Source organism: Ammospiza caudacuta, chromosome 27, assembly GCF_027887145.1.
Source record: "Ammospiza caudacuta isolate bAmmCau1 chromosome 27, bAmmCau1.pri, whole genome shotgun sequence".
Taxonomy (NCBI): domain Eukaryota; kingdom Metazoa; phylum Chordata; class Aves; order Passeriformes; family Passerellidae; genus Ammospiza; species Ammospiza caudacuta.
In genome coordinates, this window is record NC_080619.1 from 5,389,642 (window position 1) to 5,441,430 (window position 51,789).

Sequence of the window (51,789 nt, forward strand, 5' to 3'; positions counted from 1 at the left end):
TCCCACAGGGCTGCTCTGACCTGGGAGATGGGAATCCCATTGGGCCATGTCTGGATGTTGAGGGGATGTGTTGGTCCAGGGCAGGTCCCTGAGCTTGGAGAAGCTCTGGAAACCACCTTGTTTGAGAAAACAGATGGGAAAACCGGTTCAGAGCCTGATTTATTCTGCTCCTGGCTTGGTTATTTTGGTCTGGAACAGGTTTGGAGCAGTCTCCAGTGCCTTGGTGTGTCCAACTCGCTTGGTTCTTCATTTACTTATGAATTACACCCCAAGAGTGGGCAGGGAGGCTCAGGGAAGGAGCTTTTAGCACCAAGAAATGAACCTCTGGCACTTAAACTGTATTTTTAAGTTTTAAAATGTCAGTAAATAAATATCCACTCTGCCAGCCATGAAAACAGATCTAGGAGTGACCAGAGCTGGCTGAGGAGTGGGAATGAGCACTGGGGCTGCCTGTAAACCCCACAGGTGTGATGGAATCTGTGTCCCCACAGGGTGCTGTGCCATGGTGGAGGGTGCTACTCAGTAGAGTAACTGACACAGCCAGAGGTGTAAAATAACATCACCAGCTCCTCTGAGTGCTGGAAAATGATGCTGGAGCCGGTTCTGGTGAGCAGAGGAACGGTTTAACCCGAGAGCTGTGGGCTGGGGGCAGCTCAGCCCCACGCTGGGGCTCTGGGGTGGGTTCGTGGTTCCCGGGCTGGGTCGGGCAGAAGGAAACATCCCGGCAGGGAGGGAGGGTGGAGGCTCTCACCAACCCCCGGCCCTTTTAGCACCTGTGGTACCAGGCTGACGTTGTTTGCGTTTCCTTCATCCCCCCCCGACACCTCCTGCCACAAAGAGCTGGACACGCTTGAGAAACAGAAACGAAAAAAAGCTGAGAAGAAAGAAAGAAAGAAAGAAAGAAAGAAAGAAAAGAAAGAAAGAAAGAAAGAAAGAAAGAAAGAAAGAAAGAAAGAAAGAAAGAAAGAAAGAAAGAAAGAAAGAAAGAAAGAAAGAAAGAAAGAAAGAAAGAAAGAAAGAAAGAAAGAAAGAAAGAAAGAAAGAAAGAAAGAAAGAAAGAAAGAAAGAAAGAAAGAAAGAAAGAAAGAAAGAAAGAAAGAAAGAAAGAAAGAAAGGAAAGAAAGAAAGAAAGGAAAGAAAGAAAGGAAAGAAAGAAAGAAAGGAAAGAAAGAAAGAGTCAGAGGATCCTTTTTTTCTTTTCCCTTCACTTCCTTCCAGCCCGGGTGCTGCACACACACTGAGGGGTCTCTCCCCCTGCTGCTGTCGGCACATTCTGAGGGTTGGGTGAGACAGAGTGTGCTCGGGGCTTCCCATCCTGCTTTGTCCCTGAATAAGAATTTATTTCATCCAAACCCCCTCAACCTTCTCCTGCCTTGAGCCAAACCCCTTTAAAATCTTACAGAAACCTTCAGTTGGTGTTGTGACAGCGAGATCCTTATCTGCTGATAGCTGTAATCGTGATAGAGCACAGAGGAACTCGTTTCTCCTGTCCTCGTGTTGAAACACGCTTCGTAATCCACAAGAAAATCCCAGAAAAACTTCCGGCTGCTGCTCTGCATCCTTGGAGCATCCCGGCCGGCTCCTGCACCCAAAACCCGACGGTGCCGGGGAGGGGACGGGGAGCACTGAGTCACTGCCACCACCTCTGGGTGTCCCAATTCCCCAGCCCTGCTCTGAGTCACCCTCCCCGCGGCGCTTCCCACCCTCGGCGTGGGTCGGGTTCCTAAATCCGGGGGGCAGGGGGCGAGCAGAGCCAATGTCGGGAAGGGACATTGGAAATGTCCCCAGCTCTGGCTCCCAGCGGGACACGGGGCTGTGAGTGTCACCGGGCCGCCAGCACGGGGACAGCAGCTTTGTGTCACGCCTGGTGCCCCCCTCGTTGAGCCGGGAGGGAAGTGAAGCCCCCGGGGAGCCGCCGAACCAGCCCCTCCAGCCGGGTTAAATGTGGCGCCGCATTTGCATGGCAGCGAGTCGGCACCTGGCAGCGAAATCCTCGGGGGATCGAGGACACGGGGAGAGGCTGGCGATTGTCACACGCCGGCGACAGGAAAGTCCCAGCGGACGATTGTTTTTAGAAGAATTTACTTCCAACCCGCGCGGCTCCGGCCCCGGGGACAGCGCCTCCACCCCGGCACCCGCGGGGATGGAGGGGACAGCCCTGGGCTCGAAGCGGCGCTCCGTGGGCATGGAGGATGCTCCAGGGAGGTGAGAGGTGATGCTCCTCAGCCTCAACCACCACCAGGTGTTCCCCACCTCACCCACAGCAGCTCCTGTCCCCCCTCTCTCTGCCGTGAGCAAGGCTGGGAGCGGGGCTGGGGCTCCTCCCAGTTCCCCCAGTTCCAGCCCCATTGCTGCTCCTCTGGGCACTGGGGGACACCGTGGGGCTGGGGGTGTATAAGGGAGGTCCTGTCCCCTCCTGTCCTCCCTCAGACCCGTTTCCCACCGCTGTGGCTTTGCGCCGGGGGCCCCCCTTGCTGCTCCCCGGGGTCGGGCAGAGTCACGCCCGCCTCCTCCCCATCCTGCCCCCCAAGCGGAGAAAGTTAGTCAAATCTGCAGAAACCGCAGAGGGGGGAGGCAGCGACACTGTCACCGCTTTGATGTCACCCCTGCACGTCCCACAGGTGCTGCCATCACCCCCGGCGCCACGGTCCCACCGCCGCTGTGCCATTAACTCGTGCGAGAAGAGGGGAGGATAATGCAAAAATGTTTCCTTCCCCACCTCCATCCTGTCCCCAGGGTCCCGGAGATGCCACGTGCGAGGCACACGGAGCTGCAGCCGCTTCCATCCAGCCCCCACACGGGGCTGGGGGTCCCTCCAGGGCTCCGGGGGCTGTGCCAGGGAGGGCAGGGGGAGCCAGGAAGGTTTCTGAGCAGCGGGGCTGATTCATGCCGGGCCTCCTGTGGTTTCCCCTGCTCTCACCTCCCGGTGCTGTCACGCCAAGCACCCACACTCCAGTGCCCAGGGTGAACCCACCCCGTTGTCACCACAGAGAGCTGGAGGGGAGCCCCCCATGAGCTTCTGGGCATCCCTGCACCTGCCCTGCACTCATTCTTTGCCTTACGTCTTACCCCCACCCTGCACCCCAAATGCCCTCCTTGTGCCCCTCTGAACACACCCCACACCCCTGTCACTCTGCCCTCCTGCACCCCCTGTGCTGCCCCAGTGCCCCAGACAGGGCTGACACAGAGCCCCACCCCACAGCAGCGCCTGGAGGAAGGAGGACACAGCACCAGGGGTGACAGGGTGAGGTCCCCTGGGTGCCAATGCCATGGGTCAGAGGCCCAGCTGCCCCTGGGGAGCAGGAGGCAGGCAGGGGGCAGCTGCCAGCCCTTCCCAGCCCCGTCACGGCCGCTGCACTCCCGCAGGAAGCTGCTCTGCATTGCTCACCCAGCGCTGGTTATAAATACCCTCCCATTTTAATGTGGCAGCTATTTCAGGCCGGGAACGGGAAGCGAAACCCTGTGTGGGTCCTGCCCCTTTACCCCCGTGCCCGGGATGGGCCGGGCAGTGCCCAGGAGCCACCAGGGTTTATTTGAAGCCCAGGAGCCGCGCGCCAGCCTTGACCTTCTGAGCCTTCCAGCGGAGCAGGCGGATGGCGCGGAGGCCGAAGCGCAGCACGGCGTCGTACTTGAACACCAGCTGGTAGAAGGCGTCGGTGATGAGGGCGCCGCTGGGGTCGGCGTGTTTGAGGGCGGCCATGGGTGTGTACGCCACGTTGGTCTGGTGCCGGAACGGTGGCCGGGGCGCCTCGATCACACGCAGGGTGTGCTGCACGTGGGCATGGCATTGTCACCTTCCTGTGCCCACTGCCCCAGCCCACCAGGGCATGGGATTGTCCCCTTCCTGTGCCCCAGACCACCAGGGCATGGGATTGCCACCTTCCTGTGCCCACAGCCCACCAGGGCATGGCATTGTCCCCTTCCTGTGCCCCAGCCCACCAGGGCATGGGATTGTCCCCTTCCTGTGCCCCAGACCACCAGGGCATGGGATTGCCACCTTCCTGTGCCCCAGCCCACCAGGGCATGGCATTGTCGCCTTCCTGTGCCCCAGCCCACCAGGGCATGGCATTATCACCTTCCTGTGCCCACAGCCCCCGCCCACCAGGGCATGGCATTGTTGCCTTTCTGTGCCCACAGCCCCAGCCCACCAGAGCATGGGATTGTCCCCCTCCTGTGCCCACAGCCCCAGCCCACCAGGGCATGGCATTGTCGCCTTCCTGTGCCCACTGCCCCAGCCCACCAGGGCATGGGATTGTCCCCTTCCTGTGCCCACAGCCCCAGCCCACCAGGGCATGGCATTGTCGCCTTTCTGTGCCCACAGCCCCAGCCCACCACCACTGCCATCCCACCTCTGTCCCCTTTGAACTCTGTCTGCATCACATCCACATCTGTACCTCCATCCCATCCACATCTGCGCCTCCATCCTCATTCATATTCCCATTGCTCCCTTCCCATTCTCCTCCTATCCCCATTCCCATCCCATCTCCTTCTCATTCATTTCCTACCCTCATTCCCAAGCCTTTCCCATCCTATCTCTAATCCATCTCAACCCAACACCACTCCTATCTCATCCCCAACTCCTTCCCATTCTATCCCTATCTTCATCCTATCCTACCCCATCCCATCCTGCCCCTATCTCCATCCCTTCTCATTCCCACTCCATTTCCTCCCATTTCCATCCCCACTTCCTTCCCATCTTATTCCCATCCCATCCACATTCCCATCCCACCACCATTCCTATTCCCATCCCATCCACATTCTCATCCATCCCACCACCATTCCTGTTCCCATTCCCAGCCAGGCTCAGCCCCATCAGGATGGAGCTATCTGGGTGTCAGCTGCCCCACTGCTGGCTGGGCATTGCTGTTCCTTGTCAGGGATAATTAACAACTCTGTCCAGCCCAGCCCCAGCCCACTGGGACCCCCTGCCCGCCTGTCACCTCTGCAATGTCCTCAGGGGTCTGGCCCAGGCTGGTGAAGACATCCCTGGAGTTCCTCAGGTAGAGCTTGGTGAAGATTTCGGCCGTCTCGGGGTCTGTCCGTGAGTAGTCGGCGCGTTCGGCTTCCTCGTACAGCTTGGTCTCGAATTCCGTCATCACTGGCCCCGGCTCCACCAGGCTGATCCTGCCCAGGGATGTGGCACTGGGCACTGGGCACTGGGCACCCCCAGACCCTGCCCCAAGGCCCCCACACTCACGCCACGTTGAAGCGCAGCGCCTGCACCACCAGGCTCTCGCAGAAACCCTCCACGGCAAACTTGGAGGCCGAGTAGATGTCATTGAAGACAATACCTGCATGGTTGGGGAGCTCCAGTCAGGGCTGGGTGAGGGCTGGTCCCCCCAGAGCACCCCATTTTCCCCTACCCTGCAGGCCCATGATGCTGCTGATGACGACGATGTGGCCCCCGCGGCGTCGCTTCATGTCGGGCAGCACCTCCTTGACCAGGCGGACGAGGCCGAAGAAATTGGTGTCCATGAGGCTCTGCATGGCTGCCAGGCTCTGGCACTCCAGGGGTCCCGCCATGCCCACCCCGGCATTGCTGACTGTGGGGCAGGGGGCATCAGTGGGGTGTGCCCTGGGCAGGGGCATCCCACACCCTGGGCACGGGGGGTCCCTGATTCATGGGATGTCCTGGGTGTGGGGGCTCCCTGCTGCAGGGTGACCCTGGCATAGAGAGTCTTCTGTGTGTGGGGTCCCTGTGCATGAGGGACCCCTGGCACAGTGCTTGGAGGGTCCCCAGAATGGGATGTCCTGAGTTTGGAGGGTCTCTGGTGCAGAGAATATCCCAGCACAGGGGGTCCATGGTGTGGGGGGTCCCCAATGCTTGGAGGGTCCCCAGAATGGGATGCCCTGAGTTTGGAGGCACAGGGAATGTCCCAGCATGGAGGGTCCCTGGTGCAGGGTGTCCTCAGAGCTCAGAGGGTCTCTGGCACAGGATGTCCTGAGTTTGGAGGGTCCCTGGCACAAGGAATGTGCCAGCACAGAGGGTCCCTGGTGCAGGTGGTCCCCAGTGCTTGGAGGGTCCCCAGAATGGGGTGTCCTGACTTTGGAGGGTCCCTGGTGCAGAGAATATCCCAGCACAGGGGGTCCATGGTGTGGGGGGTCCCCAGGGCTTGGAGGGTCCCCAGAAGGGGATGTCCTGAGTTTGGAAGGTCCCTGGTGCAGGGAATGTCCCAGCACAGAGGGTCCCTGGTGCAGGGGGTCCTCAGAGCTCAGAGGGTCCCTGGCATAAAATGTCCTGAGTTTGGAGGGTCCCTGGCACAGGGAATGTCCCAGCACTGAGGGTCCCTGGTGCAGGGGGTCCCTGGCACGGACAGTCCCCGCTGCACAGGGTCAGGTGTCCCTGGCACGGAGGGTCCCAGCCCTGGCAGCACAAATGTCCCTGGCACGGGACAAGCTTGGGATGGGGGGGTCACCGGGCTCACGCAGGGCCGGGAATCCCGGGTCTCACCCAGGATATCGATGTGGCGCCCGGGGATGCTGTCGAGGCAGGCACGGATGGAGCTCTCATCGCACACATCGAGCTGTTTGATCTCCAGCGTCCTGCCCAGCGCCGGCCCCGCCGCCGCCGCCAGCGCCGCGCTCCTGCCCGTGTTCCTCATGGTGGCGATGACTGCGGGCACAGAGGGCTCAGCCCCCGCTGTGGGGTTCGGGGGGTCCCTCCGGGGCTGGGGGGGTCCCTGCGCCCCGCTCACCTCGGAAGCGGCGCTGTTTGTCCCTGGCCAGCCGCACGGCCAGCGCCAGCCCGATGCCCGAGGAGCAGCCGGTGATCAGCACCGTCTTGGGAGCCATGGCACGGCCTCACCCCCCCCTCTCCGAGCCCCAGCCCCCCGCTTTTATAGCGGCTGCCCCCCCCCAAATCCGAGCCCTTAATCCCCCCTGGATAATCGGCCCTGCCGGGGATTTGCGGCGTGGCTGAGCCGCACGTGGTGCCCCGGAGCACAGAGCGGCCTTTGTGTGGCACCCTGGGGACACAGCGGGACATGGGGACGCTGCCAGGCGTGGGAGATGGGGACGCTGCCAGCCGTGTGCCAACGGGGATGGCAAGGAGCGAGGCGGGAGCTCTGCAAAAATAACCTTTATTATTTATCACTGGTATAAAACACGTCCCATTCAACTGGCCTCGTGGAGACGTGGGGGACACGGTGATGGGTGCCCCCCTCACACCCACAGCCCAGGACCCCCTCCTGGGGACCCCAAAACGCGCCCTGGTGTGGGGGCAAGGAGTGCCAGGCCCCGGCAGGGGCACTCGGGGCTGGTGCTGCAGGGCAGAGAGGAGAAAGTGCTTGAGTGTGGGGGTCCTGCTGTGGGCTGTGCCATGCTGGCAGTGCCAGGCTGTGCCAAACCACCCAACTGTGCTAGACTGTGCCATGCTGGTGGTGCTGGACTGTGCCAAACCATCCCACTGGTGCCAAGCTGTGCCAGCAGTGCCAGGCTGTGCTGAGCTGTGCCATGTCAGTGGTGCCCAGCTGTGCCAAACTGTGCAGGTGATGCTGTGCCAAGCCACGCCATATCAGCAGGGCCAATCTGTGCCAAACAACCCCAGCAGTGCCAGGCTGTGCCAGGCTGTTCCGTGCCGGGCTGTGCCGAGCTGTGCTACGAGACTGAACCAGCAGCACCAGCCTGTGCCAAACCACACTGGCAGTGCCAGGCCGAGCCAAACCCTGCTGTGCTGGTGGTGCCAGGCTGTGCCAAGCCCCCAGGGGCTCAGAGGGCCACGCAGGTGCAGTAGTGGCGCAGCTTGCAGGGCAGGATGCCGCGGTTGATCTGGTGGAACTCCACCAGCTGGATCAGGTCGGCGAAGCGCGTCTGCCCGTCGTCCATGGTGAAGTAAAGCCGTCCCTCCTCCTCGCTCTGCCGGGGGGGGCTGCAGGTCAGGACCCCTGTGCCCGGCCCCCCTGGGCCCCCCCAGCCCCAGGCTGGCACTCACCGGCAGGATGAGGTAGTGCTTGATGCGCTGCAGGTGGCACAGGGACAGCACGAAGCCCTTGGGGTTCCGCTGGCTCTCCCGCACCAGGAACACCCTGCGAGGCACAGAGGTGTCACTGATGGCTGGGGCCAGGTCCCTTGTGCCCTCCCAGTGTCCCCTGTGCCCTCCCAGTGTCCCCTCTGCCCTCACAGTGTCACCCGTTGTTGCCACATTTCACAGAGAAAAGCACAGCACAATTCTTCCCTAAGTTTTCTGAGATTCACATTCTCTGAACATCACAGAAAGGGAAAACACAATTTTCATCATTTGCTGTGCCTGTTTTTGTGCCAAAGTAGAATGCAATATGGAGATTATTCACCCAAAGTGTGGAACTTTTGTTTCCTTGGCCTGTCAGGGCCAGGTGCATATCCCCACATTTCTCTTCACAGAGAAAAGCAAGGCACAATTCTTCCCAAGGATTTCTGAGATTCACATTCTCTGAACATCACAGAAAGGGAAAACACAATTCTTATCTTACTTGCTGTGCCAAAGTAGAATGTAATATGGAAAATATTCACCCAAAGTAAGGATTTTTTGTGTGTCAGGACTGTCACTGACAGTCACAAGATTCTGTGCAGTGTGTGCAGAGTGAGTGCTTGGCAGATTCAGTTTAGATGAAACGTATATAATATAGTATAATAAAGTAATTAATTAAACTTCTGATATCCATGGAGTCAGATGAATCATTCTCTCACCTTCACTGGAGTCACCTTTGATTTACAATAAAAGGGGTCCCACAAACCCCCTGTGAAATCCTGGAGTAGCCCAGCATCCCCTGGCACCCCTGGCAGTCTCTGTGCCCCCCAAACCCTGCAACAACCTGGGACCACTCACCCTCACCCCCACTTATATCCCAGGAGCTGCAAGACCCCATAACCCCGTGCTCCTGAGCCTCCCTGGAGTTCCATGTCCCCCCCAGGGACCCCAAACCCCCCAAACCCAAGGGTGTCCCTTACCCATCCACCAAGCCCTGGCGGCCGATGAGCTGCTGGGTGTCCTCCCTGGAGATCCTGCCGTGGAACCAGGGCTGGGTGCGGTGGATGGCTGTGGGGACAAGGGTGTCACACTTGGGGGGACGCCCTGGACGAGGCAGGGACCCCCCAAAGCGGGCAGTGAGCCCGGCTCTCACCGGCACTGAGCGGGGAGCTGTGGCAGGCGGCGGGCAGGCTGTAGCGGTGCGTCGTCTTCTTCTGGGCACACAAGGACACCAGAGGACGTTGGGGTGGGCTCAGGGGGGCTCCCCCCGACTCCCCAGCACCCCCACTCACCCTCCAGGCCTGGGCCTCCTCCAGGGCCACGCTCAGCACCTCGTTGGGGTTCTCAATCACCCGGCCCGTGCACCCCGAGAAGTCCATGGCCACCAGGGCGTTGTCCGAGACACTGCGCTGTGGGGACAGGGGGGTCACCAGAGGGTCCCCAGGGGCTGTGGGGGACAGGGGGGTCACCAGAGGGTCCCCAGGGGCTGTGGGGGACAGGGGACACTCAGCAGGGCTGTAGGGGACAAGGGACACTCACCAGGGGCGTGGGGCCGATCCAGGGCGGTTGGCTCAGCCGTGCCTGTGCTTGCTGGTAGTTTCTGTAGAGCTGCATCCCGTACTGGGGGAACAGCTCTGTCAGCTGGGGGGGCCCTGCTGTGGGGTGGGGGAGCACCCAGGGACCTCCACAGCCCCCCAGGGACACCCAGGGATACCCAGTGCAGGGGTAGAGAGCTCTACACCCACTCCTCGTGGGCACAGGGACACCCACCCTGAAGCATTTGCACTGGCATGGGGTCATCCCTCCAGCATCCTTCTAGAAACATCCACATTCCCCCCTTGTACCTCTCCAGTATCCCCCAAGCATCCCCCCCATCATCCCTCCAGCACTGTCAGATTAATCCCTTTTCTGACCCAGAGATGGGGCAACTGAGGGGTGTTTTAAAAACTTTCATTCTATTTTCAGTCTTGTGTGAAGGGTGAGGCAACACAGAAGTTATAATTCCATATATATTCCATATATACCATCACAATCAGGAGCCAATTATTTCCTAATTACAATACACTATAAGTGCTTTTTGGGATGTCCTGAGTTTTGTCACACCATGCTGTAAATGCCTTAAAGTCAATTATCTAAAATTACCCCTTGTGGCTCCTACTGCAATGAATCTTTCATAGTCCTATTTCTCTAAAGTATCTGGTCTCATTTGCAAGGCCACCTTTTGAAATTTTTTCCCTAGTTCTTTTTCTGTCTGTCCTATTCCATGGCATTCTAAGTTTTGAAATTTTGATTTTTTTTTTCCCCTAGTTCTTTTTCTGTCTGTCCTATTCCATGGCATGCTAAGTTTTGAGATTTTGAATTTTTTTCCTAGTTCTTTTTCTGTCTGTCCTATTCCATGGCTTTCTAAGTTTCAATATTTTTTTTTTCCTAGTTCTTTGTCTGTCTGTTCTTTTCCATGGACATTCTAAGTTTTGAAATTTTGAAATTTTTTTCCTAGCTCTTTTTCTCTCTGTCCTATTCCAAGTCAGCATTTCTCATCTCCATGTTCGCACACAGATGCACACTGCGTGAGCTTTCTACCACATCCCCACCCCGGTATTCCTCCAGAACGCCCCCAAAATCCCTCCAGCATCCTTCCAAAATCCCTCCAGCACCCCTCTGGCACCATCCCAGCCGGCAGGGGACTGGAACTCACCTTGAAGAGGCGGAACGCCGCCATCCAGCAGCTGCGGCTCTGCTCATCCTCGCTGCAGAGCAGCTTCAGACCCTTCACTCCGCCCCGAACCTTGTGGGGCTGCGGGAAATCGGAGCCGTCACGGGGCAGCCCCGGATGGCTCCGAGGAGGGGACAGGGGGAGGGACATCCCCAGGCAGGGACATCCCCACCTGTGACACTGCTCACAGGGGTCCCAGGGTGAGGGGAGAGACGAGGATCTGACTCCGTGTTTCAGAAGGTTTTGATATATATGATATTATATATTATATATATTATATTAAAACTATATTTTAGTTTTAATGATATATCTTATTATATATATTACATTAAACTATATATAATATATAATAAATAATATATTATATATTTTATATACTATGTAATATATACTATATATTATATAGTATATATAGTATATATTACATAGTATATATATTATATTATATAGTATATAGTATATACCATATAGTATATACCATATAGTATATAGTATATAGTACATATACGAATTATGTATTATTATATATTTTATCTATAATATTTCTCATATATTATATATGTTATATACATGATATATATTATATTAAACTATACATATGATATATATAATATTAAAACTATACTAAAGGAATTGTTTTAATTATATGTATTAGGATATATATCTGTATATATATCTGTATATATATCTGTATATATAGATATATATAATTAAAACTAAAGGGATCGTTTTAATGATATATTATTATATATATTCTATTAAAACTATACTAAAGGAGTAGTTTTAATGATATATATTAGGATATATACCTGTATATATATCCTAATATATATATATATTATAATATATATCATAAAAATTAAAGGAATCGTTTTAATGATATATATTATGATACATATGATATTAAAACTATACTAAATGAATAGTTTTAATGACATATATTATGATACTTATTGTATTAAAACTATGCTAAAGGAATAGTTTTAATGATATATATTATGATATATATGATATTAAAACGATACTAAAGGAATAGAAGAAATTATTTCATCAGAAGGTTGGCTAAGAATAGAAAAAGAAAGAATGATAACAAAGGTTTGTTTTGAGTTTTGAGAGTCCGAGCCAGCTGACTGTGATTGGCCATTAATTAGAAACAACCACATGAGACCAATCACAGATGCACCTGTTGCGTTCCACAGCAGCAGATAATCAATGTTTACATTTTATTCCTGAGGCCTCTCAGCTTCTCAGGAGGAAAAATCCTAAGGAAAGGGTTTTTCATAAAAGTTGTCTGTGGTACCCACCTTGATGCAGAAGCCGAACTCGGTGGGAGTCCCGTAGAGCTTCTTGCCCTGCGTCACGTAGTAGATGTTGGACTCGGTGAGGTCGGCGAAGTACTGGAGGTGCCGGGGGTCCTGGGGGGTTTGGGGTGTCAGAGCTGGCCTTGCTGGACCCCCTGACCATGTCCCCCTTCCCCAGGACCCCCTGGCCTCACCTTGGAGGTGCCCTTGGTGGAGTAGTAGAGCCCCGAGCGGCGCAGGGAGAAGTGGAAACGCTTCCAGACCTTGCGCCCGGCCTCCCGCAGGTGCAGGAAACCCTGGACCTCAGGGCAGCTCCCAGAGTTGAGGAAATTCTGGGGGGACACAAGGGCTGAGGGGCACAGCGGGGTCCCCAGGGCACGGCAGGGTGCCCAGGGCACGGCTGGGCGCGGTGCCCCGTACCTGGATGAGCTCGGAGTGCGCCATGGTCTTGTTGGCCTCCAGGCAGCTGGACACCATCACCTCGGGGAACAGCAGCTGCTGGGGGACACAGGCTCAGCAGAGACCCCTGGGGGTGCCCAAAGGGGGGGTCCAGAGGGTGCCCACCTACCGTGCTGCTCTTGAAGAGCTCGTACTTGGCGAAGTTCTTGCGGAACACGAAGCGGCTGTCGGTGCCCGGGGCCCAGGAGCTCTGCACCTCCACCACAGACTCGTGGTCCTCCAGGCAGCGCTCTGGGGGGGACAGGGCGGTGGTGGGGAGTCCCACGGGGTCAGCAGGGTGGTGGGGGGGTACCAGGGATTGAGCCCTTTTCTGACCCAGAGATGGGGTAACTCAGAGGTGTTTTAAAAACTTCTATTCTGTTTTCAGTCTCATGTGAAGGGTGAGATGTTATAATTCACACCACCACAATCAGCAGCCAATTATTTCCTAATTACAATATATTATAAGTGTTTTTTGGCCTATCAGCTTTTGTAACACCATGCTGTAAATGCCTTAAAGCCAATCTTCTAAAATTACCCCTCATGGCTCCTACTGCAATGCATCCTTCACAGTTCTATTTCTCCAAAGTATCCAGTCTTATTTGCAAGGCCACCTTTTGAAACTTTTTTCCTAGCTCTATTTTCCCCCAGCAATCTCTGTACTATTCCATGGCATTTCTAAGTCATTTCTAAGTGTCCCCAGGTGTCACAGACACATTTTATGAAAAATCCTTTCCTTAGGATTTTTTCTCCTGAGAAGCTGAGAGGCCTCAGAAACGAAATGTAAACAATGATTATCTGCTGCTGTGGAATGCAACAGGTGCATCTGTGATTGGTCCATGTTGGTTTTTTTTAATTGATGGCAAATCACAGTCCTGCTGTCTTGGACTCTCTGGTCAGTCACAAGATTTTGTCTTTCTTTTCCCTTTTCCCTTTTCCCCTTTCCTCTTTCCTTTCCTTTCCTTTCCTTTCCTTTCCTTTCCTTTCCTTTCCTTTCCTTTCCTTTCCTTTCCTTTCCTTTCCTTTCCTTTCCTTTCCTTTCCTTTCCTTTCCTTTCCTTTCCTTTCCTTTCCTTTCCTTTCCCTTTCCCTTTCCCTTTCCTCCCCTTCCCCTTTCCCCCTTCCCCTTCTGATGAATCCTTTCTCTATTCTTACACTAATAGAGTACTCCATTCTCTATTCTTAGTATAGCTTCAATATATCATTTTCTTTTAATATAACATATATATCACAAAACAATAAATCAGCCTTCTGTCAGAGTCAAGATTCTCATCATCTCTTCCCTCCTCCTGGGACCCCTGAGAGCTCCACCACCGCCAGGGCTGCTCACCCAGTGCCAGGTGCTGGTGCAGCTCCACCAGGGCCCAGCTGTGGTCGTGCAGTGCCCGCGTCCTGCGCACCAGGGTCTCGCAGAGCTGCCGCGCCGTGGTGCCCGCCGAGGCCTCCAGGGAGCGGCAGGCGCCGTCCTCACCGAACACCTTCACCACCTGCGAGGGGCACGGGGGCTGCCAGGGACCCCCCGGAACCAGGGGAGCACAGGTGGGATCATCCCACCCACCTCCTGCTCCCCAGATCGCGTGGGGGGTGGTTCCTATCACAGGGATGGGATCCCCCCTCCCCAAAGTCTTGATTCATTTGGGAGAGGTGATTCCTGTCCCAGGGATGGAATCCCTCCTTCCCAGAACCTTGATTCACGTGGGAGATGAAGGCTGAGGTCCTCCTTTTCAGCTCTTTGATTCATTTGAGAGGTGGTTCCTGTCCTAAGGATGGGATCTCCCCTTCCCAGCCCCATGATTTATTTGGGAGGTGGTCCCAGGGATAGAATCCCCCCTTCCCAGCCCCCTGACTCATCTGGGAGGTGGTTCCTGTCCCAAGGATGGGATTCCCCCTTCCCAGAGCCTTGACTCTTGCAGGAGGCGGTTCCAGGGATGGGATCCCCCTTTCCAGCCCTTAATTCATGTGGAACGTGGTTCCTATCCCAGGGATGGGATCCCCATTCCCAGAGCCTTGACTCTTGCAGGAGGTGGTTCCAGGGATGGAATCCCCCCTTTCTCAGCCCCTTCATTCATGTAGAAGGTGGTTCCTGTCCCAAGGATGGGATCCCCCCTTCCCAGCCCTTTGATTTTTTTGGGAGGTGGTTCCAGGGATGGAATCCCTCCTTTCCAGATCCTTGATTCATTTGGGAGGTGTTTCCTGTCCCAGGAATGGAATCCCTGCTTTGGAATCCCTGCTTCCCAGAGCCTTGACTTATTTGGGAGGTGGTTCCTGTCCCAAGGATGGGATTCCCCCTTCCCAGCCCCTTGACTTATTTGGGAGGTGGTCCCAGGGATGGAATCCCTCCTTTCCAGATCCTTGACTCTTGCAGGAGGTGGTCCCAGGGATGGGATCCCCCTTTCCAGCCCTTAATTCATGTGGAACGTGGTTCCTATCCCAGGAATGGGATCCCCATTCCCAGAGCCTTGACTCTTGCAGGAGGTGGTTCCAGGGATGGAATCCCCCCTTTCTCAGCCCCTTCATTCATGTAGAAGGTGGTTCCTGTCCCAAGGATGGGATCCCCCCTTCCCAGCCCTTTGATTTTTTTGGGAGGTGGTTCCAGGGATGGAATCCCTCCTTTCCAGATCCTTGATTCATTTGGGAGGTGTTTCCTGTCCCAGGAATGGAATCCCTGCTTTGGAATCCCTGCTTCCCAGAGCCTTGACTTATTTGGGAGGTGGTTCCTGTCCCAAGGATGGGATTCCCCCTTCCCAGCCCCTTGACTTATTTGGGAGGTGGTCCCAGGGATGGAATCCCTCCTTTCCAGATCCTTGACTCTTGCAGGAGGTGGTCCCAGGGATGGGATCCCCCTTTCCAGCCCTTAATTCATGTGGAACGTGGTTCCTATCCCAGGAATGGGATCCCCATTCCCAGAGCCTTGACTCTTGCAGGAGGTGGTTCCAGGGATGGAATCCCCCCTTTCTCAGCCCCTTCATTCATGTAGAAGGTGGTTCCTGTCCCAAGGATGGGATCCCCCCTTCCCAGCCCTTTGATTTTTTTGGGAGGTGGTTCCAGGGATGGAATCCCTCCTTTCCAGATCCTTGATTCATTTGGGAGGTGTTTCCTGTCCCAGGAATGGAATCCCTGCTTTGGAATCCCTGCTTCCCAGAGCCTTGACTTATTTGGGAGGTGGTTCCTGTCCCAAGGATGGGATTCCCCCTTCCCAGCCCCTTGACTTATTTGGGAGGTGGTCCCAGGGATGGAATCCCTCCTTTCCAGATCCTTGACTCTTGCAGGAGGTGGTCCCAGGGATGGGATCCCCCTTTCCAGCCCTTAATTCATGTGGAACGTGGTTCCTATCCCAGGAATGGGATCCCCCCTTCCCAGAGCCTTGACTCTTGCAGGAGGCGGTTCCAGGGATGGAATCCCCCCTTTCTCAGCCCCTTAATTCATGTAGAAGGTGGTTCCTGTCCCAAGGATGGGATCCCCCCTTCCCAGCCCTTTGATTTTTTTGGGAAGTGGTCCCAGGGATGGAATCCCTCCTTTCCAGATCCTTGATTCATTTGGGAGGTGGTTCCTGTCCCAGGAATGGAATCCCTGCTTTGGAATCCCTGCTTCCCAGAGCCTTGACTTATTTGGGAGGTGGTCCCAGGGATGGAATCCCTCCTTTCCAGATCCTTGACTCTTGCAGGAGGTGGTCCCAGGGATGGGATCCCCCTTTCCAGAGCCTTGACTCTTGCAGGAGGTGGTTCCAGGGATGGAATCCCCCCTTTCTCGGCCCCTTCATTCATGTGGAACGTGGTTCCTATCCCAGGGATGGGATCCCCATTCCCAGAGCCTTGACTCTTGCAGGAGGTGGTTCCAGGGATGGAATCCCCCCTTTCTCGGCCCCTTAATTCATGTAGAAGGTGGTTCCTGTCCCAAGGATGGGATCCCCCCTTCCCAGCCCCTTGATTAATTTGGGAAATGTTTCCTTCCCCAGGGTTGAAGTCCCCCTTCCCAGCCCTTTGATTTTTTTGGGAGGTGGTTCCTGTCCCAGGGATGGAATCCCTCCTTCCCAGCCCCCTGACTCTCACCTCACCTGGGGGGTGCCCCAAGAACCCCCTCCCCAGCCCATCCCCATCCCCTGACTCACGTGGGGGGTGCCCTCTCGGGGGGGTCCCTGTCCCAGGGTGGGGCTGCTCAGGATGGGGGAGTTGGAGGGGCTGCACAGCTCGGGGAAGGGGTTGGGGATGCTGGGCAGCGACGACGCCCGCGGCTCCTCCTGTGGCGGCTGCCGGCTGCAGGAAGGGATAGAGGGTGAGCTCTACACCCCCTGTGACCCCCCCTGAACCCCCCTTTAACCTCCCCGACCCCCCCGGGCCTCACCCACCTGCTGCCGTGGATGAAGAGGGGCTGGGAGCGCCGGAGCTCGCCCCCATCGCGCTCTGCAGGACCCCCCTCCTGCTCGGGGGGCTCCCAGAGGCCGCTCTGCTGAGCCCCCCCCTCCATGGCATCATCTGTGGGGGCAGACAGGGCACATTTGGGGGGGTCGCGGCCAGGTGTGGGCAGCCCCCAGGTGGGCTCCTGGCACCCACCCAGGGGTGTTTCCCTGCCCAGACACGCAGGACCCCAGCCCTGGGTGGGATCTGGGACACCAAGGGGGTGTCCCTGTCCCCCCGGTCCTGTGGGGGTGCTGGGGGCTGGAGCACAGCCCTGACGGTGAGCACAGCCCCTGGCGAGACCCCCAGAATGCCCCCACAGCACCGAGGGGCTGGGAGCGCTGGGGGATGCTGGGCTGAGCTGTGCCAGGCTGAGCTGTGCCAGGCTGAGCTGTGCCAGGCCGAGCTGTGCCAGGCCGAGCTTTGCCAGGCTGAGCCGTGCCAGGCCTAGCCATGCCAGGCTCAGCCGTGTCCCTGAGCTTTACCAGGCTGAGCTTTGCCAGGATGGGCTTTGCCAGCAGCGAGCAGAGGAGGAAGCCAAGCTTTGCCAGGCTCTTTACCAGGCCGAGCTTTGCCAGGCCGAGCTTTGCCAGGCTGAGCCGTGCCAGGCCGAGCTTTACCAGGCCAAGCTGTGCCAGGCCGAGCTGTGCCAGGCCGAGCTTTACCAGGCCGAGCTTTACCAGGCCGAGCCGTGCCAGGCTGAGCCGTGCCAGGCTGAGCCGTGCCAGGCCGAGCCGTGCCAGGCCGAGCTTTACCAGGCCGAGCCGTGCCAGGCTGAGCCGTGCCAGGCCGAGCCATGCCAGGCCGAGCTTTACCAGGCCGAGCTTTACCAGGCCGAGCCGTGCCAGGCCGAGCCGTGCCAGGCCGTGCCGTGCCAGGCCGAGCTTTACCAGGCCGAGCTTTACCAGGCTGAGCTTTACCAGGCCGAGCTGTGCCAGGCCGAGCTGTGCCAGGCCGAGCTTTACCAGGCCGAGCCGTGCCAGGCTGAGCTGTGCCAGGCCGATCTTTGCCAGGCCGAGCTTTACCAGGCCGAGCCGTGCCAGGCCGAGCTTTACCAGGCCGAGCCGTGCCAGGCCGATCTTTGCCAGGCCGAGCTTTACCAGGCCGAGCCGTGCCAGACCGAGCTTTACCAGGCCGAGCCGTGCCAGGCCGAGCCGTGCCAGGCCGAGCCGCGGCGGCGCCGAGCAGAGCAGGAAGCCGAGCGTGGCGGCGGCGGCGCCTCAGCCCCAAACTCCCCTCGGGTCCGGCCAAACCGGTCCCGCAGCCGCTCCCAGCTCCAGCTCACCGCGCTGGCATCCGGGCCCCGGAGCCGGGGGCGAGGGAGCCGCCGTGGGAACGGCCGCCAGCCCCCGCCGTGTCCCCACCCACGCCCGGTGCCACCCGTGCCACCCGGGCACCGGCACCGGCCCCGGGATGTGGCCCCGGGGTGTCCCGCGGCCCCCCCCAGCACGTGGCGCACGGAGCACACACGTGGCGCCCACGGTGGCATCGGCGGTGGCGCTCGGTGGCACTCAGGTGGCACTTGGTGGCCGCGGGACACGGCGTTAATCATTGCCCGCTGCCCGTCCCTGCTGCCGCCTCTCGGGGTCCAAGTCCGTGCTTGGCAGGGCTGATGTCACTCCCGTGTCATCCCTGTGTCCCTGCCGTGTCCCCGTCCCTGTGCCCACCGTGTCCCTGTCCCCATCCCTCTGCTCCATCCCTGCTCCCGGTGTCCCCTCCCTGGCGGTGCCCGGGGTGATTTGGGGACACGGGGACAGCCAGGGGACACAGCAGGGGACACACGGAGGGGAGGATGTGACAGACAGGGCCCTGGCAGCGGGGACACCGCCCTGGCACCACCCCCGTGGTGGCCTCGGGTCACCCCGGTGTGAGCCCTGGGCTGGTGGCAGTGGCGGTGGCAGGGTGGGGACAAACAGGGGACCAAACGGGGCATTGGGCAAAGGGACAGGGACACTGGGGTTATGAGGAGGGGGGCTGGAGGGGGTCAGGAGCACCAGGATGGGTGTGGGACAAGCAGGGGACATGGGGGACATCAGGGTATGGAGTGGGGGACTGGGGTGGGCCAGGGACACCAGGGGACAAAGAGGGGACACAGGGGACATCAGGGTATGGAGTGGGGGACTGGGGTGGGCCAGGGACACCAGGGGACAAAGAGGGGACACAGGGGACATCGGGGTTGTGGTGTTATGGACCGGAGGGGCTCAGGACCACCAGGATGGGTGTGGGACAAGCAGGGGACACAGGGAGGGACTGGAGGGGCTCAGGAGCATCAGGGGACAATCAGGGGACACAGGGGACATCAGGGTTATGGGGTGAGGGACTGGAGGGGCTCAGGAGCACCGGGATGGGCCCCAGGGCCACCAGGGTTGTGGAGCAGAGGGTCCAGGGCCACCAGATTGAGGGTCCCAGAGCAACAGAGATGAGGTACAGGATCCCAGAGCCACCAGGGTGAAGGGACAGGATCCTAAAGCCACCAGGGTGACGGGATGGGATCCCAGAGCCAGCAGGGCTGAGGAGTGGAGTCACAGGGACACCAAGACAAGGGACAGGATCCCAGAGCCACCAGGGTGAGGGAACAGGATTCCAGGGCCACCATGGTGAGGGGACGGGATTCCAGAGCCAGCAGGATGAGGGGATGGCATCCCAGAGCCACCAGGACCCAGGGACAGGATCCTAAAGCCACCAGGGTGAGGGGATGGGATCCCAGGGCCACCAGAGCTGAGGGACAGGATCCCAGAGCCACCAGGACAAAGGGATGGGATTCCAGGGCCACCAAGGTGAGGAGATGGGATCCTAAAGCCGTCAGGACCGAGGGACAGGATCCCAAAGCCACCAGGGTGAGGGGATGGGATCCCAGGGCCACCAGAGCTGAGGGACAGGATTCCAGAGCCACCAGGACCCAGGGACAGGATTCCAGAGCCACCAGGACCCAGGGACAGGATCCCAAAGCCACCAGGGCTGAGGGACAGGATCCCAGAGCCACCAGGACAAGGGACAGCGTGCCGGCACCACCAGGATGAAGAACAGGAGCCCAGCTGTGGGTGGGGGTGCCGAGTTTGGGGGTGAGGAGCTCCCCAGGGCACAGAGCAGGCACGGCGGGATGGCGGAGGACGAGGAAGAGCCGGGAGGAAGGCGGGAAGGAGCGAGGGGAGGCTGCGGGCTCAGCCGGAGCTGCGGGCTCGCTCCCGACGGGACAGAACCGACACCCCGGGATGGGCAGCGATCCCCCCCAGCCCCGGGAGCCCCCGGGAGCCGCCGGAACCGGCCCCGCTCGTACCTGCAGCTCCCGCCGCGTCCCGGCCCCGGCCCCGTCCCGCCGGACCAGGGATTCCTGTTCTGCCCGCCTTTATCTACCTGCAGCAGCTCCCGCCCCCGCCCGCCAGCGCCGCCCTGCCCCGGTACCGGCCCCCACCGGCACCCCCAGAGCCCTCAGGGGGGGTCCGGCCCGACCCCGGCACAACCCACCCCCAAAACCCCCCTGAGGTGGTGATGGGGAGTTTCCCACAATGCACCGGGCGTGGGGGGCACACGGGGACACCTCGGGGTGTCCTGGGCGTGCAGATGCCACCGAGCCCCAGCCGATTCCCCTAGAACCCCCCGATTCCCCTAGAACCCCCTGATTCCCCTAGAACCCTTTCCTCAGCCCCCTAAATTCCCCTATAAACCCCCAATCTCCCACCCCTCAGAGCCCCCCAACCCTCTAGAACCCCTCCTCAGCCCCCCAATTCCCCGATAACCCCCAATTCCCCGATAACCCCCCAGTTCCTCGATAACCCTTTCCTCAGCCCCTGAATTGGGGCTGGAAGGGTCCTGTGGGGAACGGGGCGTCCCCATTGTCCCCTCAGGGACCCCTGCCAGGTGGGACTATGGGGTCACGGGGGTCTCATGCAGGTCAGGGGCCCTTCCAGGAGGGTTGGGGGTGGAATTTGGGATTTGGGAATGCTGTGAGGTCCCCTTAGGAGCTCTGTGTGTGTCACCTATGGGATCCCTTGGGGGTGGCCCCTGTGGGTGACCCCACACGGGGTCTGGGAGTCCCCACTGGCTACTGGGGGTGCCATGGGGGTCACAGAGGTGTCCCCAAGGAGGGGTTCAGGGGTCCCTGTGGGGATGCTGAGGGTTCCTATTGGTTTGTGGGGAGGCTACAGGACCCCATAGAAACCCCACAGGGTTTTAGGTGGGGGTCCCATGGAGCAGTGGAGACTCCCATGGGAATCCAGAGCTCCTGTGAAGGTCATTTCAGGTCCCCCAGAGGTCATTTTGGGTCCCATGGGGGTGGGTGACACAGGGGTCACTGAGGTCATTGTGCATTTCATGGGGGTTTTGCGAGTCTTGGGGGTCACTGCAGGTGGCACACGGTGAGTTTGGGGGTCACTTTAGCTCATTAGAGGTGTCCTGGAAGTCCCTTTGGGTCATTTTGTGTCCCCCGGGGGTCACCGGGGTCACGGCGGTCCTCCCGAGCAGACGAGACGAGGGCGGGGCGGGACAGAGCGGCACCGGAAGTGAGCGTATCACGTGACTATACCCGGAAGCGGCAGCGCGGCGGCACCGGGGGCCATGAGCGGCGGCACCGGGAACGGCAACGGCGACGGCAACGGGGCCGAGAGCGGGGCCGAGCGGCGGGTCCGCATCGTGGTGGAGTATTGGTGAGGGGGGCGGATGGACCGAGGGGATCCCGGGGCTGGGAGCCAGCGGGGGTACCGGGGAACGGCCCGCAGCGGTACCGGAGCACCGGGAGCACAAACTGGGGGGGGGGGGGAACTGGGGTGAGGCATGAGGGGGTTCAGGCATGGAGGGGGCTGGGGGGAGAAGGCAGAGGCTGATTTAGAGGGGTTGGGGGAGGTGAGGAGGGGGTGGAGGGAGGTTGGGGGGCTCTGAGGGTGGGGGGGGTTGGGGGTTATGGGGGAATTTGGGGGGGTTACAGGGGAATTGGGGGGTTATAGGGGAATTTGGGGGGGTTATGGGGGAATTTGGGGGGGTTATAGGGGAATTTGGGGGGGTTACAGGGGAATTTGGGGGGGTTACGGGCGAATTTGGGGGGTTACGGGGGAATTTGGGGGGTTACGGGGGAATTGGGGGGGGTTATGGGGGAATTGGGGGGGTTATGGGGGAATTTGGGGGGGTTATAGGGGAATTTGGGGGGGTTACAGGGGAATTGGGGGGGTTACAGGGGAATTTGGGGGGTTACAGGGGAATTTGGGGGGGTTACGGGGGAATTTGGGGGGATTATAGGGGAATTGGGGGGGGGTTATAGGGGAATTGGGGGGGTTATAGGGGAATTGGGGGGTTACGGGGGAATTTGGGGGGGTTATGGGGGAATTGGGGGGGTTATAGGGGAATTGGGGGGGGTTATAGGGGAATTGGGGGGGGTTATAGGGGAATTTGGGGGGGTTACAGGGGAATTGGGGGGGTTATGGGGGAATTTGGGGGGGTTATAGGGGAATTGGGGACTTGGGAAGGTGTTATGGAGGATGTGGGGGGCTCTGAGGATGGGGAATTGGGGGGTTATAGGCGATTTGGGGGGCTTTGAGGGTGGTGAATTGGGGCGCTGAGGGGCTTGTAAGGGAATTTGGAGGTTGAGGATTACAGAGGATTTGGGGGGCTCTGAGGGTGAGGAATTGGGGGGTTATAGGGGAATTCGGGGGCTGAGGGTGGGGAATTGAGGGGTTACAGGGGAATTTGGGGGCTGAGGAAAGGGTTCTAGAGGAATTGGGGGGTTCTAGGGGAATTTGGGGGTTATAGAGGAATTGGGGGGCTGAGGAGGGGTTCTAGAGGAATTGGGGGGTTATAGGGGAATTTGGAGGGTGAGGAAGGGGTTATAGAGGATTTGGGGGCTCAGCTGGTGGAGAGTTGGGGGGTTACAGGGGAATTTGGGGGCTCAGGAAAAGGTTCTAGAGGATTTGGGGGTATCGAGGGTTATGGGCTATGAGGGTGTGGGAGGGCTCCTAAGGAGGACATTGGGAATCGGGGTGCAGGATGCAGCACAGCTCTTGTGGGGTGGCTCCTCAGTTCGGGGAGAGTTTTGGGGGGTCCTTGCACCCCCTCCTCAGGCTGTCCCCCCCCCCCCCTTCCCCAGCGAGCCCTGTGGCTTTGAGGCCACCTACCAGGAGCTGGCGAGCGCCGTGCGGGACGAGTACCCCGACATCGAGATCGAGTCCCGCCTGGGGGGCACTGGTGAGACCCCAAAGTGCCTCGGGGGGGACACCCCAGGGCCCCCCCAGTGCCCTAATGGGGTTTGGGGGGCTTGGAAGTCCAGGGAGGGGTTGGAAATCCAGGGAGGGGTTGGAAGTCCAAAGGGGGGGGGATGGTCTGGGTGTTGTCACTCTGTAGGGTCGGTATGAGGGGGATGATGCCATGGGGGGATGATGCCATGGGGGGGTTTTGGGGGGACAGAAGTGATGGCTGGGCCCCCCTCAGGTGCCTTTGAGATCGAGATCAACGGGCAGCTGGTGTTCTCCAAGCTGGAGAATGGAGGTTTTCCCTACGAGAAGGATGTGAGTACCCACAGGGGGGTGTTTGCTTTGCAGGGAGCCCCCTCCTTTAATGGGATCGTTGTTTTATGGAGCCGTTCTCCTTCCTACCACCCTGCCAGGACCTTCTGCAGGTCCTGCTGGGGTAGGGTGGGAGGGGACAGAGGGGCAGCTCCTCAGGGTGGCCTGGGTTTGTCCCTGTCACCTCTGTGTCTCCCCAGCTGATCGAGGCCATCCGCAGAGCCCGCAGTGGGGAGCCCCTGGAGAAAATCACCAACAGCCGCCCCCCCTGCGTCATCCTGTGACCCCCCCGGGGACAGCAGGGTCCCCCCGAGCTGCCTTCCCTAAACCCTGCAGCCCTGGGGGGCTCAGGAGCCTCCTGGTGGCACTGGGGGGCGTTGTGTCCCCTGCCCAACCTGCTGCGGGGCGGATTTGGGGTTCTCCCACCTGCCTTTGCCTCCCCCCCTCAGGGTACAGGTTTGGCACCCCCATTTCTCTGTGCTGGGGGTTCTGGGGGGGGGTCTCCCATGAATGGGAGTTGGAGCAGCTCCCAGGGGAATGCACAGGCTGTAGCTTTCCCTGGGATGTGTTAATGATTAAAATCCCTGGGGCAGTGTTTCATGCAGGCCATGGGAAGGCCAGGCTGGCCCCACAGCCCCAGGTGTGTTCACACCCCCCCTGGCCATTCCCAGCTCTGCTTCCTGCCTGGAATGTCCCTGCCCTGGGCCTTGGGGTGAGGGGGTCCCCTCTTTATTCTATACTGTGTATAAACCCAAAGGCCTGGGGGGAATAAAGGATGGAGAATGTGGCTGCTCTGGTGTCCCTTGGGATTGGGGGGTTCCAAAATCAGGAATTTTGTGCTGCAGGGAAGTGGTGGGGGGTGGCAGAGAAGGGAGGGAGGGAAGGGGAATAAAGGAGGAGTGGGGGAAGGAAAAGGAGGGGAAAGGAGAAGAAGAAATGGAAAAGGGAATGGAGAAAGGGGAAAAGGAAACAGGAAAAGGAATGGAAAAAGAGGGAAAAGGAAACAGAAAAAGGAATGGGAAAAGGAAACAGAAAAAGGAATGGAAAAAGAGGGAAAAGGAAACAGAAAAAGGAATGGGAAAAGGAAACAGAAAAAGGAATGGAAAAAGAGGGAAAAGGAAACAGAAAAAGGAATGGAAAAAGGGGGAAAAGGAAACAGAAAAAGGAATGGAAAAAGGGGGAAAAGGAAACAGAAAAAGGAATGGAAAAAGAGGGAAAAGGAAACAGAAAAAGGAATGGAAAAAGGGGGAAAAGGAAACAGGAAAAGGAACGGAAAAAGGGGGAAAAGGAAACAGGAAAAGGAACGGAAAAAGGGGGAAAAGGAAACAGAAAAAGGAACGGAAAAAGGGGGAAAAGGAAACAGAAAAAGGAATGGAAAAAGGGGGAAAAGGAAACAGGAAAAGGAACGGAAAAAGAGGGAAAAGGAAACAGAAAAAGGAATGGGAAAAGAGGGAAAAGGGGAAAGGAAATGGAGAAAGGGGAAAGGAAAAGGAATGGAAAAGGGAAGGGGAAAGGAAATGGGGGAGGAAGGGAAGGGGGGAAAAGGAGGAGTGGGAGGAGGAAAAGGAGGGGAAAGGGGAAGAAGTGGAAAAGGGGAAATGGAGAAAAGGAAAAAGAAACAGAAAAAGGAATGGAAAAAGAGGGAAAAGGAAATGGAGAAAGGGAAAAGGGACAAGAAAAGGAATGGAAAAGGAAGGAAAAGGGAAGGGGAAAGGAAATGGGGGAGGAAGGGAAGGGGAAAAAAGGAGGAGTGGGAGAAGGGAAGGGAAAGGGGAAGAAGAAAGAAGCAGAAAAGGGAAGACAAAAGGGGAAAAGGGAATGGAGAAAGGGAAAATGGGACAGAAAAAGGAATAGAAAGGAAGGGAAAGGAAATGGGGAAGGAAAAAGGGGGAAGAAGAAGGGGAAAAGGGGAAGGAAAAAGGAGAAAAAAAAGAGAAGGAAAATGGGAAAAAAGAAGGAAAAAGGGAACGGATATAAGATGTTGGTCCTTGGGAGACAGAGCTGGATTTGACAGAGAAGGAGAAACCAATCAGACCACGGGAGTAGAAAAACAACCAATGTACAATTGTCAAATATACATCCCGGTGCTCCCAGGGAATCCCGGAGCCGCCGGGACTGCTCTCAGTCCAGCTGCCCTCAGTGCAAGTCCTCGTGTCCCAGGCACTGGGACAGCCCTGCATGGGGGGGATGGCACAGGGGCTGTCCTTCTGCGGGCCCTGCTGGCTCTGAGCTGCTCCTGGGGGCACCCAGGGTGACGCTCGTGTCCCCGCTGTGCTGTCCCACAGCGTCCTGGCTCCGCCAGCGGTGCCACCCCTGGGCACAGGGGTGCACCCCCAGCCCCACAGCTGCGGCTCATCCCTCCCTGAGCTGCCTTGGTGAAGTTGGGGGGGTCTCTCCTACACGGCCGTGGCGTCGGGGCCGGCCAGGCCGAGGTACTCGGGGTTCTCGGCCGTGGGCGTCGTGCCAGGGCCACCTTCGGGGCCACCACCCTTGGCAGGGTCCTGGTTCCAGTAGTAGGGGTTGTCGAAGGCCTGGCTGAAGGGGCCGGGGCTGGGGGTGCCGTGGGGTGGTGCCAGGTACTCGGGGTTCTCCACAGCGTGGCCGAAGGGCCCTGGGAAGTTCTTGGGGTCCTTGATGAGCCCGTTCTTGCCCTGGTGCCCCTTGGGTTTGTCCGGCGGGGACGGGGGCGCGCGGGGCGGGCGCTCCCCAGCCTGGTTCACGTACTCTGCAGGGGGAGGGACATGTTAGGGACCCTCCAGGGGGCATGGGACAGGCAGACAGGCTGGACCCCCAGCACCTCCCCAAGAGTCTGGCCATGCCCTCCTTACCTGGCATGGTGCTGAGGGGGGCTGGCACAGTGAAGCACTCGGGGTCTTCTCCATCCTTGGCCGTCAGCCCGGTGGGATCCTCGCTGTACCGGGGCAGGGTGCCAGGCTCCCGCCCCGAGGGGCTCTGCAGGGCCACCTTGTCCCCATCTGGCACCTCTGGGACAGGTCCCTCTGGCCCCTCTGCCAGGCCTTGGGCAGGGAAGGAGAAGGAGGCCAAGCCCTCGCCCTCTTCCACCTTGGCTGGAGACTCTGCCGTGCTCTGGGTGTGGGAGGGGACACAGAGTCGGGCACTTGAGCCCGTCCCAGACGTGGCACGGGGTCACCTCCTCACCTGGAGCCCCCTGCCAGCCCTCCCTCCCCACGTACCCGCACGGAGGAGATGCGGCTGCGGTAGGTGGTGGAGGTGTCGGTGCTGAAGAAGCCGTGGTGGGGCACCAGGTACTCCTCAGCGTCCACCAGGTCGTCCATGTCCTCCTCATCCAGCAGTGCCCGGTAGAAGGTGCTGTCCATGGAGCCAGGCACCCCCACCATGTCGTTCTGGGGGGGGTCACAGTGCTCAGTGCTCACCCCAAGGCACAAATGAGGGGACAGGAGCTCGGGGATGTCCATACCTGGATGACCACGAAGCGCTGGGGGTCGCGGGCCATGCGGGAGAACTCGGTGACCAACTCCCGGAACTTGGGCCGGCACTCGGAGTCAATCATCCAACCTGAGCAGAGCCAGGTGCCATCAGGGGCTGGGAGCAGGGTGACAGCAGGCCCTGTCCCCTCCCTGTCCCCGTGTCCCCTCCCCGTACATTTCACCATGATCATGTAGACGTCGATGGTGCAGATGGGTGGCTGCGGCAGCCGCTCGCCCTTCTCCAACAGGTCTGGGATCTCCCTGGCTGGGATCCCATCGTAGGGCTTTGCCCCAAACGTCATCAGCTCCCACACGGTGACACCTGGAGGGGACAGGGGACAGCTGTGGGGGTGAGCAGTGCATTGGGAGCCCCCAAGTCCCCCGGGGTGGGGACACCCTGACGCACCGTAACTCCAGACGTCGCTCTGGTGCGTGAAGCGCCGGCGGAGGATGGACTCCAGCGCCATCCACTTGATGGGCACCTGGGACAGAGAGGTGAGCAGGACCAGGGGATGGCTGTCACCGAGGGGAGCACCGCTGTCCCTGAGTCCCACGCCCTACCTTGCCACCATCAGCATGGTACTCAGTCTCGTCGATGTCCAGCAGCCGGGCCAGCCCAAAGTCAGTGATCTTGACGTGGTTGGGGCTCTTGACCAGGACGTTGCGAGCGGCCAAGTCCCGGTGCACCAGCCTCACCTCTTCCAGGTAACTCATGCCCTGGAGGTGGCACATGTCCAGCTGTCCCTGGTGTCCCCAAGGACCTCCCCAGAGCTGCCCAGGTGCCCTGTCGTACCTTGGCGATCTGCACACACCAGTTGAGCAGGTCCTGGGAGCCGATGTGGTCCTTGTTCTCCCTCACGTAGTCCAGCAGGCAGCCGTAGGGCATCAGCTGCGTCACCAGCTGCACCGTGGAGGTCAGGCAGATGCCCAGCAGCCGGGACACATAGGGGCTGCCCACCCCTGCCATCACATAGGCCTCCTGTGGGCAGCAGGGGGGTCAGGGTGGGAGTCAGGGTGGGCAGGGGCTGCTGCCAGCCCTGTTCCCCTCAGTGTTGTGACCACACTCACATCCAGGATCTCCTTGTTGGCTTTGGGCGATGTGTTCTCCCGCAAGACTTTGATGGCCACCGGGATCTTCACGCTCTCCCCATCAGGGATCCAGATGCCCTGAGGTGGGGACAAGCAGGTGAGGGGATGCAGAGCAGGGAGGGTCACATCCCGCTGTGCTGTCCCCACTCCTCACCTTATAGACGGTGCCAAAAGCACCAGAACCCAAAACTTTCACTTTCTTCAGCTCCGTCTCCTTGAGGATCCTCATCTGGGCTTGGTTGGGGAGGGCCCCGCTGGGCGTCAGTGGCTCCACCAGCTGTGGGGCATGGAGGGGTGAGGAAGGCCTGACTCCTCATCCCTCCCAAGCCCCGAGGGTCCCCTCCTGCCCCCCGGGAGGTTCCCACCTCGGTCTCCTGCAGCAGCCTCCGCATGGTGTGCTTGCGCTCCTGCTGCCGCCGGCGCTTGACGCAGATGATGGTGATGAGGAGCAGGACGATGACCAGCAGAGCCCCAACCACACCAGCAATGATGGAGGTCACCTGGCTGTGTGCCAAAATGCCATCAGTGTGGGGGACTGCCACCCAGAGAGGTGGTGGCACAACAGAGCCACACCCCTACTGTGATGGTGTTCACAAGGGTCTCAGGATGAGGGAAGAGATGAGGATCTGACTCCATGTTTCAGAAGGCTTGATTTATTATTTATTATATATATTATATTAAAAATATACTAAAAGAAGAAAGGATTTCTTCAGAAGGTTGGCTAAGAATAGAAAAAGAAAGAATGATAACAAAGGTTTGTGGCTCGGACTCTCTGTCTGAGCCAGCTCACTTTGATTGGCCATTAATTAGAAACAACCAACATGGGCCAATCACAGATGCACCTGTTGCATTCCACAGCAGCAGATAATCATTGTTTATATTTTGTTCCTGAGGAGAAAAAATCCTAAAGAAAAGATTTTTCATCAAAGATGTCTGTGACACCCTTACCTCGGCTTCTGGTCCACGGGACATCCGTCCTCATCCCGGATGGTGCACCTGGGGACACAGGTGTACCCCCGTGCTGTCAGCAGCCCCCTGCAGCTGCCAGCACCCCCTCCTCATCTAGGGACCCCCCCAACTCACGAGTGGGTGCAGTTGGTGGGGCAGAGTTGGCACACCCCGAATTCATCCGGGTATTTCCAGACGGGCACGAAGGAGGCGTCGGCCTTGACGCCGCTGGGGCAGCGCCGCACGCACTGCTGGGCGTCCTTGTAGTGGGCACAGGCCACGCACTGGTCTGGATCCTGCAGGAACAGGGCTGGATTGAGGGACCCAGGTGTGTGGGGACACCCTCACCCCCTCAATGTGTGTCCCTGTCCTCACAGATCCAAAGCAGGTCTCGGTGCCATTCTGGGGCTGGCACTCGGGGTGGCACGGCAGGCACCGCGTGCCGTTGGCGTGTTCCCTGATGGCTCTGCAGGGCAAAAAGGGGCAGGGATGGGATCCCAGCCTCACCCTGCAGTGTGTGTGGGGGCTGTTTGGCACTGCCAAGGGTCTCCACTCACCCATCCAGGAGGTTGCAGGAGGCCACGCACTCCTGGCCGCGCAGGAACCGCTCGCAGGCCACGCACTGGGTGGGACCGGGGCCCCAGCAGTGCCCCTGGGCACAGAGGTGGAAGCAAACCAGCCCCTCTCTCTCTGCAGGAGGGGCACCATCAGCACCTTTGTCACCAATGGGGGGATCCACCATCTCCCCCCACCCCAACAGGACCCCTCTTACCGCACTGCTCGGGGGGTTTGTTGTGGGTCTGGAAGAGGCGCTGCCGGGGGTTCCGGAAGATGCTGTGCCAGGGCACCTTCTGCAGGAAGCAGAGCTGGGGGTTGTGGTGCACCAGCACCATCCCACTGCTGATCTCCTGCAGGGCCCTCAGCCCCAGCGCCTGCACCGCCAGGTCCTGCAGGGTCAGCGAGTAGGCGCCACTGCCGAGACAGCCACGGGTCAGACACGCCTGGCACTGTGTGCCCATGGTCCCCTGTGTCCTTCCAGTGTCCCCTCATGGTCCCCTGCACCCCTCCATGTCCTCTCTGCATCCCCATGTTCCTGTGTCACTCCATGTCCCCTCATGTGTCCCCCTACATCCCTCCATGTCCCTCCTGTGCCTCAACATCTCCCCCTGTCCCCTCTGCATCCCCATGTTCCCGTGTCACTCCATGTCCCTGTGTCCCCTCATGTGTGCCCCTGTATCTCCCCACATCCCCATGTTCCCGTGTCACTCCATGTCCCCATATCCCCTCATGTGTCCCCCTGCATCCCCCCATGTCCCTCTGTCCCCTCATGTGTCCCCCTGCATCCCTCCATGCCCCCTCTGCATCTCCATGTTCCCTTGTCACCCCATATCCCTGTTTCCCCCTGAATCCCTCTATGTCCCTGTGTCCCCTCATCTGTCCCCCTGCATCCCTCCATGTCCCCTCATGTGTCCCCATGCATCTCCCTACATCCCCATGTTCCCATGTCACTCCATGTCCCCGTGTCCCCTCATGTGTCCCCATGTCCCCGCTCACTTGTGCAGGACCCTGCCCCGGATCACCCGCAGGTTCTGGAACACTCCCAGGTCCTTCATGTCCGGTGGCCAGGCTGCGATGTAGAGGAATCCTGGGGGGAGCCGAGTGTCACCCCCTGATGTCCCCCCCAAACCCAGAGCCCCCCAGTGCCCCCCAGTGCCCCCCAGCTCTCACCCGTCAGCTCCTCCAGGCTCTCGAAGATCCGCAGCAGTTTGGGGTCCAGGGGTGGGGTGTTGGTGCTGGGGTCCCTGCAGGGATGGCAGGGAGGTTGGGGGGGGTCCTTTTGGGGGTCCCCAGTGGGCTCAGGGAGGGGATTCAGGCACTCACCCAGCGAAGGTCTCGGGGAGGAAAGCCAGGCTCCCAAAAATCTTGGTGCAGCCAGAGAAGTGTTGGATGTTGGAGGCGTTCACAGCACGGACACCCTTCAGGAAATCCACTCCCAGCCCGTAGCACACTGGGGGGGGCACGGCAGGGGTGTGCTCTTCCAGGACCCCTGAGCCCCCCCAAAACACTGCCCCACCAGCCACAGGGCACAACAGCACCCCCACACAGCCTCGGAGACCCCAGAGCTGCACTGAGCATGGATCACCCCCATCCCAGGGGCCTCCAGAGCCCTCCAAAACTTGGGAAGGCTTCTTACCAAACCCTTGGGGTCCCCAGAGCCCCTCAAGACCTGGGAAGGCTGCTTACCAAACCCTTGGGGTCCCCAGAGCCCCTCAAGACCTGGGAAGGCTTCTTACCAAAACCCTTGGGGTCCCCAGAGTGCCCCCAGACTCCAGGGTATTGCTCCCCCACATCCCTGGTGTCCCCAGAGCCACTCTGGGGGGCTGCTCACCCACACTCCTGGGGTCCCCAGACCTGTCCAGATACTGGGGGGCTGCTCACCTGCATTTCTGGGGTCCCCAAACCTATCCAGATACTTGGGGTGCTGCTCACCCACAACCTTGAGAACCCCATGGACATTGAGAGCTGCTCACCCACAACCCTGCAGCATCCAGAGTCCCCCTCCCCATGCCCCGGGGGCTGCTCCCCCACATCCCCAGGGCACCCAGAGCCCCCCCCAAACCCCAGGGGGGGTTTCTCACCCTCTGGGCAGGGTTTGCTGCACTTCTCACACTTCTGCACGTTGTTGACCGTGACCTCCTGGCTGTTCTGGGGGCACACGAGGGTGCAGGACCCCACCTCCGTGGCGAGGTAATTGTCTGCAGGGGGTGGCAGGAAGGGAGGGGGGGTCAGGGCCACGCTGGCTGCCCCTGCACCCCCCCAGGGTGGCACTCACAGGGACACTGGCTGACACAGCTGGCACCAAAGGTGTAGCGCCCATCGGGGTTGGGCATCGACTCGAAGGTGTCCGAGTTGTAGACGACGAGTGGAGGGCAGTGCAGCTCGCAGATCCCACTCCTGTTGAAGTTCAGGCATGCCTGGGGAGGGGACACAGCTGTGTGAGACCCCTGTGTCCCCCCAGGACCCTCAATGTCCCTGTCCCATGCTCACCAAGCAGTCGGAGTGCTTGGGGCCGGTGCAGCCAGCAGCGCACTGCTCGTGGCAGCAATCCGTGGGTTTCGTGCCCTTGCAGCGTGGGCAGCCGTGGCAGATGCTGTTGGTCACTGCAGGGACACAGAGGGACACGTTGAGGACACAAATTCCCCCCCTCCAGGCAATGGGGGAGACACCAGGATGAAGGGTTGGAGGGTAAGGGGGGTTCCGGGGTGAAAATCTGGGTGGTGGGAATTGAGATGGAAAATAAAAACAGTAGGAAAGGAATTTAGGGGGGAAAGTTCCCAGGGATGGGATTTGGGGTGTAAGAGGAAGCTCCCAGAGCAGAGATTTGGGGTGTAAGCAGAGGTCTTCAAGGCAGGGATTTGGGGTGCAAGGGGAGGCTCCCAGAGCAGGGATTTGGGGTGTAAGGGGAGGTCCTCAAGGCAGGGATTTGGGGTGTGAGGGAAGGCTCCCAGAGCAGGGATTTGGTGTGTAAGGGAAGGCTCCCAGAGCAGGGATTTTAAGGGATGTCTGGGACCAAGATTTGGGTGCTATGTAGGGCTCAGTGGAACAAGGATTTGGGGGCTAAACAGGTCAGGGTGCTTCTGGGGGCAAGATTTAGGTGGTAAATGGGGGGTCAGTGGGACAGAGATTTGGGGGGGCAAATGGAAGGTCCAGAGATTCTCTGTAAATTGGACTTAGGTGACAAGCAGGGCTCAGCAGGGCAACAATTTGGGAGTGCAAGCAGAATGTCCAGGGAGTCTGGGACACAGATTTGGGTGCCAAGTGGTGATCAGTGAAGCAGGGGCAGGAAGGAAAGGGGTTCCCAGGGGCTTTGGGGGTCCCTGAGGGGGGCTCAGAGCCTCTGTGGGCCCCACACTCACATGTCTGGCAATCCTGTTTGCCCTCACCCCAGCAGCGCCCCTCGGCACAGAGCGCCCGGCAGTCAGGACCTGCACAGGGGGCAGAGTGAGCAGGGGGTGCCAGGAGGGGCTGGAACCCCCCAGAACCCCCCCTGGCAGCACAAACCCCCCACTCACAGCTGCGGGTGCGGGCGCTCTCCACCTGGATGTCGGCACGGAACTCGTTGTGCCGGTGCAGGATGTCGCTCCACAGGATGGTCTCCTGGAAACACAGCTCGGGGTTCCTCTCGATGAGCACCCCTCCCTTCAGGATCTCTGTGGGGGGACAGGTTGGGGGGTCAGCATGGCCCTGCAGCTCCCACTCCTCGGTAGGGAGCTGGGGAGCACCCAGAACTTTTTGGGTTCCCAGACTGGAGCTGGCAGCTCCCAACTGCAGGAGCAGCAACCCACATATCCGAGTATTCCAGACAGGGCTTCCCCACCTGTGAGGTGCCTCATGCCGAGCTGCCGCAGCCCCGGTGCCCCGGCGGGGCCGGCGTTGCCCAGCACGGCCAGGGCGTAGCGCTCCTGGAAGAGCTGCGTGCCGCGGATGATGCGCAGGCTCTGCAGCTCCAGCCCGCTCACTTGGTTCTCCGCGATCAGCACGTAGCCCTGCACCTCCTTGATGTCCTGCCATGGGGGGGATGCGGGTGAGGGGTCGGTCAGACCCTCGTCTTTCCCCCCTTTGAGGCGTTTTAGCGCTGCGCACCTTGAGGAAGGAGGTGTCGGCGTCGGCGGGCAGGTAGGTGAGCTCCAGGTTGCCCTGCACCACCTGGCAGCCCTGGTACAGGTGCCGCAGGGTCTCGTAGTGGCTCTCGGGGCTGGAGGGACGCAGCAGCTTCATGTCGGTGCCGGTGCAGACTGTGGGGACAGCGGGGGCTCAGCGGGTCCTCCTCTCCCTCCACGGGACACACACGGAGCTCCGGCCCCCGCAGGAAACGCCGCGGGTGCGGCGGCCGCCGTTTATCTCCAACAGCTTCCGATGGGTTTCCTGCACCGAGGCTCCCCCGGATCCCAACCCCGGCAAAGCCCGACCGGGCCCCGCTGGAGGCACAACGGGGATCGGTGTCTCCCCGTGCCCGCGGCGGGGGCTGGGTTGGGACCCCCAGAGCGGCGGGGCCGGAGCGGGGGCCGCGGGCAGGAATGCGCTGCCCACGCCGAGACAAGACCCGATTGTTGAGCGGCGACGGCCGCGAGGCCCCGCCGGCCCCATCCACTGTGGGGGGCTCCTGGCCGGGAGAGCATCCCCGGGCATCCCGGCGGGGCTGGGGGTGTGCGGGAACCCGCGCTGGGCGCCGGGCCCCGGGCGGGTGAGTCACGGGCGCGGGTGGCACCGGGCCCCGGCCGCCCGCTCCCGGCTGGAACCGCCTTTTCAGGTCGGGCGTGTTTGGGGAGCAGCGCTGACGCAGGGCTGGCGGGCACGGCTCGGCACGGCACGGCCCAGCCCCGGCGCGCCCGCGACCCCCGGCACCCCAACAACACCCAACACCCACCGGGGAGAGCCCCCCGCGTCACACCGAGCCCCGCTCCCCGCGCTGACCCCGCCGACACAGCGGTGTCACCCCCAGAGCCGTCCCAGCACGGGCAGGGGACACACGGGGGTCTGGGGGGGCTCGGTGTCCGGTCCCGGCTGCTCGGTGGCTGAGTGACAGCCCCCAGTGCTGGGCAGCTGCGGGCCCGCAGAGCCGGCTGGCACTCGCCTCCCCCGCCTGCTCCGAGGCCTCTCCGAGCCGGGGAAAACGCGGCCAGGAAGGAGGAAACCCCCCTGAATTTGGGGTTCGGCTGTGTCCCACCCGAGCGGGGTGAAACGGGGGGACGCGGGAAGGGGAAGCGCGGGGCGGCCAAAGCTCAAGGTCTGCGCCCACACCTGCCGTGAGAGGCGCGGGGTGCTGGGGCTTCCCCGGGGCAAAGGGCGGCTGGGACAAGTGTGAGGATCCTGGTGGGATCCCGGCTCTGCTCCCCCTGGATTTGGGTTTGGGTGCTCGCCCAGCTCCCCTGTGGGCACCGGGCAGGGCAGGGACTGCTCGGTCCTGCCGGGCTCACCCAGCGGGCGCTGCCAGCACCGAGCACCGGGGCTGCCCACGGGTGTCCGGCCGAGCCCGTGAGCCACGTGCCCACGGGGCTGTCCCCAACCAGGAGCTGGCCCCACACAGACCGTCCCAGCACCGTGAGCTGTGTCCCCACGTCCCCGTCCCACCACCCCACACCGAGCATTCACTTTCCAAACTCCCGCTGCTGGAGCTGCCCCCCGACACGAGGAATGAGGCGGCAGGGTCAAACTTTTGGGGCTGCCGGTGCCCATTTTGGGGCCACCAGCGCCGTGCCCTGCTGGCCCCGTTCCTGCCCCGTTCCCGCGGAGCGTGGCCGAGGCCCGGGGGCTGCCGGGCCGGGCTCCCCGCTCCCCCCGGGGCTGGGCTGGGTGCGGCACGTCGAGAATGTGGATGGGAGCGACGGGGACGCACCCACCCAGGCACCGAGCCGCTCCCGATGCCCACGGGGAGAGAACCCCCACAAGTTGGGGACCCCCGTTCCCGCTTCTCCCGGCGGTACCGGAGCCCTGCGCGCTGCACCCCGCTCCGGGCTCTACCGGAGCCCCTAAATCCTAAATCCTCGGGAATCGTGCAGCTCGGGGGGACCGGGGTGAGCGGGCAGGGCCTCCCGCTGGGCCCCAGCGCCTCCCAGTCCGCACCAGTTCGGCTCCCAGTCCTGGTGGCCGCAGGGACAGCGGGGTCGCGCTGCCCACGGCGGGGAGAACCGGGGGCACCCAGGGGGCACCGGGAGAGGCGGTCCCGTCACTTCCAACCGTGCAGCCCCCGGTGCCCCCCAGAGCTGCCCGGTCCCACCCCCGGTGCCCCCCTCGTTCGCAACTCGAGGCCGCCACGCTCCCCTCCCGCTTCTCCCTCGGTTCCCCCCACCGTCCCCTCCCGGTTTTCCACTCGGTCCCACCCCCGATGTCCCCCCGGTGCCCTCTCGGTCACGCCCCCCGTGTCCCCCCCCTCCCTTGCCCCGTTCGCCCTCCCGGTGCCCCCCCGGTCCCGTGCAAAACTTTACGCGAAGTCGCCGAGCGGGGCCGGAGTCCCCCCGAGTCCCGGTGCCCCCCGGTGTCCCCCGGTGGGACCCACCTTCGGCGGCGGCGGGGGGGCACAGGGCGGCCAGCAGCAGCAGCAGCAGCAGCAGCGCGGCTCCGAGGCAGCCCCCGGCCGCGATCATGGTGCTCAGCGCGGCCCGCGGCCCATGGCCCCGCCGCCGCTGCTCCGGGAAAGTTTGCGGAGCCGGAGCCGCCGCCTCCCGCCGCTCCCGGGCTCCGCCTCGCGATCCCGATCCCGGTCCCGGCCCCGGGCGAGGGCGCGCCGCGCGCTCCCGCCGCCCCCGCGCGCTCCCGCCGGCCCGGAGCGGGAGAGACCCCCCCCGACCCACCCACCCGCTTCCAACCTCCCGGAGCCCCGGGAATGTCCCGCCCCGGATCCCCCTTCCCTGCTCCCGAGCACCGGGAATCACCGCCGTCCATGCACCGGCAGCACCGGGAACCCCCGTTCCCCCTTTCCCATCCCCATTTCCAGGGGGGCTCCGACCCCACTTTCCGACCCCCCCGGAGCAGCAGGTGCTCCGAAACCCCCCGGTCCATCCCCGCCATCCCGGAGTGCCCCGTTCCCGTTCCCCGGTGCTCCCCAGCCCTGGGGCCCCGCTGCGATCCCGGGGGTCGCCTGAATGGCGGGGGGGAGGACACGACCTTCGTCCCTGTCCCCTCACCTGGGGCTGTGACTGCCACCCGTGTGGAGGAATGGGACAGACACGCCACTCGTGGGTTTGGGGGGTCAGTCCCAGAGCTGGCACCCCGGAATGGTGCGGGGGGCTGGGGGCTGTTCTGGGGCGACAGGGACAGTCCAGTAGCACCTAACAGGGTCACCAAGAGCTGGCACCTGTCCCCCACCTGTTACACCTTCACCGGCTGCCCTGGGCACACAGGTAAGTGGGATGGGGGGTCCTCCACAGGTGGGGTGACCCCATCCGCGCCCCCCGGCAAGGCAGAGCCCGGAGCAGCCGGGATGGGGGACCAGGATATGACCCCCACACGGGGCAGGTTCTGCTCCCCATGTACCCTTGGTCACCCCAGTCTGTGCTTCTACACGTGCCACGGAGGCTGCCACGAGAGAGGACCCTCCAAAGAGGGGACACTCGGTGTTGGGGTCCCGCCTGCCACGGGGACAGGATCCAGCACATCACTGTCACCTCAGGCCAGGCCGCTGCCGGGGGTCCCGCATGGCCGGGACCACTCAGTTCCTCAAGCCGCGCTGCCCCCATGCCCTGAACCAGCCCCGAGCCCCGTAGGACACCGGAGGGTCCCCGTAGGACACCGGAGGGTCCCCCAGGACTCCGGAGGGTCCCCGGAGCGCCCCCGCAGTGCTCAGGATCCCCGGGCCCCATGGGGGGATATATCCCATGAGCCTCAGCAGAGCGAACAAGGGGGGATATATCCCATGAGCCTCCACAGAGCGTACAGGGGGGATATATCCCATCACCCCCCGCGGCCGGGGAGGGGGGCGGTATATCCCATGGTGCCCCGCGCCGCCCCCATCTCCGGGGCGGGCCGGAAACGGCCGGGCCGGGCGGCGATGGCGGCGCGGGCCGCGCTGCTGCTGCTGCTTCTCATGGCGGCGGCAGCGCCGGGTCCGGCCCAGGGCTCGCAGGGGGATCGGGAACCGCTGTACCGGGAGTGCCTGAGCCGCTGCGAGCGGCAGAACTGCTCGGGGGCGGCACTGCGGCACTTCCGCGCCCGGCAGCCGCTCTACATGGGCCTGACAGGTACCGCCCCCCTGCTCCTATTGGTTGGAGGACTTAGAGGCCACGCCTCCTCTGGACGGGCCGCACCTCTCGGAGCCACGCCCCCTTTGAAGCCACGCCCCTTGCCTGGGGGACTGGGAGGGACTGGGGTGGAACTGGGAGGCGCTGGGTGGCACTGGGGGACACTGGGGGTGTGTTAAGGGTCACTTGTCCTGTACTGGTTGTCACTGGGTCGTGCTGGTGGATACTGGGCTGTTTTTGGCCCATACTGGGAGGTGCTGGGCTATGAAGGGGGGTCACTGGGAAATACTGGGGAGTCACTGGGCCATACTGGGGGGTCACTGGGACATACTGGGGGGGTCACTGAGCCATACTGGGTCATGGTGGTTTGCCCCAGTGCCCCCCAGGCCATGCTGAACTATGAAGTGGGGTCACCGGGCCACACTGGGGAGTCACTGGGCCATACTGGGAGCTACTGGTCCATGCTGCTGGTCACCATGGCAACATCTGGGCTTCCTCCCAGATTGTTCATTGAGGCTTGGGGTGCCAGGGGGTGAACCCCCACCCTTTCCCTCCACCCTGTGCTGGGCCGGGGCACTCCCATGCTGCATACTGGGAGGCACTGGCGCATACTGGGAGGCCCTGGCTCACACTGGTGTGCCCCGCCAGGCTGGACGTGCCGGGACGAGTGCCAGTACGAGTGCATGTGGCTGACGGTGCGGCTGTACCAGCAGGGCGGGCACCGCGTGCCGCAGTTCCACGGCAAGGTCAGCGCGGCCCCGTGGGGGCTGGGGGGGCTGGGGGTCCCCCCGTGCCCGCTGACCCCCCCCCAGTGGCCGTTCTCGCGGTTCCTGTTCGTGCAGGAGCCGGCCTCAGCCTTGGCCTCGCTGCTGAACGGCCTGGCCAGCCTGGTGATGCTGCTGCGGTACCGGGCAGCCGTGCCCCCCGCAGCGCCCACCTACCCCACCTGCACCGCCTTCGCCTGGGTGAGCCCTGATGGCTGCTGGCCTCCTTTTTGCATCCTTTGCCCGTCTTTTCCCTCTTTTTTCCCATCATTTCCTTCCCTTTTCCCATCCTTTTCTGGTTTTCCCCGTCCCTTTTTTTCTCCATCCCTTTTTTTCCCCATCCTTTTTCCCCTCCCCTTTTTTCCCTCCCTTTTCCTCTCCCCTTTCCCATCCTTTCCCTCCCTTTTCCTTTCTTTTCCACCCTTTTCCCAGCTTTTCCCATAATTTCCCTCTTTTTCCCTCTCCCTTTTTTCCCCTCCCTTTTTTCCCTCCCTTTTTTTCCCCTCCCTTTTCCATCCTTTTCCCAGCCTTTCCCATAATTTCCCTCCCTTTTCCCAGGTCCTCTCCCTCCCTTTTCCCATCCTTTTCCTGTCCTTTTCCCTCTTTTTCCCCTCTCTTTTCCTTCTCTTTTCTGTCCCTTTTCCCTTCCTTTCTCTTCCTTTTCCCTTCCCCTTTCTTTTCCTTCTCCCTCTCTCTCCCTTCCCTTTTCTCCTTCCCCTTCCCTTTTCCTTCTTTCCCCTCTTTTCCCCTTTCCCCTCTTTTCCCCTTTCCCCTCTTTTCCCCTTTCCCCTTTTCCCCTTTCCCTTTTTCCTTCCCCTTTCCCTTTTTTATTCCACTTCCCCCTTTTTTCCCTTCCCCTTTTCCCCTTTCCCCCTTTCCCTTTTTTTCCCATTTCCCTTATATTTTCCCCATTCCCTCCTTTTTTTTCCCCATTCCCACCCCCCTCACCCCCCATTTGAGGGCGTCCTGACCCGGGGGGGACCCTGCCCCACACCCCCCACCCCATAAATCCCAAATTTTCCCCTTTTCCAGGTCTCCTTAAACGCCTGGTTCTGGTCCACCGTGTTCCACACCAGGGACACGGCGCTGACAGAGGTGAGGCAGTGCCACCCCCAGGGTGTCCCCAACCCCGAGGGTGACACCCCCAGAGTGTCCCCAAGCCCCTGGGGGTCCCGTTCTGGGCCCCCTCCCCGATTTTCCCATCCCAAATCCCACAGAAACTGGATTATTTCTGTGCTTCGGCCGTCATCCTGCACTCCGTGTACCTGTGCTGCGTCAGGTGGGCACTGGGCAAACTGGGGGGCACTGGGGCAAACTGGGGGGCACTGGGGTGAACTGGAGGGCACTGGGGATGGACTGGGGGGCACTGGGGATGGACTGGGGGGGCTGGGGTTGAACTGGGGGGCACTGGGGCAGACTGGGGGGCACTGGGGTGAACTGGGGGGCAATGGGGATGGAATGGGGGGCACTGGGGATGGAATGGGAGGAACTGGGGATAGAATGGAAGGAACTGGGGGGCACTGGGGCAAACTGGGGGGGACTGGGGTGAACTGGGGGGCACTGGGGACGGACTGGGGAGCACTGGGGTTGGAATGGGGGGCGCTGGGGATGGAATGGAAGGAACTGGGGATAGAATGGGAGGAACTGGGGGGGACTGGGGATGGACTGGGGGGCACTGGGGATGGACTGGGGGGGCTGGGGTTGAACTGGGGGGCACTGGGGCAAACTGGGGGGCACTGGGGTGAACTGGGGGGCACTTGGGACAGACTGGGGAGCACTGGGGTGAACTGGGGGGCAATGGGGATGGACTGGGGGGGCTGGGGTTGAACTGGGGGGCACTTGGGACAGACTGGGGAGCACTGGGGTGAACTGGGGGGCAATGGGGATGGACTGGGGCAAACTGGGGACGGACTGGGGCAAACTGAAGGGCACTGGGAATGGACTGGGGCAAACTGGAGGGCACTGGGAGTGAACTGGGAGGCACTGGGGGTGGATGGGGGGCACTGGGGCAAACTCAGGGGGACTGGGGAGTGCTGGGGCTGGCTACAGCTAGACTGGGGAGTGTACTGGGAGGCACTGGTCTGTACTGGGAGGCACTGGGCTGTACTGGGGAAGGTGCTGGCCTCTCTTGGGCCAATTTGGGCATCACTGGAACACCTGGGAGGACCCTGGGCTGTACTGGGAGGACCCTGGGCCATGCTGGGAGGACCCTGAGCCATGCTGGGAGGACCCTGACCATGCCCCTTGCCCACAGGACGCTGGGGCTGCAGCGCCCAGCCTTAATCAGCATCTTCAGAGCCTTCCTCCTCCTCTTCCTCGCCGGCCACATCTCCTACCTGAGCCTCGTGCGCTTCGACTATGGCTACAACCTGGTGGCCAACGCTGCTGCTGGTGGGCTGGGGGCACTGGGAGGGACTGGGATGCACTGGGGCTGTGTCAGGGGTCAGTCTGTGCCCTCCTGTCCCTGAGCCCCAGTTTCCCAGGCATGCTGAGCAGGGGTTTGGGTATCCCCACGTTCCTGAGCTCCCCATTTTCATGGAATTTTGGACAACCCCTGTCCCTGATCCCCCTCATTGTTTCCCCAGGAATTCTGACAGAGTTTGGACACCCCCTGCCCCTGATTTCCCCTGTTTCCCCAGGAATTCTGACTGGGGTTTGAGATGTGCCTGTGTTCTCCTGTTTTCCAGGAATTCTGACAGAATTTGGGCACCCCCCCTCTCCCTGATCCCCCTTCCTGTTTTCTCAGGAATTCTGACTGGGGTTTTGTCCCTGATCTTCCTTGTTTCCCCAAGAATTCTTTCAGAGTTTGAGCACCCCCTCTCCCCTCTCTGTTCCCCAGCAATTCTCCCCATGCTTTGCCCACCCCCCTGAGCTCTCAGTGCTGCTGTTTTTCCGTTTCCCTTATCCCAGGCACACTGACAGTGTTCCCCCTGTGTTCCCCTGTCCCAGGCACACTGACAGTGTTTCCCCTGTGTTTCCCTTATCCCAGAGATGCTGACAGTGTATTCCCTGTGTTTTCCCCTGTCCCAGGCACACTGACAGTGTGTTCTCTGTGTTTCCCCTTATCCCAGGCACACTGACAGTGTATTCTCTGTGTTTCCCCTTATCCCAGGCACACTGACAGTGTGTTCCCTGTGTTTCCCTTATCCCAGGCACACTGACAGTGTATTCCCTGTGTTCCCCTGTCCCAGGCACACTGACAGTGTTCCCCCTGTGTTTCCCTTATCCCAGAGATGCTGACAGTGTATTCCCTGTGTTTTCCCCTGTCCCAGGCACACTGACAGTGTATTCCCTGTGTTCCCCTGTCCCAGGCACACTGACAGTGTTCCCCCTGTGTTTCCCTTATCCCAGAGATGCTGACAGTGTATTCCCTGTGTTTTCCCCTGTCCCAGGCACACTGACAGTGTATTCCCTGTGTTTCCCTTATCCCAGGCACACTGACAGTGTGTTCCCTGTGTTCCCCTTATCCCAGAGATGCTGACAGTGTATTCTCTGTGTTTCCCCTTATCCCAGGCACACTGACAGTGTTCCCCCTGTTTCCCTCATCCCAGACACACTGACAGTGTATTCCCTGTGTTTCCCTTATCCCAGGCACACTGACAGTGTTCCCCCTGTGTTTCCCTTATCCCAGGCACACTGACAGTGTATTCCCTGTGTTTCCCTTATCCCAGGCACACTGACAGTGTATTCCCTTATCCCAGGCACACTGACAGTGTATTTCCTCTGTTTCCCCTGTCCCAGGCACACTGACAGTGCTTTCCCATTTCCCCCATCCCAGGGATGCTGACGGTGGCGTGGTGGCTGCGCTGGTGCCTGCGGCAGGGCCGGCGTTTGCCGCACGTGTGGAAATGCGCGGCCGCGGTGCTGCTGCTGCAGGCGCTGGCGCTGCTCGAGCTGCTCGACTTCCCCCCCCTGGGCTGGGTGCTGGACGCCCACGCGCTCTGGCACATCGGGACCATCCCCCTCAACGTGCTCTTCTACAGGTCTGTGACGGCCCAATCACACTTGAAATAAAATTAAAAATAGGGGTGAGGGGCTCCCCATGTTCCCCAGGGAGATGCAGGGGTTTGGGGGGCTCTGGCACATCAGAACCATCCCCCTCAACGTGGTCTTCTACAAGTCTGTGACACCCCAATCCCATCAAAAATAGAATTAAAAATAGGGGTGAGGGGCTCCCCATGTTCCCTAGGGAGGTGCAGGGGTGCAGAGCTTCCCCCCAGGGGAAGGGTTTGGGGGGCTCTGGCACATCAGGGCCATCCCCCTCAACCTGCTCTTCTACAGGTCTGTGACACCCCGATTCTGTCCAAAATAAAATTAAAAATAGGGGTGAGGGGCTCCCCATGTTCCCCAGGGAGATGCAGGTGTTTGGGGGGCTCTGGCACATCAGGGCCATCCCACTCAACGTGCTCTTCCACAGGTCTGTGACACCCCAATCACACTTAAAATAAAATTAAAAATAGGGGTGAGGGGCTCCCCATGTTCCCCAGGGAGATGCAGGGGTTTGAGGGGTTCTGGCACATTGGGACCATCCCCCTCAATGTGCTCTTCTACAGGTCTGTGACACCCCAATCACACTTAAAATAAAATTAAAAATGGGGCTGAGGGGCTCCCCATGTTCCCCAGGGAGATGCAGGTGTTTGGGGGGCTCTGGCACATCAGGGCCATCCCACTCAACGTGGTCTTCTACAGGTCTGTGACACCCCAATCCTGTCCAAAATAAAATTAAAAATAGGAATGAGGGGGTTCCCATGTTCCCTAGGGAGATGCAGGGGTTTGGGGGGCTCTGGCACATCGGAACCATCCCCCTCAACGTGCTCTTCTACAGGTCTGTGACAGCCCAATCACACTTGAAATAAAATTAAAAATAGGGGTGAGGGGCTCCCCATGTTCCCCAGGGAGATGCAGGGGTTTGAGGGGTTCTGGCACATCAGGACCATCCCCCTCAATGTGCTCTTCTACAGGTCTGTGACACCCCAATCCTGTCCAAAATAAAAATTAAATTTAAAATTAAAATTAAAAAATTAAATATAAAAAAATACAGGTCAGTGACTTCCCCATCCCATTGAAAATAAAATTAAAAATCCAGGTCAGCGACCTCCCCAATCCTATCTAAAATAAAATTAAAAGTGCAGGTCAGTGACCCCCCCCCCCCCATTTAAAATAAAATAAAATAAAACATTAAAAGAAACAATATTATATTAATAATATTAACTATTAAATATTAATATTAAATAATATTAAATTTAAAATAAAATTACATTAATAATAATGAAATTTTAATTAAAAATAAATAAAATTAAATGTAAAATTAAAAGCAAATAAAACTAAATTAAAAACGAAATACGATTAAAAATACAGGTCAGTGACCTCCCCCAATCCCATCTAAAATAAAATTAAAATACAGGTCTGTGACACCCCAATCCCATCTAAAATAAAATTAAAAATACAGGACTGTGACCCCCCCAATCCTATCTAAAATAAAAATTAAATTTAAAATTAAAATTTAAAAATTAAATTAAATAAAAAATAAATTAAAAATACAGGTCAGTGACCCCCCCCAATCCTATCTAAAATAAAATTAAAAATATGGGTCAGTGATGCCCCCATCCCACTTAAAATAAATTAAATTAAATATAAAATTAAAATAAACAATAATTAATATTAATATTAAATAATATTAAATATTAGATAAAATTATATTGATAAGGATAAAATTAAAATTAATAAAATTAAATAAAATTTTAAAATTCAATTAAGATTAAGTAAAAAATTAAATAAAATAAAAGCACAGGCCAGCGACCCCCACCTCCCTCTTTAAAATAAATTAAAGATAAAATTAAAATAAATAAAATTAAATAAAATTCAAAATACAGGTCAGTGACACCCCCAATCCTATCTAAAATAAAATTAAAAGTAGGGGTGAGGGGCTCCCCGAGCTCCCCAGGGAGGTGCAGGGGTGCAGAGCTTCCCCCCGCTATCTGTGGGGCTCTGCTGGGGTTTGGGGGTGCTGGGGACTCTGTTGGGGGATCCCCCATGGAATTGGGGTGCTCAGCACCCCCTCAGTTCCCCACGGGATGTTCTTTCCCCTGTGCCATGCCCAGACCCCCCCATCCCCGCCTTGAAATGGGGGTGCTGGAGGCACCCCAGGCTTGCTGTGCTCAGTTTTGGGGTTCAAGCCCCCCCTAAACCCCTCCTTTGTCCCCCCAGTTTCCTGATGGACGACAGCCTCTACCTCCTGAAGGCCAACTCCGACCTCTTCAAAGTGGACTAGAGCTGCTGGGGGGGGGTGGGCAGAGCCCCCCGTGCCCCCCAGGGCTGTGCCCTGCCCTGTGCCAAGCAACCCCCCAGCCCCCCCTGGCCACGGCCTCCTGACCCCCCCGTTTGCCTTCTGAGGTTTGTGGTACCCCCCCAGACCCCCCATGCCCCCCATGTGGGCACTGAGGGGTTCAGGAGAGCTGAGAGCCCCCCAAATCCTCCCCATGCTGAGCTGGGGGACCCCAATGAGGTGACAGTGGCTGTTTGGGGACAGGTGGGTGATTTGGGGGTGTCCAGGACAGCTGAGAGCCCCCCAAATCCTCCCCATGCTGAGTTGGGGACCCCAATGAGGTGACAGTGGCTGTTTGGGGACAGTGGGTGATTTTGACAGGATTTGTGGGGGGTCCAGCACATCTGAGCCCCCCCAAACCCTCCCCATGCTGAGCTGGGGACCCCAATGAGGTGACAGTGGCTGTTTAGGGACAGGTGGGTGATTTGGGGGGGCTCCAGGACAGCTGAGAGCCCCCCCAAACCCTCCCCATGCTGAGCTGGGGGACCCCAATGAGGTGACAGTGGCTGTTTGGGGACAGGTGGGTGATTCTGACAGGATTTGGGGGGGCTCCAGCCCATCTGAGCCCCCCCAAACCCTCCCCATGCTGAGCTGGGGACCGCCCCCCCCCCCCATGAATGAGGTGACAGTGGCTGTTTGGGGACAGGTGGGTGATTTTGGGGGGTCTGTGTGCATGGGGGGGCTCTGGCGGGGGTGGGGGGTGTTGTGTGGGTGCCTTGGGGCTGGGGGTGCCCCCTCCCAGCCCAGAGGGGCTGTGCCCCCCCATTTCCCCCCTCCCTGGGTGTGTTGTGGGTGTGAATAAAGCTGAGTTTAATCTGTGAGCTGCTGGGTTTGGGTTCGTGTCCCCTGTCCCAAGGGCCCCCCGGTCCCCGTGTCTGTCCCCCACCCCACAGTGTACCCCATTCCCCTTTGCTGTCACCCCATTCCCACCCTGCTTCACTCTGTCCCACCCCATGTGCCCCAAAATTCCCTCCAGGTGTCCCAAACCCCCTCAGCACACCCCATATTGCACCGCTCACCCACCCCATACCTGCCCTGCACCCCGTTTGCCACCCTGCTCGCACCCCATTCTCCCTCTGTGTACCCCATTCTCCCCATCCAGGGGTCCCTGAGCCCCCCAAAATCTCCCTGTGCACCCTCCCCACACCCTGAGCACAACCTTAGCCCTGATTGTCACCATCCTGTGCCACAGCCCCAGTCCTTATTGTCACCATCCTGTGGCACAACTTGTGCCCTTATTGTCACCATCCTGTGTCCTTTATTGTCACCATCCTTTGCCCTTTATTGTCACCGTCCTGTGCCACAACCTCAGCCCTTATTGTCACCATCTTCTGCCACAACCTTAGCCCTTATTGTCACCATCCCCTGCCACCTTTATTGTCACCATCCTATGCCACCTCAGCCCTTATTGTCACTATCCCCTGCCCTTTTTTGTCACCATCCTTTGCCCTTTATTCTCACCATCCTGTGCCACAACCTGAGCCCTTATTGTCACCATCTTCTAGCACAACCTTAGCCCTTATTGTCATCCCCTGCCACCTTTATTGTCACCATCCTCTGCCCTTTATTGTCACCATCCTGTGCCACAACCCTGGCCCTTATTGTCACCATCCCCTCCCTTATTGTCACCATCCCTTGCCACCTTTATTGTCACCATCTTCTGCCACAACCTGTGCCCTTACTGTCACCATCTTCTGCCACTACCCCAGCCCTTATTGTCACCATCCCCTGCCCTTTATTGTCACCATCTTCTACCCAATCTCAGCCCTTATTGTCACCATCCTGTGCCACAACCTCAGCCCTTTATTGACACCATCCCCTGCCCTTTATTGTCACCATCTTCTGCCACAACCCCAGCCCTTATTGTCACCATCCCCTGCCCTTTATTGTCACCATCCTATGCCACAACCCTGGCCCTTATTGTCACCATCCTCTGCCACCTTTATTGTCACCATCCTCACCCTTTATTGTCACCATCCCCTGCCCTTTATTGTCACCATCCTCTCCCCTTTATTGTCACCATCCCCTGCCCTTTATTGTCACCATCCTATGCCACAACCCTGGCCCTTATTGTCACCATCCTCTGCCACCTTTATTGTCACCATCCTCACCCTTTATTGTCACCATCCTCACCCTTTACTGTCACCATCCAGCCTTTATTGCCTCCATCCCTCCCCACCCTCGGCGCTGCCGGGCATGCCGGCATTTCCCGCCCATTCCCCAGTGATTTCCCGGCCATCCCCCTCACGTTTCCAGCGGTTTTTGCGCGTGGGCGAAGAACACGCCGTCCACATCATCCACGCCGGTGCGGAGCGCGGGGGGCATCGCGTAGGAGCGCAGCTCCCGCAGCGCGAACCCCGCGGCCGCCAGCGCCTCCCGCACATCGGACTCCTCCAGCGGCACCACGGGCAGCCGCGCCGGACCCGCCAGGTAGAAGGACTCGCCCAGAGCCCCCAGCAGCACAAGGTGTCCCCCCGGTCGCAGCAGGGTCCCCACGTGGCGCAGAGCCCGCAGGAAGGCGGCGCGGTCGGCGCTCACGGCCTCCAGGCAGAAGGCGGAGAGCAGCGCGTCGGCCCGGGGGCGCAGCGGGGCCCCCAGAGGCTCCGGGCGGTGAACGTCGATGGGCAGGATCCGGCGGAGGCGCTGGCGGAGACGGCGCTGTTTGTCCTGCCAGGGCTCGCTGGGGACGGGGGGAATTGGGGAGTAAGGGAAAAGGGGAGTGGGGATGGGGATGGGGGGTGTGGGGAGGGGATGGACCCCGAAAAACGCGGGGATGGGGGGTGGGATTGGTCCAGACAGGGATGTGGGGATGGGGTCAATCCAGTGTCCAAGGGGATGTGGAGAGGGGATGGACCCCGAAAATGCGGGGATGGGGGGTGGGATTGGTCCAGACAGGGATGTGGGGATGGGGTCAGTCCCGTGGGGATGTGGGGATGGGCTCAATCCAGTGTCCAAGGGGATGTGGGGATGGGATTGACCCAGAAAAGGTGGGGATGGGGGGGTGGGATCAGTCCAGACAGGGATGTGAGAATGGGGTCAATCCCGTGGGGATGTGGGGATGGGGTCAATCCAGTGTCCATGGGGATGTGGGAATGGGGTCAATCCAGTGTCCACGGGGATGTGGGGATGGGATTGATCCCGAAAACACGGGGATAGGGGGTGGGATTGGTCCAGACAGGGATGTGGGGATGGGGTCAATCCAGTGTCCATGGGGATGTGGGGAGGGGATGGACCCCGAAAACATGGGGATGGGGTGGGATTGATCCACACAGGGATGTGGGGATGGGATCATGGGACCAATCCAATGTCCATGGGGATAAAGGGATGGGGTCAGTCCAGACAGGGATGCGGGGATGGGATCAATCCAGTGTCCACGTGGATGTGGGAATGGGATCAGTCCAGTGTCCACGGGGATAAGGGGATGGGATCAACCCAGTATCAATGGGAATATGGGAATGGGATCAGTCCAGTGTCCACAGGGATGTGGGGATGGGGTTGATCCAGATCAGACAGGGATGTGGGGAGATCAATCTAGTGTCTGTGGGGTGGGATCAGTCCAGCATCCACGGGGATGTGGGGATGGGGTTGATCCAGTGCCCATAGCAATGTGGGAATAGGATCAATTCAATATCCACAGGGAAAAGGGAGTGGGATCAACCTGGCACCCAGGGGAGTGTGGGGATGGGATTGGTGTGGCACACACAGATCCCTGTAGGGATGGGAAGAACCCAGCACATGGAGGGATGTGGGGATGGGAAGAACGAAGCAGACAAAGGGAGGTGAGGATGGAATTCTGCAGGGATATGGGGTGGGATGGTGCAGGGAAGCAGGGATTGGGTGGCCATTGACCTGGGACACACAGGGAGGTGGGGATGGGATCGATTTGGCACACATGGGGATGTGGGGACAGGATCCTGCAGGGATATGGGGTGGAATGCCCATTCCAGAACCCACAGGAGACTCAGGAGCAAGATCCTGTGAGGATCAACCCTTCACCCACAGGCTCAGAGAGAGGATTCCATGGATATCTGAGGCTGGGATCCTGCAGGGACAAGGGGCTGTGAACCCATGGGATTTGGGAACAGCGTCTGTGAGGATGTGGGGCCGTGATGCCAATGGGATTTTGGTGCCAGGGTCCTGTAGGGATCCCCTCAGCATTTTCCATTTCTGTAGCTGTGATCCCATGGGATTCAGGGACACTTCTACAGGGGTCTGTGAGGACCTGGATCTGCAATCCCGTGCATTTTGGGGACACAATCCAGCAGGGACCACCCCAGCACCCCCCTCCCACGGCCCCCCCCCGAGCCCCCCGAGCCCCCCTACCCGCGCCCCTCGATCTTGCAGACGTGCTGGATGAACGGGCTCCAGTCGAAGGCTCCGGGCTCGCCCCGCGCCCACCGGCCGAGCTCCTCCCTGTTCACCGCCAGGAAATCGGTGGCCACGATCTCCTCGAAGTGGTCGCAGGCGCTCAGCAGTTGGTAAATGGTGGGGCCCGAGCCCACATCGATCAGCGTCCGCCCTCGGATCTCACCTGGGAAGGGACAGCACGTGTCTGGGAGGGACCCGCACAGCAACCGGGAAAACCAGGGAGGAGCAGAAGATGCTCCATGCCTCAGTTTCCCCAACCCACTGGGAATCCCTGGGAAAACCAGGGAGGAGTAGAAGAACTGCCCCCAGCTCCGTGCCTCAGTTTCCCCATCCCAAAGGGGGTCCCCGATAAAAACCAGGGACGAGCAGAGGAGCTGTCCCTGCGTGCTCTGTGCCTCAGTTTCCCCAACCCACTGAAGATCCCTGGGAAAACCCGGGAGGAGCAGGGGAGCTGCCCTCGGGTGCTCCGTGCCTCAGTTTCCCCACCCCACTGGGAATCCCTGGGAAAACCAGGGAGGAGTAGAAGAGCTGCCCCCAGCTCCGTGCCTCAGTTTCCCCACCCCACTGGGGGTCCCCGCCGCTTTCCCCTCACCGAAGGTCTCGGCCATTACATGTCTGGGAGGGATCCCCACAACAAGCCGGGGGACTGGGAAAACCCAGGTGGAGCAGAGGAGCTGCTCCGTGCCTCAGTTTCCCCAGCCCAATGGGGGTCCCCGGTAAAAACCAGGGAGGAGCAGAGAATGCTCCGTGCCTCAGTTTCCCCACCCCAATGGGGGTCCCCGCCGCCTTCCCCTCACCGCTGCCCTCGGGTGCTCCGTGCCTCAGTTTCCCCAACCCACTGAGGGTCCCCAGGAAAACCAGGGAGGAGCAGAGGAGCTGTCCCTGCGTGCTCCGTGCCTCAGTTTCCCCACCCCAATGGGAGTCCCCGGGAAAACCAGAGAGGAGCTGACCCCGGGTGCTCCGTGCCTCAGTTTCCCCACCCCAATGGGGGTCCCCGCCGCCTTCCCCTCACCGCTGGCGAAGGTCTCGGCGAGGCATCGCAGCTTCCAGGGCACCACGAACTCCTCGGAGGAGAAGTCGGCCCGGGGCGGCAGGTAATTGTTGCGCAGGTACGCGCGGGGGTCGAAGTGCTCGTAGCCCTCTCGGAGCGCGGCCGGGCTGCTCATGGCGAGGGGAAATGCGGCTCCGGCCCCGCCGCCGCCGCTTTTTATCCCTGCCCGGCCCGGGAGGGGCCGCGGGGAGCCGAGACAGCGCCATCCATCCGCCCCGCATCCCTCCATCCATCCATCATCCACCCGCATCCCTCCATCCATCACCCATCCCGCCTAACCCGGTTAGCGCCAGCGCCCCGGAGCCATCCCGGAGCTGATAACGGAGCTGATAAGGGATCCGCCGCCTTCACCGGGTTCTGGGAATCCAGGAATGCTGTCCCCGTGTCTGGGAGAGTCTGTCCCCACACCCCGAGATGTGGCTGGGACTCCCCTGGGCTGCCCCAGCTCGTGGGGGTCCCGTGGGATGAGGATGGAGAGGGATTGGGGAAAGGATGAGGATGGAGAGGGATTGGGATGAAGACGGAGGGGGATTGGGAAAGGGATGAAGATGAAGAGGGTGGGATAGGGGTGAGGATGAAGAGGGACTGAGATAGGGATGGGTATGGATTGGGATAGGGATGAGGATGGAGGGGGTGGGACAGGGATGAAGATGGAGGAGAATTGGGAGAGGGGATGAGGATGAAGAGAGGGATGAAGATGGAGGGAATTGGGATAGGGATGGAGAGGGATTGGGAGAGGGATGAGGATGGAGGGGGTGGGACAGGGATGAAGATGGAGGAGAATTGGGAGAGGGGATGAGGATGGAGAGGGGAATTGGGACAAGGATTAGGATGGAAGGGGAATTGGGAGAGGGGTAAAAATGGGATGGGGATAGGAAGGCTTTGGAATTATGTGGGGGTTTGGGGTGGGGATGGGAAGGGATTAGAACAAAATGGGGATTGGGATTGGGATGGAAATGTGGAGGGATTTGGGTGAAATGGGATGGGGATGAGAATGGGAAGGGATTAGAAAGAGGAGAGGATTGGGATTGGGATTGGGATTGGGATTGGGAAGGAGATTAGGATGGAAAGGCACTGGAATGATGTGGGGTTTGGGATGGGGATGGGAAGGGATTGGGATGGGCCCCTCTGAGCTCTCCATCACCCGTGCTGGACTCAGCCCAGCTCTGGCAGGAGTCAGTGCCACCCCTGCCAGCTCCCAGTGCCACGCCTGCCAGCTCCCAATGCCACCCCTGCCAGCTCCCAGTGCTCCCAGTGCCCCCAGTTCTCCCAGTGCTCCCAATTTCCCCAGTGCTCCCAGTGCCCCCAGGGCTCCCAATGCCCCCAGTGCCCCCCCTGCCAGCTCCCAGTGCCCCCAGTGCCCCCAATTTCCCCAGTGCTCCCAGTGCCCCCAATTTCCCCAGTGCTCCCAATGCCCCCAGTGCCCCCCCTGCCAGCTCCCAGTGCCCCCAGTGCCCCCAATTTCCCCAGTGCCCCCAGTGCCCCCAATTTCCCCAGTGCTCCCAGTGCCCCCAGTTCTCCCAGTGCTCCCAATGCCCCCAGTGCTCCCAGTGCCACCAGTGCCCCCAGTGCCCCCAATTTCCCCAGTGCTCCCAGTGCTCCCAGCACCCCAGTATGAGGAGCAGGGTGGTTTCCACATTTGGGGCTGGGGGCTCTGTGAGACCCCAAACCCTTCCCGTGCCCGATGTGCCAGGCTGAGGGCGCAGGGCCAGGGGAGGGCACAGGGAGGGGACAGGGCCTGGCGGGGACCCAGGGACAGCGGGATCCGCGCTGGGAACA

The 51,789-nt window shown here is 59.8% G+C and overlaps 6 protein-coding genes across 8 annotated transcripts; 2 read left to right on the forward strand and 4 right to left on the reverse strand.

Moving 5' to 3' along the window:
* Positions 1–3,529: 3,529 nt before the first annotated feature.
* Positions 3,530–6,792, reverse strand: LOC131568616 (retinol dehydrogenase 8-like). Its single transcript, XM_058820719.1, has 6 exons — positions 6,696–6,792; positions 6,452–6,613; positions 5,364–5,543; positions 5,198–5,291; positions 4,941–5,124; positions 3,530–3,769 (listed from the first exon to the last, which is right to left on the reverse strand). Exons 1-6 carry the CDS (start codon positions 6,790–6,792, stop codon positions 3,530–3,532), a joined length of 957 nt encoding a protein of 318 aa, XP_058676702.1.
* Positions 6,793–7,662: 870 nt separating this feature from the next.
* On the reverse strand, positions 7,663–20,116 carry GRB7 (growth factor receptor bound protein 7). The gene is made up of 15 exons (XM_058820580.1): positions 20,068–20,116; positions 16,742–16,868; positions 16,505–16,649; positions 13,727–13,883; positions 12,528–12,649; positions 12,380–12,457; positions 12,154–12,291; positions 11,963–12,073; positions 10,641–10,739; positions 9,485–9,565; positions 9,238–9,354; positions 9,099–9,159; positions 8,926–9,013; positions 7,931–8,024; positions 7,663–7,854 (listed from the first exon to the last, which is right to left on the reverse strand). Exons 2-15 carry the CDS (start codon positions 16,858–16,860, stop codon positions 7,708–7,710), a joined length of 1,557 nt encoding a protein of 518 aa, XP_058676563.1. The 5' UTR covers positions 16,861–16,868; positions 20,068–20,116; the 3' UTR covers positions 7,663–7,707.
* Positions 20,117–21,323: 1,207 nt separating this feature from the next.
* MIEN1 (migration and invasion enhancer 1) lies at positions 21,324–24,065 on the forward strand. The gene is made up of 4 exons (XM_058820672.1): positions 21,324–21,433; positions 22,864–22,961; positions 23,205–23,281; positions 23,479–24,065. The coding sequence occupies exons 1-4, from the start codon at positions 21,345–21,347 to the stop codon at positions 23,560–23,562; spliced, it is 348 nt and encodes a 115-aa protein (XP_058676655.1). The 5' UTR covers positions 21,324–21,344; the 3' UTR covers positions 23,563–24,065.
* A 1,326-nt stretch (positions 24,066–25,391) lies between these two features.
* On the reverse strand, positions 25,392–33,555 carry ERBB2 (erb-b2 receptor tyrosine kinase 2). The gene is made up of 26 exons (XM_058820745.1): positions 33,409–33,555; positions 33,143–33,329; positions 32,838–32,975; positions 32,682–32,750; positions 31,813–31,925; positions 31,598–31,739; positions 31,404–31,520; positions 30,646–30,772; positions 30,493–30,566; positions 30,319–30,409; positions 29,537–29,736; positions 29,322–29,454; positions 29,140–29,230; positions 28,900–29,060; positions 28,765–28,812; positions 28,182–28,320; positions 27,971–28,093; positions 27,796–27,894; positions 27,521–27,706; positions 27,289–27,444; positions 27,134–27,209; positions 26,903–27,049; positions 26,718–26,815; positions 26,473–26,643; positions 26,107–26,365; positions 25,392–26,003 (listed from the first exon to the last, which is right to left on the reverse strand). The coding sequence occupies exons 1-26, from the start codon at positions 33,541–33,543 to the stop codon at positions 25,675–25,677; spliced, it is 3,609 nt and encodes a 1,202-aa protein (XP_058676728.1). The 5' UTR covers positions 33,544–33,555; the 3' UTR covers positions 25,392–25,674.
* Positions 33,556–37,290: 3,735 nt separating this feature from the next.
* On the forward strand, positions 37,291–45,240 carry PGAP3 (post-GPI attachment to proteins phospholipase 3). 3 transcript variants are annotated; one of them, XM_058820616.1, is made up of 8 exons: positions 37,291–37,502; positions 38,151–38,248; positions 38,315–38,467; positions 39,299–39,361; positions 39,484–39,545; positions 40,521–40,657; positions 42,045–42,249; positions 44,474–45,240. In XM_058820616.1, the coding sequence occupies exons 1-8, from the start codon at positions 37,313–37,315 to the stop codon at positions 44,535–44,537; spliced, it is 972 nt and encodes a 323-aa protein (XP_058676599.1). In that variant the 5' UTR covers positions 37,291–37,312; the 3' UTR covers positions 44,538–45,240. The 3 variants fall into 3 exon arrangements, with proteins under 3 accessions (XP_058676599.1, XP_058676600.1, XP_058676598.1); XM_058820617.1 differs by having other exon boundaries at positions 38,345–38,467; XM_058820615.1 differs by having other exon boundaries at positions 38,151–38,467.
* A 1,595-nt stretch (positions 45,241–46,835) lies between these two features.
* PNMT (phenylethanolamine N-methyltransferase) lies at positions 46,836–50,125 on the reverse strand. The gene is made up of 3 exons (XM_058820834.1): positions 49,972–50,125; positions 48,915–49,122; positions 46,836–47,271 (listed from the first exon to the last, which is right to left on the reverse strand). Exons 1-3 carry the CDS (start codon positions 50,123–50,125, stop codon positions 46,836–46,838), a joined length of 798 nt encoding a protein of 265 aa, XP_058676817.1.
* Positions 50,126–51,789: the final 1,664 nt, after the last annotated feature.

Coding starts and splice junctions, on each gene's coding strand:
- LOC131568616 (XM_058820719.1), bottom strand. CDS start 6,792: ATGGCTCCCAAGACGGTGCTGATCACCGGCTGCTCCTCGGGCATCGGG. Junction 6,614..6,695: donor CAAACAGCGCCGCTTCCGAG/GTGAGCGGGGCG, acceptor CTGTGCCCGCAG/TCATCGCCACCATGAGGAAC. Junction 3,770..4,940: donor CCCCTGAGGACATTGCAGAG/GTGACAGGCGGG, acceptor GCCCACGTGCAG/CACACCCTGCGTGTGATCGA.
- MIEN1 (XM_058820672.1), top strand. CDS start 21,345: ATGAGCGGCGGCACCGGGAACGGCAACGGCGACGGCAACGGGGCCGAG. Junction 21,434..22,863: donor CGCATCGTGGTGGAGTATTG/GTGAGGGGGGCG, acceptor CCCCTTCCCCAG/CGAGCCCTGTGGCTTTGAGG. Junction 23,282..23,478: donor GTTTTCCCTACGAGAAGGAT/GTGAGTACCCAC, acceptor GTGTCTCCCCAG/CTGATCGAGGCCATCCGCAG.
- PGAP3 (XM_058820615.1), top strand. CDS start 37,313: ATGGCGGCGCGGGCCGCGCTGCTGCTGCTGCTTCTCATGGCGGCGGCA. Junction 38,468..39,298: donor CCTGCACCGCCTTCGCCTGG/GTGAGCCCTGAT, acceptor CCCCTTTTCCAG/GTCTCCTTAAACGCCTGGTT. Junction 42,250..44,473: donor CTCAACGTGCTCTTCTACAG/GTCTGTGACGGC, acceptor TTGTCCCCCCAG/TTTCCTGATGGACGACAGCC.
- ERBB2 (XM_058820745.1), bottom strand. CDS start 33,543: ATGAAGCTGCTGCGTCCCTCCAGCCCCGAGAGCCACTACGAGACCCTG. Junction 27,707..27,795: donor CCAACAAGGAGATCCTGGAT/GTGAGTGTGGTC, acceptor TGCTGCCCACAG/GAGGCCTATGTGATGGCAGG. Junction 26,004..26,106: donor CCCCCTCAGCACCATGCCAG/GTAAGGAGGGCA, acceptor CTCCCCCTGCAG/AGTACGTGAACCAGGCTGGG.
- GRB7 (XM_058820580.1), bottom strand. CDS start 16,860: ATGGAGGGGGGGGCTCAGCAGAGCGGCCTCTGGGAGCCCCCCGAGCAG. Junction 12,074..12,153: donor CCACCAAGGGCACCTCCAAG/GTGAGGCCAGGG, acceptor CAAACCCCCCAG/GACCCCCGGCACCTCCAGTA. Junction 9,355..9,484: donor GGATCGGCCCCACGCCCCTG/GTGAGTGTCCCT, acceptor CTGTCCCCACAG/CGCAGTGTCTCGGACAACGC.
- PNMT (XM_058820834.1), bottom strand. CDS start 50,125: ATGAGCAGCCCGGCCGCGCTCCGAGAGGGCTACGAGCACTTCGACCCC. Junction 49,123..49,971: donor CGCCGAGACCTTCGCCAGCG/GTGAGGGGAAGG, acceptor GTCCCTTCCCAG/GTGAGATCCGAGGGCGGACG. Junction 47,272..48,914: donor TGCAAGATCGAGGGGCGCGG/GTAGGGGGGCTC, acceptor CCCCGTCCCCAG/CGAGCCCTGGCAGGACAAAC.